Here is a 65,022-nt window from a genome sequence, read left to right on the forward strand (position 1 = left end):
GTTAGTGCTTCAAAACTCAGACCTTTTACTTTTAAAATGAGCAGTTTCTAGGACATGTAGCACTATGCTTGGTACAAGAACTTTCTCATTCTCATGCTAAAAAGTGAATATATACATATAAATATATATATAAATATAAATATATATATATATATATAAATTTTATGATGAGAACGGTTCGAATGAGAATCGCAGTATTAGTGACGATTTTTCATATTAGTAATGATGATTTTTTAGAAAATCATCATCAATACTATGAAAAACTGAAAATCATCATCAATACTATGAAAAACTGTCACCAATACTGTAATCCGCATTAAAACCATCCACACCATAAACAGACTGTATATATATATATATATATATATATATATGTATATATGCTTACTGTCCTCCTTCTAATTCTAGCTATAATTTATGATACAATAAAGATAATGTGTCACTATCTAAATCATTTTCCAGTTTAAGATATTGATCAATTTGTATGGTGAATTAGCTTGGCATGGGACTTAGTATGAAATGGAGAATACTTGTAAGAGGGCTTAGAGTTTTGTAATTAATCTCTTTCTCTTCAATATGTTAGAATGGTCCAAATTAAAACCGTGGCAGAGAAAGGAACAGCTTAAAATTGTGAAACCAAAAAAAAGAAAAAATCCAAAAAACACATAATGAAAAGTGAAGAATACTAAAATTGACAGATTGAGAGGAATCGACAAACTGGGTCCCTCATATGCATGACATAATGGAAATTATTGGATGACAAGTCTATGGTCCACATTTACCATGACTGTTTTACTATTTTTATTTAATATATAATTACACAATTAATTCCATGTGCAAAATTGGGGAACGGAATGGAAAGGCGCTTGAAAAACCTTGTATTAGCATAAAAATAAACTTTTTTGTAATTTAGTACCTTTTCAATCTGTTTAATATAGTGGGCAAAAAAAAGAAAAAATGCCAACCACAGTGACAGCCACTCTATGAGACCAAGAAAATTACATAAACGGGCAACAACTCTTTTTCTTTTTTTGTTTTTATTCAGAAGTATACAGTTGCACATACTTTTCAGCCATGGTCTACTCTCACGGCTCATCGATTTCCTGGTTTGGTTTGCGTTTCAAATTGGAACAACCAGTTAACTTATTGTATATGATATTCAAGTTGTGGTGAAATTTTGTACGTTTAATCAAAATTTGGACCATTATGCTTCATAAGAAAGTAACAGTGTTTCAGCTTCCAGGCCGACGTACATAATAAGTGATTATTTACTATTTTCTACACGCATGCTTTCTTATACAATTTTCAAGTATACTTTACATATATATATATATCCTTTATACATATAATAATACGATGTGCCATTAATATTGTTATCCATGGATTTATTGGTGGAGAATCATGGATCTTGAATATTCAAATATATATATATATATGTTGTTGATAAGTTATATAACAAGGGAAAACGAGAAAACATGAGACATGTGTCCAAGCCTTTGATTCTTTGATTCTTTGAATCTTCTTCTTCTTCTTCTTCTTTTCTTTTCTTTTTTTTTTTTTCTTTTTTTTCACATTTTCCTTGGGTCCTACTAGTTTTATTTGTATGAAATCACTGAGTCGGTGCCTGCTTTTGATCACTTTAACGCTTTTATTCTCAAATTTTTTTCCCCCCTCTAATCTCCCTTCAACCTTCCAAACCTAACTTAAAAATATTTACATATTGGTTGCTATATTAATATATTCACAGCTATATATATATATATATATATGCTATCTTTTTGAAGAAGTGGACCAAGTCAAAAAAACAGAAAAAAAAAAAAAAAGGCTGTAAAAGAAGAGTGATGATAGGGTGCCTTAAAATATTAATATATAAAATTCAATTCCGTAATTGCTTTGCTTGCATGGCAAATTAAATTAGCTTCCCGACCTAGTATCTTGGATTCTCAGTATCTGGCAATGAAGATCTTTCAGAGGTTTTGAACTGAAAAGCTTGTCAACCTCTTTACGAGACCCACCAAAAATTACAAATACAAGTCCAATTTTTTCAAACATTGGATTTCCTCGTGCTTCATCATATCAAATCTACACCTATAAAAATCTTTGCAGAGTTTATGAAAAATTATACAAAAATATTAATTATTATTATTATTATTTTCCCTACCACCAAAATGACATACTTTCTCAATAAAGTAAGGTTAGCTTTTTTTGTTTTGAAGTCAAAGGTTAAAAGTAAGGTTAGCTTTTTTTGTTTTGAAGTCAAAGGTTAAAAGTAAGGTTAGCTTTTTAACTGCGTTGCCCAATTTTCAAGATTTGCTCACTTTTATTTATACAAAGAAATATCCACATGAAGCTTAAGGGCATTTAAAAGCAGCTAAAAAAGGACACCGATTATCAAAACATTCAAGATCAAATAAAGTTAAAAAGATAATAATAATAAAAAATACAAATAAAAGGTCGTTGGTTTCAGTGTTTTCTTGAGCCTGCTTGCTCCAGGAGTTTGTTCTCTGTTTTTTGCCATGGTCTATGACAGAAATCATTACAGAGTCGTAATGGGCTTGTTTTCTACAACATCAAATCTGAGACCTTATAGGCCCAATGTTTGATATCATATTTGACTAATTTTGTAACGATGATAATGCGAAATATGTTTATTAATGTCAACAATGAAATAGTGTTTTTCTATATTCAAAATAATATATATATATATATATATACATAAAAAGTTCAAGCAAACAAGATATTTTGTCATATGTGTAGAGTGAGAATTTACATCATAAAGCTCTTTTTTAAGGTAAAAATATCTAGCCCTTAAAAGAGTTGTCATTTTGTCCCATTTTGTATGTGGCATAGAAAGAATATTGCACGTGAGGAAATAAGAAACATCCCAAATGTGTCAGAAGAAAAATGCATGTGCGAGGAAACAAATCAACATTACAAGTGGATCTGAAATTAATATGATGTTGGACCATTAATTTCTAAATTCATAGAGACAAATCTTAATTAACTACAAAGTTTAATGAATATACATACATATATATATATATATTTATTATATGGCTCCTATTAGGGCTGGGCAAAACCCGACCCAAACCGACTAATCCGCCCGAACCGAACTATTTGGGTCGGTTTGGGTTGGTTTTTAACTGTTAAACGGGTCGGTTCGATTACATATGTATTGAACCCGTGATTTTCGGTTCGGGTTACGGGTGAGTAGAAAATTTACCCAACCCAAACCGAACCGATCCATAATAATCCAAAGGTGAAGGTTTAGTCATGAAATATGCATGAGGTCCAAACTGGCCCAAACCAAAAATACAAAAAATTGGGCTGAAAGTGAAGCTCATCATAAGGCCCAAACCGGCCTAAACCAAAAATAAAAAAATTTGGGCCGAAGCCCATCAGAAAGCCCAACCCAGCCCAACCCGTGAACCCAACCCAAACCGAAAAATATTCATTCGGTTCGGTTCGGTTTGGGTTGAATGTAACGGTCGGTTCGGTTCGGTTTTGTACCCAACCCAAACCGAACCAATCGGTTCGGTTTATAAAAGATCACAAAACCGAACCGAACCGAACCGAGCCCACCCCTAGCTCCTATGATAATATGTATCTAAAGATATTTTAATTCTATTGCAAAAAAGAAAAAGAAAAAGATATTTTAATTTAGCACTACTTAAAGACAAATAGGACTTGATCTCTCTTCTAAAAAAAATAAAAAATAAAAAAAAAACATAGCCTTAGATCTTATTAACTAGCAAACTACTATACTTTTAATTTTAAGTCAATCAATAAAGCTGTATCAAAAACTTCAACACAGGAGAAAAACAAGTTTAACTTAAAATTACGAGAATATCAATCGAATAGATGGGTTCCCAACAATGAACAATGCAACATGAATGAAAGCAGGACCTGAATAACAATCCAACACAAAGAGCATGAAAACTAATCCTAAAAACAGTTAAAAAAAATAAAAATAAAGGAAGCCTGCAGATAATATAACCAAAATCAATTTTATGTTTCTTTGTATAAAATATTTTATGTATGTGTTTTACATATGTACAAAAAACCTTGTTTCATTTTTGCCAGGGATGTGCGACAAAAATCAATTAACTTACCAAATCAATCAATTTAATCCAATTCAACTTATTTAGAACCATTATTTTGTAATTGGATTAGATAATTTTAAAAATTCAAAATGGATAATCAAATTGGTTTTAAAAGATGAAAATAAAAAAGCCGATTCAAACCGAAACCATTAAACTATATATATATATATATATATCTAAAAATAATTAATAAATTATTGTTGTTTTATTTGACTTAACATTTATACTGGTTTTAATTATTTAGTTGAAAAAAAAAAAAACTAGTTGTATTGGATATATTATTTTTACAAATTTTGTTTTGTTTATGTTATTATAAAAACAAATATTTTCATTTTTCAAATTGTAAATGAGATTTTAGTTAAAAATTTGGCAATTTTACACAAGTAAAAAAAGTCAAAATCCAAAATTTCAGCTATTTAAGTTTAAAATTTTAAACTTCAAAATTTACAAAAACAAATTCAAATTCAATTCTAAACCAATCATCCAATCAAATCTAAACCAGTTATTATTAAATTGGATTTAATGTTGAAATCAATTTAAACTATATTGATTAAAAATTACCAAACCGGTTACTAATTGGATTGAATTGATGATTACCGAAATAAATCAGTTTTAAACTGATGAATACTTTTTATTTTTGCATTAGAAAAAAAAAAAGAAATAAATTAATAGCAATTTGTTTCTCTCTTTTTTACTATATTAATATTTAAAAATATTTTAAAGTATAAATACATTAACTTTCTTTTTTCATTTTTTATTTATTTATTATTATTAATTTTTTCTCCTTTCGAAAAATTATAGACATGTCCTGAAGTTTAGGAGCCACAGCATCTCCAGAACCAAAAGATGCTGGAATAAACTTTTGCGGTGAGAAAGTCTGAAAACGACGGCCACCTCGTAATCCTAAACAAAGCCAAAGACTGATATAACTAAAACCGCCAATTTAATTTACGTCTTTTTAAGACTCCAAGAAAGCTGGAAGCCGCATAGACTTGTAGGTGGAAAAATGAAAATATTTCAATTAAAAACGCGCAATGGCTTGGCGATTTATTGAACGACAACAAAATTGTAGTAGGCTGTGGTAAAACCCATTGTCGTTTGCTCATAAGTCTTTCACTCTTCTCCAACGGCTCAGCACAAAAGTCCCTTTTTTATTTATGCAAGTCGTTAAAAAAACTTTTTTTTTTCTGATGATTCCCGAAAAAGCATTTATTTTTTTTTCATTTCCAACGATTTTGTGGGAGGGAGCTGAGCTGCGTCAATGGTTTTATTTCTGGGAACTGTTCGTTCTTCACATCCTCTAATCAATTTTGCTCCTTATAGACGCCAAATATCAGTCCGCAGCCGTGCAATTTCACTTCCCGCAAATGGGTTCTTTCCTTTCAGACGAATCTTCCAGGCTTGCCTTCAATCTAGTAAGCAGGCTCATGCTAGAATTCCTACTTAGCTTTCTGAATATCTTGTTTTACATTTTTGCATTTTATGGGTTTTCTGTGTTCTGTTTGTGATGCAAAGTTTCATGGATTCAATTCAACTGTGTCTGAATAGACTTTAGTTAAATTTTATGATTGTTTATGGATATATGGGTTTTCCCATCTCTCTTTAAATATGCATGTCTAAGTGTTGTGTCGGTCTGAGTTTCTTCAATAGTTTTTTTTGGCTATGTTTATATATTCTTGCTTTCTATCTGTTGTATCTTTCAATTATTTATGTATGAACCAATGAATTTTTATGTGTTGGTGTGAGCTTTGATTTTTTTACTCCTTTGCTATGGCTTAAGGGGCGACATTTGTGATTGAAATGTTTCATATGCAATCATTTGAATGTGTTGCCTCTTTTCCAGAATTCCTAGATTTGTTATTTTTGTTAGGAATACGGTTGGGTGAATCAAATTAATGTAACCGGATTAAACTATATTGATATGTAAGTGTTGATTCCTTCTGTGCATAAAATAGTTATACGCTTTGCTTCAATCATGATTTCCTATGTTTATGCAAAATGTTTTCAATCTTCTTCTTTTTCTTCATCTAGGAATCTTATGCTTTTGCCCATTTTGTAGTGATTTCTGTTGAGTTTCTACCTTCTGGAAAAATGTTGTCTCAAATTCTTGAAATTGATTACTTGCAGTATTACTCATATATTACTCTATTACTGGCCACATTAAATATTTGTTGATCATTCCTAACTCAATTAAGCCTCCTCTATTATTTTTCTGGCAGGCTACTTTCGTTCAATTTTTTGTTTACATGACTATATTTCTCGCCATTAATCCTTGCTTTGCATTTAGTCTTGTTCAAAAATATTTTTTCTAATTTTAGAAGTGGTTAACATTGGTGCATCCGTGAGGAAACTAACAAATAATGCTGGTGATTTATTCTTAATGGAGTGAAATTATTGGTGGCTTTTTTGCATTTGTCTAATGCTATGTGCAGTTCTTCACAACTTTAAATGAGATATGTGGTGAATTTGCACTGCATTACAGATTATGCAAAAGGGAATGCTGGAGTGGAGTTACCTGCTGACCAATCAGAAATCATATTCCTAGGTACGGGAACTAGCGAAGGTATTCCTCGCGTGAGCTGTTTGACCAATCCTCTTAAGACATGCGAGGTACAGATACTGTCCTCTTTGCTTGATTAATTTTGATATGTATCTGAAAGTTAAAATTGACTGCTCTCTCTCCTTCTCCTTCTCCTCCTTTTCTTCCTCTTTTTTTTTTTTTTTTTTTTTGGTGGTCACCCCTCTAATACAATTATTTTTGTTCAAACAATTTAGGTTTGCTCAAAAGCTGCAGAACCAGGTAACAAAAACAAGAGACTTAACACAAGCATCCTTATCCGTTACCGTCCATCGTCCGAGAGATCTAACAACATTCTTATAGATGCTGGAAAGTAAGTGAAAAATAAGTGCCATACCAATACTGTCTACATTTTTTAAATACAGTATAGTTTGCATCTTCTGGACAATATGATGTTATACTTTCCTTAATGGCTGAGATTGTTTAATTCAGCACTACTATTTCCAGATTTTGTGCTGAACAGTATCTGTTTTCCAGGTTTTTTTACCACAGTGCTCTCCGATGGTTTCCTGCCTATGGGTTAGTTACAATATTTTTCACTTTATCTGTTGAATCTAAGAAATTTAAGAATATCAAATAACATATCATGCCTTATGGTGTAATCTGCTTCTGAATATTGACACTTGCTCTAGGGATATCTGGATACCATATTCATGTAAAAAATGTGTGGTAGCAAGTATTTAGCTGAATGGGGCATGAATACGATAAGCTTCTGCATGATTATGGGTGTGTATATGTACGCATCTATAATGAACAGCACATTAAAACTTTGTTTTAAGCTGTCAAGGGTTGAGCTTACCGAGCTGATGTTACATATAGGAATATAAAAAATATTTGTTTCACAACAGTTGCTTTTGGGTGATTGGATGTTCTATTCAAATTCTGTAGATTTAATTAGAGCCATGTTTTTCTATAGCTTATAACTGTCTTGAAAAATCTTTAAAATCTATTCAAACAGAACTTAGTTTACATCTTATATTGCTATGCTATTAGTTACTTGTAGAGGTATGAAATTCTTCTTTATATTGTGATTTAGGTGCTCAATCATGTGTTATGGAATATTTATATAGGAGATCTTTCCCCATTGATGATTTGCAAATTGGTTCATGGCATGCCACCAGAAGTAGATGCAATTTATTTCAGATTTTGAAGAGTCCACTTTTCACATTTCAAATTGCAAAACCATTTTTATAGCTGCCTTCTATGACCATCTCTGGCTTTTTATGTACTCAGAAACTGTTAGATGGTTAAATTGGTTGTGTTCCTGCAGATTCTATTATGCTTTTGTGTCTGATGCCAAGTGTTTTACCTTTCATAACTAGTTGTATTTCTGTCAGGATAAGAACAATTGATGCAGTTATAATTACACATTCTCATGCTGATGCAGTTGGAGGTCTCTGACATAAACGCTTCTAATGTTGTTCTACACTACTAATCTTATTCTCAAAATAATTAATAGATTTTTAATAATTTTTTAAATTATTGTCCTCTTTATTACTTACAATTGCTTTCTTTTCTTTTCTTTTATTTTTAATTTTTTTTTTCCAATCCAAAATTTAATGTTTCTCTTTTACCATTTAATTCTTTCCAGGCCTTGATGATCTTCGTGATTGGACCAACAATGTCCAGCCCTATGTTCCAATATACGTGGCCCCACGCGATTTTGAGGTCTAAACATGTGTCTTGCTTTATATCAAGTTCAAAATTGGACTTTTGGATTGGTCATGTTGATATCTTGATTTCCATTTAAAGTCACTTTTTGGAATAACCGTACTGTTGTCTATAAAACTAATTGCGGACAGTTTTTTAACATAATTGCAGGTAATGAAGAAAACTCATTACTATTTAGTGGATACGAGTGTGATTTTACCTGGTGCTGCTGTATCAGATTTGCAATTCAATATTATACATAAGGATCCATTCACTGTACATGGGTTGAAGGTCAGACTTAATAATTAATTTGCTTCATTAAAAATAAACTGATTTTTTACTTGAGTCAGCAGTTTGTATAACAACAAAATCAAATAGGACTTCTGTAATCTATTATAACCAATGTATAATGTAACACACCGTGATTACTACAGTTATTGAACAGGTAAGTATTAAATGGAAACCAAAAGAAATTAGAAATGGTCAGCATGGGAAGTGCCTAATTCCAAAGCATTTTAACAGTTCATCTGCAGTCAGGCCATTTTGCTACTTTGGGTTACAGAAAAGTCTTATCACAAGCATTCGTATCGTATTGGCATATGATGTGTGTGATTCAATGCTAAAACCTATTTCTCTGTTTTAAAATTTTTCTTTTAAATGTTGTGTCTCAGATTACCCCTTTACCTGTGTGGCATGGTCAGGGTTACCGTTCCCTTGGTTTTCGTTTTGGTGATATTTGTTACATTAGGTAATGCTTCATTGTGTTGTATGTCTGAAAATTTTTGTTCTCATACTTGAAAGTATGTCTTGTGTTTCATCAGGATTTTTGGTGCTAACGTTTATTCATGCGTGCAGTGATGTTAGTGAAATACCTGAAGAAACTTATCCACTCCTAAAGGATTGTGAAACCCTGATTCTGGTATATCGCTTTCTCTCTCATGCATGTGTGTGACACATGCTGACTATGGACTCACATTTTTTCATCCATCTCATAAATATCCAAATTCAAAACACATAACAATCATTCTTCCTGGCTGGGCTGATATATCTATTGTTTTCTTTTTTCAGGATGCTTTACGTCCAGATCGGTCTTCTTCAACGCATTTTGGACTTCCAAAGGTGAGCAGTTGAGCTCCTAGTAATGAAACTCAGGTATTAGAGTTCGAAGTTTTATATGCTCCTTATTATTATTATTTTCAGGCTTTAGAGGAAGTTCGGAAAATTCAACCAAAAAGAACACTGTTCACCGGTATGTTTGTGCCCACTGTGATGTAACTATTGTTCCAAGGAAATTCGTTTTCTATATGGTTTTACACCTTTAGTTACCAATCAAACATAGCAGGTGCAACATCAAGGATTTTAGTTATAACCAATAGTGTAATTGTATAATTGTCAAATTGTGGTATCTAACAAGGAACTCATAATACTGCTTCTTGTCCTGGTTTTGTGCTGATGAAGGTATGATGCATTTGATGGATCATGAGAAAGTGAATAATTATCTGCTGAAATTGATGGAGACAGAGGGTCTAGATGCACAATTGAGTTACGATGGTCTTCGTTTACCAGTAACTCTCTAGCCATTAAACACTCTGGCATTTTCTCTTGAATTCAACTGTCAATTCTCCCCTCAAAGTTCTTGCAGATTTTCGGATAACTTGTCCTGCCGTTATTCCTTTTACTGAAATTGTAATTTTTGCAAACAAGATAGACAAACAACTGTTGGAAAGTGTTAATTGATACTCCTGAGAACGATTGAAAACGGTTTGATTTGTTTGCATTGCACCAATTTGGTAATGCTATCATATATACAGTTTTAGAAAACTGGCCTTGAAGGGTGATTGAGAATCTGAGGTCCCTTTGTTAATAAATTCATAATGTGGCAACCCCATTACTGCCCTTAGTTCTTCTGTAGCTAATATTCCTTTTGAAAGAACAGGAAAGCTTACAGAAACCCTGTTGCTCCACTTTTATCAAGTACTGCTACAGATTTTCTTAGTAATTGAAACTGGTTGCTATTGAATTAGGTGCTTGAAGTCACTGGTGCAAAATGAAGGAAATGTTGAAGTTCTTGTTTGCTAAATAGAAGCATTAAACAGAGAGCAATTTGATGAAAGAAGTGGAATATTTAAGGATATCGATTAGAAGTCGGTACATGCGTAGGTGGGGCAGCATCATCATGGTTTGGACAAATTTGAAAGCCCTCTGATATTGAAAGTCATTTCCTTTCCCATCAGAGAAACAGAATAAAGAACATTTTTGGTAACCATTTGGGCTAATCAAAGTCTTACTCTGTCTGGTATCTGCTTGAAAGTTTTGGAATATTTTGGGTGAATTTTATGTGATTTTGAATGGCCCTGGATTAATCAAAGTGCTCTTTTTTCTCTTAATTTTATTTATTTATTTATTTTTGATATTGACAATCATGTTCTGGGGCCAACTCAAAAGTGGGATTGATATTGTTAAAAGGTGTGAAATGTGAATGAATTGAAGACCTGCACTGCAAGTATATATTCAAAGTTTCATTGACATGGGGACTTGGAACTGCTTAAACACCCTGATTACATATATAGGTACCCCAGGAGATTCATGAAAACTTAAAAAAGGGTCTCATGAAGTTTTGGATTATCCAAACAAATTCAGAAAGTACAATCATATTGTCTTCAAGTTAAAAAAAAAAAAAAAAAAAAAAAAAGCCAGAGTGGGGTGGTTCCAGGGCCAATTCAGACCATATTTCATAATTAGCAAATTATATATAAATATATATACTATCTTAAATCTGAAATTTATGAATAATTTAACGTTTGATTAAGAAAAAGTAGAAGTAATTAATGGTCTATATTAATAAAGTAATTTTAGTATCATTCACCAGATGTGTAATAAGAAAATTTTTGATACTAAATATAAATTATTTGGGGGAAAAAGAGAGAGTGAGGTTGATTTTGTGTAGTGGGGGCCACAAAGGGTGATTATAGAAAGGAAGAAAGTAGGGGGAGGCATGAAGATAGAAAAGGTGTCAAAACGGAATTTTGCCGCCCCTTGTATTGACTCTCCCCTCCACGTCACTTTCAAAAGACTAATCCCCAAACCCACGCACTTTGCATGGGTCTGTCTAATCATACCCAATAATAACATGCCACGTTTGCTTGTCGAGTCAGCGACGTGGTCTGACCTGTCTCTTTCACCGGTGGGTGAAACATGACACTGTGAAAGTCGGTCACCCTAATATATTTTATTCTTATATACACTTAATTGATTTGTGAAAAAAAAAATAATAATAATAATAATAATAAAATAAATTCTATGTTGCTTCTAATGTCCATCATTCTTCATCAACTCTCATCATCATCATCTTATGTATGGACCATCATGGCATCGAAGGAAGATGTAGCTTTTTTCCTTCCCGTACAACATTTTAATGATAAAAAAACGTACGGCAAATTTTTACTTACATGAATATCCTATGTGTGCGTGTACATATATAATTAAATCTCTGCTACTTTATAGTAAGTTTAATAATAATGACACTAATTATAACACTCGGGATTTACATATATATATATATATGCACTACCATCAATATATCTAGATGCTGTATGTATATGACATATATCTACAAAAATGTCTCAATGTTATTAGATACTTGGATATCATATCTTTTTTCAATTGCGTGTTTTAAGGTACATTATCTTTCTAAGTTGTAGAAAACCACTGCTATTAATGATTGGATTTGTGTTTCCAAGTTTTTATGATGATAATTTCATATGTTTCTGAAAAATTTTATGTGATTATTATATATATATATATATAGTTTTTTTCAATTTTCTAATAATTTCATTCATTTGTGTGATAATCTTAATAGAATATTTCTAGGTAGATGTTATATGCATCAAAGCAAAAATTGAATAAAAAAGGTACATGAAAAGGACCACCCATATTTTATTTTACTATTGTAAGAGGCCGCTATAATTAAAATAAAATAAAAAATTGAAAAAAAAAATGTTATATGTATATGGGACCTGTGATGTGTCAATCATTTAAAGTGAGTGGGGTTCAATAATGCTTTGCAATGGCAAGTACCCTCCCGTGAAGTCCTAGCGCATTCTGTGCACACACACTGTTTTTACTTATAATAATATTTCTGAATTTCACCAATTCTTATCAATTGGGCACAAAACAAGCTCAATTACAAGTTATAACAACGTATATTACACTCAATAAATTAGATATCATTTTTATTAGAGATGATGTTTTTTATTATTTCACAAATAATATTAAATTGTATGGATTTTGTAACTTTATAAATTAAGGGGAAAAAATGAGTATTTTAAAATTGTGGAATTAATGAAAAAAAAAATTTAACAAGATAAGAAGTTACCATCAAGACAATAATATATCACATGCCATGAGCGTGGCAATTGATAATAAATTTTTGTGTAATATTGATTAGGTTGTTGCCAAATCAAATCAAATCAACTATTCAAGAAGAACTGCATGCATGCATGCTTAATATTGGTTATATATATATAATTACCTACTACTTTCTTATTAATTATGTTTGATTAATTTGGTATTTTAAGCAATAAAACCGTCTAAGACTGGTTTCAATTAGGAGGAGAATCAATAATTAATGTATGTCGTTAATAATCAAGAAAAGACTTAATTTTGTCGAAAGAAAGGAAGCATAATTAAGAATTAATTAATAAATTTGATGGGATGACATGACATGTATTATGTAACACCATTAAATGTTAATCACATTATTGATAAAAACATACAACGAAAATCAAAGATTTAATTTCAGGTGGTTGAAAATCAAGAAAATTGATATGAAATTATTCGAATCACATTTAATTAAGTAGGGCCCTTACGTACAAGACTACAACACATAATCTTTTACTTAAATATTCTTTTTGGGGCAGAAAAATCTGGTAGTTATCATAAATATAAGTAAGCACATATAATTTTAAAATTTGCTTTTATACATTACTAAAACGCTACTCTCATTTTCTGCCTCAAATATGGTTGGGTATAGGAAAAAGAAAATTTGTTCAAAAAATAAAATAAATCACTAATTAAAAGGAACTTATAATGGGATTTTAATTAATTAAGAGTATTTTTTTGCAAAATGTTGGCTTACTGCGTGTATATATATTGATTCTTGAATAAAAGTTAGTCAGTGACACTTTTCTTTTCTTTTCTCTTTTTTTTTTTTAATTATTTTTTTTGGGTAAATTACTAGTCAATGAGAGACTTTCATCTGAAGTAACAATTATGATTATATACGAATTTGTTGGGCTATATTGAAACATTATTTGAACATTTACAAGGGAAATGGTACAATATATATATATAGGGGTACTTTGTTTAAAAAAAAAAAAAAAGATAAATAAATAAATAAATTCAAAAGTGCTTAACAACTTAGAAAAGCTTGGATATCACAAAAAAACTAGATGAGAAGCCATGTCTAATGCCATATATATAATATTTGTTTATATAAATGATAAAGTACATTGTGCAATCAACCAACGTTTTCAATAATTTTGTGGGGCCCATAATATAACACCCATTTTTAATTTTAAAAAAATTGCATATGTTGAAGGTACTAACAAAATAAGTAAACAACACATATGGAAAACACAGGTACTGCTTTCGGCCCCTGTAATTCACATCTTCCGTTCAACACTCTAACTAAAGGTAATACTAATATCTCTAAAAAATTATATATATATATATATATATATTTAGAGAGATAGAATATAGTAAACCTCTAGGGCTTGTTAAGGAGGCATTTTTGCCTAACAGCCACTATTTAAAATTATACTTCTATAGACCCAGCCGACCTTAATTAGTTGAATAACATATATTTATTTGTAAGCCACCTCATATAGAATGTGATATATTGTACGTTTCTGCTTATTATATATAAATCTTTCAAAACCTTCAAACTTGCTATTTTAACCTTTCAAAAAATAATAATAATAATAAAAAATACTATTTTAACTATCAGAAACACCATGATCTGGTTAATTAGCTAGCAAAGCTCGCCAGACTATATAAATTATATAACCCTTTATAACATTGAATCAAGCTATTTGGCCCATCAACTTTTAACTTGAATATGATAAATCAAATTAGAAAGTAACTCTTATTATTAGTAATATTAGACAATAGTTCATAAAGGGTATACTGAATGACTTTTTCTAATATAAATATACATACATACATAAGCTTTTCTAAAGGACTTTTTGGTTAATTTCGTATATATAGATGGATATATATTTGTTTCGGTAATTATTCTTATTTATATATATCACATTCATCATATTATTATGTAGGTTCATGCATGATGCTCAACATATATGTATACATGTATAGTTATCAGATTGCATATCAATATCCCAAAAAAAAAAAAATTATAATAAATAAATAAATAAATTATGAGAAGACCTATCTAAATAATGTTGGCAGATGATGTGTCCAAAACACAGCAATAGAAAAGAAAACAAAACATGGGAATTTTTCTCACACTTTAGAATTTTGTTTTTTCATGGTTAAAAATTCAATCTTTCATAAGCAATTTGATTAGTTTAATGTCAGGAATGAGCTGGGAGAGCATATTGAGACTTTGGTCGAGCAAGATCCCATTTCAAAAAACTAAATCATTGAGGAATAAAACAAGAAAATGACAAAACACAAATATTTTTTTTTTATCTCCTTTTTGATTTTTTAAAATCTTCTGCTATAACAGGGAACACAAACTCATCGAAAACATGATCATGTACAAAGACAATGTCACTCCACGAATACCCAGATTTTTTTTAAATTATTGATCAGATGGGCAAAAATATTTATATATTTACAAGTTTATCATGTATTCATAGTATATTAATCATATATATCATCATATTATTATACACACACTAATTAGACATAGATTAATGTGTTAATTTACTGGTGGTCAACAAAAAGTTACTACCATTCTATGATCAAAAGGGTATTTTAGATTTATGTGCTGTAATTTCAGTTAAAAAAAAAAAAAAAAAGAGTTCCCATTGATTTTTGTTTGATTATAGTTTCAAGTAAACAAGAAGTCAATCAGTTATGTTGAAACCCTACAGGTTAAACTTAAAGCCATGATGATCAGGTCAAAATTATTCCGGGGGAGACAATGTAGTCAACTAATTACTGCTCCTTTATCAATCTCTTGTACATGTATTGAATATTTATATGGTTCTTAGTTTGTAATTATACTATAATAATACAAATTGTGGGGATGAAAATGACTTCTGCCACTAAAATGATATTTTGTTGGCAAAAATGTTAGTTTTATATATATATATATATATATCAATTATAAATTAATAATGGAACAAAAAGAACCAGGAGGTCAAAAAAAATTGTGTTAGGACTATAGATTTTATATAATCTGATAAAAATCCAAATAACAATTAATTGAACAAGCATTTTATCCAAAAAAAATAAAATAAAATAAAAAGGTTGAGCAAGCATGGAAAATTTTTCAGAAAATTCAAACTGTCTTTATGAGTTAAAAATTTCAATGACAATGAAATGATAGATAGAGAAATAATATGCATTATATATATGATTAATTATTATTTATAATAAAAAATAAAAATAAAAATAACGAAAATGAAAATGATCATGAAGAGAGCTTTTAGCCATGCCTGTTAGAAAATAATCAATGAATCAATCATGTCACTGTAATTGTAGAAAGAGGAGAAGGGTCTACAGCCCTCATGTAAATATATACATATAATTTATATAAAACTCACTCTCTCTGTCTCTCTCTATCTTAGAAATGATACTATCTTTTTTACATAGTAGCTTTTTTTTATTTTTTTCATTTTTTTGGGGATGTGCTTACTTTATGTGAGAGAAGAGAGGAAAGTTAGGGGGAGAGAGAGCGAGCAGTGAGTGATTATACAAAAGGTTTTAGCAGAAAATTAAAAACTTTCTTAAAAGCCAAGAGAAAAAAAAAAAAGAATAAAGAGGAGGAGATTTTTCTGCTGGGGTTGGGAAAGAGAACAGAGTAAAAGACAGAAAGTTCAACGTCAGAGAGTTTAGCCGTAGGGTTCCTTGGGGTTGTGGTTTTTGTGGGTATTGGTTTTGGACTGGTCGAGGATTACAGGGAGGTATCTGTTCTCATCCACATCTCTCTCTCTCTCTCTCTCTCTCTCTCTCAGTTTTAACAACTGGGTCTTTATTTTTTGTTCATATTTGTGTGGCTATACTTGGATTTTCTTGGTATTATCAAGCACGGTTTACTCAACCATGAAGGAGAAAAGTGGCTAAGAGGATCTGTGCTTCACCCTCCAGTCTCTCTCTCTCTCTCTCTCTCTCTCTTTCTCTCTCTTTCTCTCTCTCTCTCTCTTTCTTGTTTCTTTTGAGCTTTCAAAAAAACAAAATATTGTCTCTTGTGTTGTAGCCAAACAAAGAAGAAAAAACTAAGGTGTTTCTATGTTGTGTGTGTGTTTAGTGGGGATTATGGGGGGTTCATAGACTAATCTTGACTTTTGAGACTACCCAAATTTTTTTGGCCTGCTCAAGTTTTTCACTTTTTTCTTTGTTTGGTTTCTCTTTTTAATAATTTAGATCCTGAACCTTTTTTTTCACTCAGGAAGCACACCCAAGATTTAATATTTTCCCATGATGCAAAAACTTTTAGGATAAATTTTCAAAAATTGCATGTATAAGCAAAAAAGATGATAAAAGGTTTGCTATTCCAACAGCAACAGCAGCAACAACAACAAGCAATGGATGAAAATATGTCTAATTTGACTTCAGCATCTGGTGAAGCTGCAAGTGTTTCTTCTGGAAACAGAACTGAAATCGGGACCAATTATCCTTCTCAATATTTCGCTCCACCACCTCAAACTCAAATTCAACCTCCTCTGAAAAAGAAAAGAAATCTTCCAGGAAACCCAGGTAATAAAAAAAATCATAAATATCACAAAAAGCTTTTGAAAAGTTGTTATTATATCTGCATTTGATTATTTGAGCTTACATGGTTTGCTTCTAACTTTAAATTCTTGGGGTTTGATTTATATATCAGACCCAGATGCAGAAGTAATTGCGTTGTCCCCTAAGACTCTCATGGCAACAAATAGATTCATTTGTGAGATCTGTAACAAAGGGTTTCAGAGAGATCAGAATCTTCAACTGCATAGGAGAGGGCACAATCTACCATGGAAGCTGAAACAAAGAACAAGCAAAGAGATAAAGAAGAAGGTTTATGTGTGCCCAGAGACCAGTTGTGTGCACCATGACCCTTCAAGAGCACTTGGGGACCTGACTGGAATCAAGAAGCACTTTTGCAGAAAACATGGAGAGAAGAAGTGGAAATGTGATAAATGCTCAAAGAGGTATGCGGTTCAATCAGATTGGAAAGCTCACTCCAAGACCTGTGGCACTAGGGAGTATAGATGTGACTGTGGAACCCTCTTCTCAAGGTAACTAACTCATGTAGAATAAAATAAAATTTTAATTTAAAGATTTGTCTAATCTGTTAATCATAAGACCCATAATGGAAATAATAATAATCAAGCACACAAAATTAAGTCGGCGTTAATTTTTAACTTTAGTTTGCCAAAAAAATCCCATCTTGTTGCAGATGGTAATAAATTTCCATTACCTAGAATTCATCGCGATACATATATCCATGAAAATCCCATACTTTTTATACCGTATAGCTAGAGACGAAGAGATGCTTTGAATGGAAAAATTTTTTAATGCCCAACTGCAAATATCGACGACTATCTATCTGTCCTTTGCTATAAGAAAAAAAGAAAAAAAAAAAAAGGAAATTGTTTCAGAAAAAAGAGAAGCAAAATAGAGAGAGAAAGAGAGAGAGTGCGTGAAAGAAAAAGTCAACACTTGGGGCAACTTTGTGACGTTTTGCTTTTGTTTTCTTGTGTTTGTTATTTTTTATTTATTTTTATTTTTATTTTTTTGTTTGCTCTTCAGGAGGGATAGTTTCATCACTCATAGAGCATTCTGTGATGCTTTAGCAGAAGAGAGTGCAAGAGCAATCTCAGCAAACCCAGTACTCCTTTCTTCTCAACAACAACAGCAACAACACCCAGGTGGTGCTTCTTCAACATCTCACATGAATCTACAAATACCCCAATTCAATCATCCTCATCACCACCAAGAACTCCATGGGTTTGCATTGAAGAAAGAAAACTTCAGCAGTCTAAGACCAGAAATACCACCATGGTTAGCTTTTAATAACGCTGGGCCACCACCACCCCATCTTGATATTTCCTCCTCATCATCAATCTTCTCCACAACTACAAGGTTAGATCAAGATTTACCCAATATCCATGAAACTCATCATCCAAACCCTAACCCTAGTCTTGGACCCACTCTCCCTCCCTACCAACCAACACCCTCCCCACACATGTCAGCCACTGCATTGCTACAGAAAGCAGCTCAAATGGGTGCAACCATGAGCAGCAAAACTACTAGTACTACCACTGCTACTGCTGCTGCATCATCATCATCCTCACCATCAACCATGATAAGGGCCCACCACCAGCCCCACGTGTCATCATCTGCTGATCATGATTCTGGTAATAACAATTCGAATGGTAATTTTGGATTGAATTTGTCTTCACGTGATGAGATGTTGTTGGGCACAGCTGGTTTTGCCCATGGCTTGCCTGCTTTTGGGAATAATAAAGCTGCTACAATTTCTTCCTCTTCTCCTTCTGTTTCTGCTTCTGCTACAACAGCTAATACTCTTCCTCTTCCTCCTCCTCCTCCTCACCCTTCTCTTCTCCATGATATGATGAATTCTTTGTCTTCTGGTACCGGGTTTGAAGGAACTTGTTTTGAGGATGCGTTTAGTGGGATTTTGAGCAATTCAAAGAAATTAGATCATAAAACCAATGGTGGTGGTGATGAAAATGGTGGTAGTTGTGGTGGTGATCAAGGTTTGACCAGAGATTTCTTAGGTCTTAGAGCATTGTCACATAGTGATATTATGAGTTTTGCTGGTCTTGGAAACTGCATGAACACCTCTCGTGAGCATGAAAATCAAACCCACAAACCATGGCAAGGTTAGCTCATCATAAAATATAGCTTTCCTATTCCTATATATTGGAACCTCTACATCCTTTTTTTTTTTCTTTTTTTTTTTTTTGGGTTTCTAAACAAATATAATTTTGAATTTTTTTTTTTTAATAACTTACCTTTGTTGTCAGTCTTCCCAAAGGGAAGGACCTCTTTTGAATTCTCAGTATTCCAATGCCTTCTGTAGCTATTTTTACATATTTTTTTTTTCTCCGTTTTACGTGTTCCTTATTCTTCATCCATCTGTGCTTCGATACAATAAAAGAAAGAAAACCTGGCACTGGCAGGGTTAGGTTCTTTTTGTTTTTTTCGCTAAGCACATATATTTATGTAATATATTATTAGAAATCAATATTTAATTAGCAAAACCATGCTTAACTGGTCCGATTAGAAGCGACATCAAAGAAAAAAAAAAATAAAAGATTTCCAATGTCATTAATTTGTTATATATATGGTCCTTTGCTTAAAAATGTTCTTTTGTCCCCCTTTTTTTTTTTTTTTTTTTTTGAGTAAATTAATATGCAATACTACTAGCGTTATCATAAATTATTATTTTATGTTATTATAAGGTATTAAGTTATATAACAACAAATAAACTCAATTCTTAATTTGTGATATACAATATTTTTACTAATGCTTGTAGGAAGTTGGTAATCTGTTATGGGAATAAATTTAAGAAAAAAAAAAAGTATTGTCTTCTTAGCTTTAACAATGTATTTACAGCTTGTATTGCATGAGGTAACTCCCACATGCCATAAAAAAACTGACTTAATTTGTTTTTTTTTTTTCCCTTTTTTTTCTTTTTATGATGGCATTATATAATCAATTATGTAATGAATCCACTTATTTAAATTAATTAAATAAGAAATCACACTTCATACATTAGTGATAATATATTAGTAACAATATATAACATATTTAAATATATATATATATATATATATTACAATATAGACAAGTTCATTTTCGTGAAAAAACAAAATAAAGTGAATCTATTAAAACATGGAAAACTAAAAAGGTTGTTTTCACATTATTTTCCCCTTGTCGTACTGGCAAGTTAAGTTGTCATTTCTTATTGCTACAGAAGTAACAAAATTGCCAAGGTAACCAAGAAAATACACGTGAATTAATTGTTAAGATATTCACTCCGTTGCTTCGCTTAAAAACAATTAAAGTTGGATTAATTAAGCCCCCCCACCAAAAAAAAAAAAAAAAGAAAAAAAAAAGGAGCTAAATCATCTAGCCGATGAAGTAAATCATGGTGGTCGAATCAAAGGATCGATCACCTTGAACAAATGGAAAAGTAAGTAAATTTGATTTTAATCATTGGGTTTTAAAGTTGAAAACATTGAGACTTACGTACAATAGTATGATTAAGAAAAGGTGATCAGTAAGCATTTCATGTGGGTTTGCAAAACAAAACACCAATAAAAGCTCCCATCCCTTGTCTTTCTCTTTCTCTATCTCTCCCATAATATATATATATATATATATATAAAGTAAGAAGCTAGCTAGCTTTGGAGCTTTGAATATGCGAATATATACCATGTTCAGTATACCATAAAGTTGGGATATATATATATATATATATAGAGAGAGAGAGAGAGAGAGAGAGAGAGATGTAAGCAAAAAAAAAAAAAGAGAGAGAGAGAGAGAGAGAGTGAGAGGGTACAAAACAAAAGCATTGGATTCTCTATTAAAAAAGATTCGTGAAATGTGGGAATTAAGTTAACTTGGAAATTTAGATTTTGGTGTTTATTTTGCCAAAAAAAAAATAAAATAAAAAGACAAAATAAAATAAAATAAAAAGATGCTGTTTGATACCTAATTTGGGTGCAAGTGGGATTCAATCCCGAGGGAGAGAAGATTGAAGACTCGTGTTTATCATCCTTGCTTATTTCATTTTCCCTTCTGTTTTTAATTCTACCATTTATTTACTAGGAGAGAAAACTTCCACGATCTTTCTCTCTCTTTCTCTTTCTATACATACATATATATAAATATATATATATATATATAAATTAATTATCTTTTTTTTTTTTCCTTTTTTAACCCTACTGCATGATTCAGAAGTGTAAAATTACCTATGGGTTTCTTGTGTTATCACGTGAGTGAGAGAAAGACAGAGAAAGACACCTTTGTAACTTGTAAGTAGTTACCAAATATGTGAAAAGAAAAACTAAAAAAGAGTTGGAAGAAAACTGAGAATTTGTAGCTAGCTAGAGTCTGAAATTATTGATGACAGAATAAACAAAAGTGAAAAGAAAAAAAAAAAAAAAGAAAAGAAAAAGAAGATTAGCTAGGAGAGTATGTAGCAGTAAAAAATGGAATATTTGTTTGAGGAGAGTAAAAATGCTGGCTTTTTCTTGATGATGAAGCACTGGAAAGGAAAATGTGAGGCCGATGGGACGATGGATCGAGCTGGGAAATGTGCAAGGTGATGTTACTTTCATTTGTCTTTTGCCAGCTTCTGCCTTCTCCATATTTTATATATATATATATATTTTTTTTGTGGTAGAAAATATATATATATATATATATTAGCTACCCAACAGCTTATATTTATATTTAGAAAAAATTAATTTAGCGTGCAATATTTACCCATAACAAATACTTAACTCCTTTTAACTTCCCTTAGTCTAAAAGTAGCCTCTCAAGACGAACCAGCTACATATATATATATATATATATATATATCATCAAAAAGAAATTAAAGAGGTTGCACATAATACACCAGCAAAAGGGGTGTGGGAATGAGTATTATTTATTTAGAGTAATTAGTTAAATGCATATATGATGTAAAGGTACATGATTAGGTTATGATACACTTATAAAGTGGTTCAGGCTTCAACTTTATTATAAATTAAATTATCAGAGTTGTGAGAAAGATTCATGGTATTAATTATATATATATCTAAAATAGTTTAATTAATATGTGAATTAGGTCAATATATCTAGATATTGACATGTCTCATGAAGGTTTAGTTTTTGAAAGTGGTATTGGCATCTGTCTTTTCATTGGTTTGATGATCAGAAAGCAGTAAAAGAAAAATATTTAGAATAACAAGACAGACAGATTCCTCTGAATTCCCACTTCTCTCTCACACACACCATCTCTTATATTATATATATATACATAGAGAGAGAGAGAGAGAGAGAGAGAGTAGGTATATGAAATGACAGACATGCCAAAATACCACATTTTGAAATGTTAATAACATGAGAAATATAGGAGAGCATGTTTGTCATTTCATTAGATTAGTCCCTTCCTTTTTTTAGGCAGAGAGAAAGGGAAGGGTAAGAAAGAGAGTTTTGGGGATAATGTGGTTTGCCAAATTCAAATAATATTCTTTGTGTGGTGTCCCTCATTTTTTCTGATCACCTGCATGCGTGTTGCGTGGGTAAAGCTGAAGCTCATCTACAAAAAGAGAGAGAGAGAGAGAAAGAAGCAGCTGACAGCAGAAAATAAAAGGCAGATGAGAGCTACCACAGCACACTTCCCCAACCCTCATCTCTCTCTTTTCTGTCTATGCGATAGTAATAATATAGGGCTCAAAATATATAGCTAGTTTGCAATCTTTGAGCTTTGATGGGTGCTTTTTGTCTGATGGATTTTAGGTACGCTAGCTATAAAATTTAATTACAAAAAATTAAACTTAAAAAGAATGAAGAACAAGAAATGGTGGTATATATAAAAGCTGAAACAACAAAGGCAACAACATGGCAGAAAGAATAAAGAATTTATGGGTTTTTGGATTTGGTTTTGGTTGTTTGCATATTTTGATGGATTGGTGGGCAGTGGGCAAATAAGCATGGCTAAAAATCAGTTGACTTGTCATTGTAAAAGATGTTTGTCCTAATAATAATTCCACCTTTTACCTTTGACTTACTGCTACCCTCTCTCCTTTTTCTCTCTCAAAATACTCACTCATCATCATGGGCAATGTGCCCCACTTTGTATATATTACCTATGTTTCTTCCCCTCTTTTTTATTTCCATAGCTATAACAGGTTTATATATAAATATTGACAATGATATGTATATTTAAGCTATCTTTTTTAATTAAAAACTGAATTATTTGAAATCGTTGAATTATATATATTCATCTTTTTTCTTTTTAAGCTGAGAATATTTTCACTTAAGCAAGACTGTAGAGAATATATACACATTATATAAGGGTAATATTATTTGAATATGTGCATTCAAAAAGTAAAGCTAATTGAAATTAAAACTTATATATTTGTGTTGTAATTGGAATTGGTGTGCGTGTGGGTTTAGCTTTGACACTCCCATGTGTTTCCTTTCAGAACAAAATTATATAGGATAGGTCTAAATAATGTACTTAATGGTATAAATTCAAAATAATTTAGGATAGCTCTTGACGACACGCTTTTATCTGCATGTGAATAGGCATATAAAATTTTTACAGGTTCATCTACATATGGAAAGATGGCAGCATAATTTAAATTTCATTGTCCAAGAGAAAATTACTGTTTGTATGCATATAGATTTTACATAGTTGGCATGAATCATGCATCACACATTATAGTGCTCGTATGAATAGGTATAGAAAAAAATAAAAAAATAAATTATATACATGTGTGGTACATGCACTATATAAAGTAAGCATGCATGCCCATTATTCCCGCTTATATATCTTTGATTTGCTACCACACTGCTACTCTCTCTTTTTCTCACATAATAAAAACCAATTTTCATTTTCATAAAAAAAAAAATAAAAAAATACCACTTATCGTGAATCATCATAAGGAAAATGTGCCTTCCCCTTTGTGATTACCTATTTGCTACTAAGTTTATATTTTTTGATAATTACTTATATACTTTATATTATAGGATATATATAGGAGTCATATTATATGAATATGCGTATTCAATAAAGCTACTACTCCTATAAGTGAAAGTAAATATTTAATCATAATTTTTTTATGTAATTGGAATCGGTTTATGTCTTTGACAATCCAATGATTGTTTACTTCATTTCTGACAATTAATGTTAAAAAACTATTTGGATCTCTAAGGCTCATCAAATTTTCTCTATCTACCTGCACTACTTTAATTTGACTTTTTTTTTTTTGGGGGGGGGGGGGGGGGGGTGGGGGAGAAATAATTTGACTGTTCATTGTTCCCTTTTTTTGGGGAAAATTTTGACGGTTCATTGTTATGGGCAAGAAATGTCCAAATATGATCCATTCGAAAAAAAACATAAAAAAAAATGTACGAATATGGCTTTGTATAAACAGAGTTTGTAGAATATAAATAGGATTTTGGGCCGCACAAATAATGGTATTCAAAAGTTTGTTTTGTAACTTTTGTTCGCAAAATATTAGCAAAATAATAATAATAATAACAACTTTGAAAGATATGGTAATATGACAGGTATTGTAGACATCACCTACTACATATTTGGATACATTTCATCCGAACAAAAAATCTCCCCTTTGTCTAATACTCTCTTACTTTTGGAAAATTACAAAGAAATCATTTCTTCTTTTTTTTTTTTTTTTTTTTAACTTAAAAATTATTTCACAATTTTGACAATACATATGGTGAAATAGAAATTTCTGGGAATAAAATTAATTGCCAAAGAAATTAAGGATAGAAAACAACAAAGTTTCCGTTTCTGATTAAAAAAAAAAAAAAAAAAGTAGTTGGTTTGCTGCTCTGAACTTAAAACTCAACTGGGTGTCCGTACGGAATGAGAAGCGCTTCTAACTATAAAAGCCACGGCTCTGCCACCAGCTCCAGATGGTCAACCATGGCCAGGAAGCGGACCACAAAGACCACCTTCTTCTTCGTTGTCTTCCTTTTTCTTGTGGCCTTTGGAACCTTTGTTCCTGTTTTCGCTCCACTTCCTTCTCTATCTCCAAGCTCTCACCGCCACCATAGTGATCGTGGCCACAGCAAAGTAAGTCTTTGTGTTTCTATCTGTCATTTATGTTTTTATTGTTACTGGCAATTGAATTGAGGCAAAATAATTGATGGGTTTTGGGGTTTTGGTATCTGGGTCACTTTGATTCATAAAAAAGATAAATTTTTTATATATTTTAAGGTGAACTAGCTGTTAGCTTCCACATTTGCTTTTGTTGCTTTCTTTGTCGAACAACTGTTTGATATCTAAGTTTGATCTATGGCTTGTATAGTAGACCATATTTTGATTGGTTGATGAGGTGGTGTAGTGTAGGAAATGCCAGAAATTTTATCTAGAGCTGCTGATCTTGTATCAAATATTTGGCTTACTTTTGTTGAGTTTTCAAATGTTGGTAACTGTAACCGGACAAAACTAGATTGAGAATATACTTCCTCAAATCTTATTTTATTCACTTACCAATTCAATTTTTCGATATCTACAATTTAATGTGGTAATTTTTTTTGTTAACTTATTCGACAAAAGAATGCCTCAAGTTATATTTTTCATCTAAAACGGAGTGTGAACTCGTTCAATGTGTATCAGGCAAGTAGTAGAAAGTTTGAGATTGACGATGACAAGTTCTGGAAAGATGGCGCGCCTTTCCAGATCATTGGGGGCGAATTGCACTACTTCAGGGTTCTTCCTGAGGTATTCTTCTTGCCTTCCTCTTTCTAAATTGTGAATATTCTGCTAAAGTTACTAATATAACATTGTCAGCAGCTAGCTTTGTTAATTTATGGTTCTTTTACTGTTATGTCATTTAAGTGTGTAATGCTAGGAATTTCCTACAGTTTTGGGGTTCTAGTATGATATGGAATGCTAATGAGAAAATATGAAAAAAGAATATCTTTTGGCCTAACGGAGAGAATTTTGGATATAAAGACTTTCTGTAAAATTTTTCATACAGGACATGGTAAATATACATATGCAGTGCTTTTCATTTAATAAAAATATGGAAACTGCTCATTTGTTGAATGTTGCTGAAGTCTTCTCACTATGTTATTGGATGAACTAATTTGATATCTGTGTATGACTAAATGACTTCTTCTATCTTTTGAAGTCAAATGAGGGCTATCCAATTATGATGTGGTGTTGTCACAAATCTTTTTTATGATTGCAGTATTGGGAAGATAGGCTATTAAGAGCAAAAGCATTGGGTTTGAACACCATTCAAACTTATATTCCCTGGAATCTACATGAACCAACATCTGGCACTTTTGTTTTCGATGGTATTGCAGATTTAGTATCATATCTTAAACTCTGCCAGAAAATGGGTTTCCTTGTTATGCTTCGACCCGGTCCATATGTCTGTGGAGGTCAGTTATGCTGATAGATTTATGATTTGCTTCTTCTTTCTTGGCTAAATATTGATATTACAACTTCATTTTTAATGCATCTGGAGCTTGCTGCTTGTTTATGTTGAAGCTGTCTGTGTTTTTTTTATGCCATAAGATCTTTATGGGTGGTTGACAAAGTAATAATCTTCCATTGGAGGTGCTCGCTATTTCATTGAGCAACCTTCAACATTTTTCTGCAATGGATTACTGTCTTGTTAGATTCATAATTTTCCAATCTTTGCGCACATAAAAGAAATATTTGCTAACTCTAGCTACTGTATCCGTTACTTAGGCTTAAATTCTTCTATTTTCAAGTTCACATTTTGGTTATTTGTCTTTTTGTTTCCATTTGATGATAGCTATGATATAATGATGGTGATGGTCACACTTTGAGGACTGACCTTTTGTTGCAGAGTGGGATTTGGGGGGTTTCCCTCCTTGGTTACTTGCCATAAGGCCAGCTCTCAGATTAAGATCTTCAGATCCTGGTTTCCTGCAAGCGGTGTGTTTCACTCTTGTTCTGTTGTTTCAATGTTGGAAATTCATGGCAAAACCGTGCTCAAAATTCTCGTTTGTTTGTTTTAGCATACAATATTTCATGTGGACTCTATTTTGAACTTTCTAAGGTTGAAAAATGGTGGGGAAGACTACTTCCATTAGTTGCTCCATATCTTTATGGCAATGGAGGTCCCGTCGTAATGGTCCAGGTATGTTAACCTGGAAACAGATGGTAAAGTGAATGCTGAACTGTCTAATCCAAGGTGTCTTATTATTGTCCAAACTTGTGAAGTTGATCCTCAAATATCTGAAATTATGTGCTTGACTTTATTGTTGAAGAGTAACAGTGAAAAAGATTATGCTGACAGATTGAAAATGAATTTGGTTCGTATGGGGATGACAAAGCGTATCTTAATCACCTGGTCAGTTTGGCAAGATTTCACCTTGGCGATGATATAATTCTGTAAGAGCATTTGATCCTAAATTCATGCTTGTATAAATTGCTTTTTTACTGTTGCTTTCATATATATGCTTTGGAACAATCACATTTTCATGTGCTGGTTAAGCCTTTTGATGTGAATTTAACTCAGCCTTATTTTAAAATACTGTGTTCACTAATGAGTTTTTAATGAACATAAATGTTAAGATTGCACATGAATAGAATGAATGTAACAAAATAGTCTGAAAGGGTGTTCTAACTGCATACTTCCATCCAATGAACTTTAGTAATGACATCGAGATATATAAATCTCTGTATCGGTTTTCAGGTACACAACAGATGGAGGCTCTAGGGAAAATCTTGAGAAAGGAACAATTCATGGAGATGCTGTCTTTTCAGGTAAATTTAGCATTGACCATACTTTATAGTTTAGTTATTTAGTTAACGGTATGAATCTCATACTTCTTATTGTATAACTTAATAGTTACTTCATTTGCTTGCACATTGTTTTCAACACAGCATTTTATTGAAAATAAAAATACTAAATCTAGTGAACAAACTAAGTGATAAAGTTTGCTCTTGACATTGATCTGGAAGCAAACAACTATTCTCTTTAATCATAGTTTTGTTTAATAGCCCTAACTTTGTCTTTGATTTGTAGCTGTTGACTTTACGACTGGTGATGACCCTTGGCCTATATTTAAGATTCAAAAGGAGTTCAATGCCCCTGGAAAATCACCACCACTTTCAGCGTAAGTCTTGTAAGCAAGTATTAATCTTTATTGGTCAACAGTCGAGGTGCTCATAAACAGTTTTTTCAGGGAATTCTACACAGGTTGGCTTACTCACTGGGGAGAAAAGATTGCACAGACAGACGCTGATATTACAGCATCTTACCTTAAAAAGATTTTGGAACGGAATGGGTCCGCTGTGCTTTATGTATGATCTGAAATTTCAAGTTTCACTGCTATTAAGTTATTGCATTCATTGTGCTCAGATTTTGATTTTCTGCTTTCTAGATGGCACATGGTGCAACAAATTTTGGATTTTATAATGGAGCAAATACTGGGGCAGATGAGTCTGATTACAAGCCCGATCTCACTTCCTATGATTATGTAAAAACATATTCTGCCTTATATTTTCTATCCTGTACTTAAATGCTTATGTGTGGCTGCGAATGGCACAAACCAATAATATCCCTTATTCCCAGGATGCACCGATTAAGGAAGCAGGGGATGTAAACAATGCAAAATTCAAAGGTATTTGTTTTATGATATTTGTCCTCCATAGCTAAAATTCACATGCTAGAAATTATAGGTAAATTGTACCTTAACGTGATGAACCTGTCATTCCTTGATTAGAATTAATCTTAAGAAAATAAATTAATTGAGGGTTGCAAACTAAAAATTTGATTCTCATTATTCATTTGGCTACTGAATTAATGTTTCATAACCTTGAAGCTGGCTTCCGACGTTAATTTGAATATTTAGCTGCTCTCTGATCAGATTTTGGGTGTCGTTACATGGAACAGGAATTGAGAAGTGTGAAGGCAGTTAGTAAATAGGAAGACATAAATGTGTCAAAATAAGAGGGGAACTCCATATGTCCTACTAGATTGTCTGTACTGTAATGCTTATTTGCTTCCACTTTGCCTTATAATTCTACATGACTCTCTAGAATGTTATGATCTTTATGAAATTTTGAGTGAAAGGCAATAATCTCCAAAATTGTATCTTTTCAAATGGTGATATTGCAAAACGACATTGCTTCTTATATTTGTGTTTCTTTCAGCAATTCGGAAGGTTATAGAGCAATACAGTGCTAAATCTCTTCCTCCAATTCCATCTGATAACGAAAAGAAAGAATATGGATCTGTTCGCTTGGTAAAAACAGGGAACTTGCTTGATATGCTTTATCATTTTGAAAACGTTGAATCTGAAAATCCAATGCCAATGGAGCCCGTGGGTCAGGTATGTAAATATTATGAAACCATACCTTTTAACTTTGTTCCTTAGCAGCTGTTATTAATGATCCACTGAAATATGAAATTTTCTGTGCAATGCTTTTTCTGTTCAGATGTTTGGGTTCTTGTTATATGCAACTGAATATGCTGCCAAATATAATGGTCATAGAAGCATTCTCTTTGTACCAAAGGTGCAGCCTTCCCTTGTTTTACTTCTAAGCTAATCTTATTCACCTTATGGTCCTAGACATAGAATTTGACTAATTTAATCTCAATAATTGTTGCAGGTCCATGACAGAGCTCAGGTGCTTATATCTTGCCCTACTGAACAAAATAATAAAAGACCAACTTATGTTGGTATAATTGAAAGACAATCAAACGGAACACTTGGCCTTCCTAGGTCTAATTGTGCCTCCAACATCAGCTTATTTATTTTGGTACTAACTATCCTTTCTCTTTAATTTTTAATATGTCGTTTTAACAATAAATTGAATTAGAGTTGGTTTCCAGTACCAGCTTGGAAACAATTAACTAGACTGTTTCACATAGGAAGCTTGTTTATATGTTTAAATTTACGTGGCTTTACAGTGGATTTTTCAAAGCTTTGCATTGGATCATAGTGATGGCAGTTTTGGTTCTTTTTTGCTTTATGCTTATTATTTTTATAATTTGTTTTTTTTCTGTGTTGTAGGTAGAAAATATGGGTCGTCTAAATTATGGGCCATACATATTCGATAGCAAGGTAAAGTGGCTTGAAAAACAAATACTGTATTCTTCATTTATTTAAAATTATTAAATCTCCTCTAAATCCTAAGAATCAAAGCTTGTATTGCTTCACCTTGCTGATATAAGACTTACATTTCTTAGTGCCTTACATGATATTTGAGTGGTCTTTCTTGTTCTCTTTTGCAGGGTATTTTATCTTCTGTTTATCTGGACCACAAAATTCTTAAGAGATGGAAAATGTACAAGATTCCTTTCATCAACCTGAATGAAGTCCCAAAGTCAAATCCCATTATTCAGGCTGCATATTCTGGAATCATTAATATATCAGCCCGCAAAGAATTAAAAGAGAAATATGGTATGTACTGAAAAACCACTTCATCATGCATTTTTATGCATTATATGGCAGGAGAATTTTAGTTGACGAGGCTATCAAATATGAGTCAGAGAAGAAAATTAGTCACTAATCCTTACCTTTTCTTTTGCAGTAAATATTTCAAAAGAACCAGCATTCTATGCTGGCCAATTCTACATTGGCAAAGATGACCAAGTTAAAGATACATTCATTTCGTTGCGTGGTTGGGGAAAAGGAATTGTAACTGTTAACAATTTCAATATTGGAAGATATTGGCCGGTAACTTAGTGTCTCTCTTTCTTATAATTAGATTTTCTTGTATAGTATATTTTGTCTGTAACAATGTGTATTCTCTTATTTTGCAGTCAGTGGGACCACAGTGCAATCTTTATGTCCCTGCTCCAATCCTTCAGCATGGAAAAAATAATGTGGTATGAAATGCCAAAGATTGAATGATTTATTTATTTTTTTATTAAGCATCATCATCATCTTTCACTCATGTATGCTTTTACATTCAAATATCCATATGGAATCCCTGTGAAGAGACAATTAATCCATTCGTGGTTCATAGTAACATCTTCCACTTAGGAAAAAAGGTAACGTGTCTATACTACAACTAGGGGAACCAAAATGAAAAGCAGAGCATGCACATTCCTTCCACAGAGGAATGTCTGTTGTCTAATATCACTTATGTCGTAGACCGTATATTGAAGCTGCTTAAAACAAGCTTTCTTACCAAAAAAATTCAGTTATCTGTTCAACTTGACATTTGACAATGACTCTTGAAGAGCTGAAGAAATTTTGTAGATAATCTAATTTCTAGTAATATTCATGTTTATATCATGTCACTCTCTTTGTAGTTTTTGAAATCCACTTTCCTTGTAGTTCGTAATCAACATATTCAACATTGTGTTATTCATTTTTATTCATTGCTTCTGCTGTAACTTATAATTGTTTCTTTATCATTATGCAGGTCGTATTTGAATTAGAATCCCCAAGCCCTGAACTTGTAGTAAGCTTAGTTGACCACCCAGACTTCACATGTGGTTCAAATAAACTAAACTCCATCTGATCAAATAAGATGATCTATCATCCCTTGCTTCAAAAACACACAGAATAGAAGGTGTTTGGTTGTTGACCCTGTCCCAGAAAATGCTGATCTTCTGAAGACCTTTACATGTGCAGTTTTCATGACAGACAAACACTGTGCAAAGTATCACTCTCCATAAAGGGATTATATATAGATACACACATATATCAAGGAAAATACTTACATTTTTCAGTTTGCACATCTGTATTGGCATTGACGATTTATATAAAAGCGAGAAAGCTTAATTTTCAAAGTTTATACGCCCTTTTGCATCACTAGATACAGCATCCTTTGTATCCAAGCTTTGGAGGTGGATATTTGAACACTTTGTATAACTACTTGGGTATGCATCCTCTTTTATCACGTTAATTCATACATAAAAAGACGAAGATTTATGACCAGGTGGCATAGATACATGAACAACAAGACGGCTTGCTTCTTGATTCTACACTCCTAGGCCTAGTAATCTCAGTTTTAGGTCCAAAACCGAATCCTGTATGCTTGAAACTAATGAAAATGAAAAATTCATCAAATGGAGAAGTGTTTGTCCCAGTCATAGAAACTTCAATAAAAATCAACAATGTCATTTCTCTTATATTAACCGGTTTCTCATCTTACAATCAAGATCTTGACTCAAAACAGATTCAATTTGTTCCCAAGATACTAGGAACTTCGGATCATATACTACATAAACTACAAAGTATATCCTTCAAATAATTACTTTAAATGCTACTTGGCATCCTTCTTTTCCTGTTTAGATCCTGAAACAGCTGCAGTTGCAGCAGCCGTCATAGCAACTGCTGCTGCACCTACCTTTGCACTGCCTGCAGCCTTCATTGCCCCACCTATTTTCGCGAATGCAGCTATTCCTCCTACAAGAGCAGCCCTAAAGGCAACTGTTGGTTTTACTGCCATAACTTATGCCCACAATTTCAAACTCGGGACTTGAAAACTTGCACCTTCAATACCAAACAAGAAGTAACTATCAAGCCATAGCATAATCACAGAGCACGACAATGCCAATACAGCAGCTTTCCAAAAGAAGATGGAAAAAATGGGGTGGGGGAATTCATAGCATGACTTTTTAAATTCTGGGACAAAATAAAAAGCTTAGAAATTTAGGAACGCCCGGTCCTATTGGCTGCAAACCAAACGAAAGAAGCCTATTGGACCGTTTTCATATCTTTCCTAACGAAGCATGTTGTAAAACATTATACATAAAAAACAGTGTATTCCACATTCCAAGTCAAAAACATGTGCGTTGTATAATCACAGAACTGTATAATTTCAATAATATCCACACATATACAAGATCCCGGTTCTATGCAACTTAAAACTAGTCAATCACAATTCTTGAGTGGAAAGATTTGATATTGAAGATCACTAATTTCTATCCATGAAATTTAAATGACTTTTTGTAATTGTGGCATGCATCCATGTGTGTGTGTGTGTGTGTGTGTGTGTGGGTGGGTGTTTTATAAGGATTCAGCTTTACCATTCTGATCTTATCCATTACAGCAACCAACAAGAACAACCCAATGTCCAGTTTGGATATGGTAAGGATTCGGAAAGAGAAACTACTGGGACTTGCAAAAATATGTTAAGCTTATTTGACATTGTAACCAGATTGAGACGTGACAAAAAATGCAAGTCACGCAATTTTTGTTAATATGCCAGAAAAAACCATTAACAAAAACGTAAACTCGGCTAAAAGCTAAGTTTTTTCACCAAGTTCTCATTCAAAGAAGTAGTTTGCAGAACACAGTTGCTCATGGTAACCAAAGGAGACAATTCATAGAAAGCACAGAACAATTTGTGCAGGAAAAAAAAAAAAAAAAAAAACTCAATATGATAATCGCATGCTTACAGTGGGAACCCCATTTGCCATTAAGAAATTCGAATCAGAAATTAAAAGCATGAATCAGGGAAACTGAAATCAAACCTGAAATCGAAGAAGGAAAAAAGCACCTTCCAATTTCCAAAGCAAGAAAAAAGCTTGAATCTTTGGCTCAAAATTCCTTTTTTTTTTTTTTTTTTTTTGGGTAATAGACTTTCCAAAATTTTTCCACCTCTATCTCGGAAATCGGAACTACAATTGAGGTCTATGCGTCTTCAGCGGTGGCTGCTAAGAAAAGGAGTAAAATACGAATACCAGGCACGATCAAAAATAAAACGACACAGCTTCCATTATTTTATTAGAACGACGTCGTTTCATCGAGGAAAGAAGATGACCGTGCAACACCTACAGTAAACGTCATGTCGTAGATTAATCAACTAATCTTATAAATAAAGATTTGAACTTTTTAGGTTCCCGTGTGTGAGAAGTCTTTTGAGTATAAACCCCAATTTTTCAGTTTGTCAGAGAAGAATTCCAGAAGCGGCGAGTGCGAGAGAGGAATGGAGCACCCGTATTCAGGAGGAGGAGGAGGAGGGAGCTGGACGATGATCCCGAATGTGCAGACCCACAGTAACACCTCTACGCCTTCGAATCAGGACCATCTCTATCTCCACCATCACCAGCAGCAACAACAACAACAACAACAATTTCAACATCAACAATTTCAGCAGCAACAGCAATTTCAACAACAACAACAACAACAACAGCAACAGCAACAGCAACAGCAGCGTCTTCTTCTTCAGCAGCAACAACAACAGCAACAACAGCAGCAGCAGCAGCATCACCACCAGTCACTCGCTTCCCATTTCCACCTCTTCCATGTATGTAACATGCACAATCAAAACCCTAATTTTATAGATATATATAAATTGTGCATTGATGTTTTGGTGTGTTTGATGGTGATGCAGTTTGTGGAGAAATTAGCGGACACCATTGAGAATGGAACTAGGGATCAGCAATCAGATGCTTTGGTATTCCCCCTAATTTTGAAATTTTTGAATTTTTTTCTTTTTTCTTTCGGTTTGATTGTTTGAATTAGGATTTACCAGGTTAAATTAACTTCTTCTTCTTCTTCTTCTTTTTTTTTTTTTTTTTTAATGCGGATGTTCAATTTTTTTTACGTGGGTGCTCTGGTTTTGGAAAGATCAATGATTTGAACAACCACTTTGAGAAGTGCCAGCAGCTGTTGAACTCCATTTCCGGATCCATTAGCACTAAGGCTATGGTAATTGCCTTTTTTCAATTATTTTGGGTCCATTTTTTTAATTTTTCGGACGTTTCTTTGAAATGCATTAGTTGCCTTTGTCTAGCTTAATTTTTGACGTTTAAATTGTCATTGATGCCAATCTGCATGACTAGTTTGCAGTTTCCAATAAATGATTTTACTTTTCCTTCTATTATGTTTCATTTATGAGAATCATTGTCACCGTTTCTGATGTTGTTTGTGATGTTGGGTTTGTACATAATACGATATCACAAAAGTGTGGTTACATAAATTCATTTCCATTCTTTGTTCAGTTGGCTCTGAATTATGCTCATTTCTTAATACCAAAAATTCCCATGGAGTATGTGACTGGTAAATAGTAAGTGATTTCTTTTTTATGTGAGATCCATAGTCTGATTGGAAAACTTGTGTGTATACTGCTTGTAGACAGTTGATGGACAAAAGCGGAAGCTGGAGGAAAGTGAACAATTGTTAACCCAGAGGAGGTCTGTACTGTTTATATAACTGCATTAGATGTTTGCTCCAGTTAAATGCCATGCTTGCTTAACAATTTATATTCAATCCAGAGACCTGATTTCCAAGTACAGAAAATCTGTTGAAGAGCTGGTCAAGTCTGAGCCTTAGATGCTTCTTGCCTTCCTGACATGGAGTAAGGCAATTACTCAAATTTAATTGAGCAGTACAAAAGGTTCTAATCCTTGTTAATTGGATGTGTTACTGGCAATGGATTTTTTATAGCTGATTTGTTTACTTTTTAACAGGAAATGCTGTTTACCTTGAATGAAGTAAAATAAACATGTTGATCAAACACGTTGCTTGAAAGACTTCATAAGAGTCACATGGCATGGGAAATTCATTTCTCTTAAATTTGAGAAATAAGAACTAGTAATCTAGGAGGGTGGTGGAAAATGATGCTTATTAGGTTTAGTTTCTTCTAAACATCACGTCAACAGATGAAAAATATTTTTCAAACTTTAATTGTTCTATGTGTTTTAGTTCATTTACTTACCAACCTTTCAGATAAGCTGGTAAAGAGTCTATAATGCATAAATACCTGTTTGAAATGTGGTTTACAGTTAAAATGTCACGATATCAAAATTTCTACAAACAGATCTCCCATGGTCTTGTGTTTATGCATTTTAAGTTTGTATTTGTTGGTTAGCATTCTCAAGCCAGGTTATTTTCAATTTTAAACTGTCTTGGTATGATGATCAATTTTTTTTTTTTCCTTCTTTCTGTTTTTTTTATTTATATATTATTATTATTATTATTATTATTTTTTCACTTCGACTTTTGGTTGGTTAACAATATTGACAACCTAAATACAGGTTTTTACCATGATTTTGACTTTTGATTGCAGGACTAACTAGTAGCAGGTTGAATTCTTTTCCATTTTCTCAAACTCTGTAGGAATGGAGGGAGGCTTCTGATTAGTTCTGAGCTCACGCCATTTTAGCTACTCGAGAAAATTATTCATCAAGGGTTTTGTCGTTGTACATGTATGCTTTTTATACATCTAAGATTGTTATTATTTTTTTGTAACCTCTAGTGTCATGTATTACAGTTTGTCAGTTTCTTGAAAGGGAATATGTGTCTGAGCTATGGAGTTCTTTCTCATACTGCTTTGTCGATGTTAAGGATTTTTAGCTATTTTGTTTAAGCAAAATGTTGTTTTTCCTTTGATACCGTTATATCACTTTAATTCGGGCACTTATAATAAATTATATAACATATTCCTATATTACTTGGCTCTTTTATTTGTAAATTTTATATACTATAATTTTTGGATTTGGGATGGCTTCGTGGTTATAGAGAACTCTCTTTCGATAAACAACATCCACAAATTTTCAGTAGGACTCGAATTATTATTTATCGACATTCCAAGACCTGGTCAAGGCTGTTGTTTATAGAGGCACTCCTGGTCAAGGCTGTTGTTTATAGAGGCACTCTGTTCTGGTAAAAGATTAACTTTGCTTTCCCCCAAAAAAAAAAAAAGAAAGGAAAAAGGTATAATTCTTATGATTATAATGAAACATAAAATAAAATTTCAGCACCATATAATGCCATAGCATTATTCTCCAATTATTTATTTATTTATTTATTTTTTAAATAATAATTATTATTAAAAAAAAAAAAAAAAAAAAACCCATAGTTTGGCTTAACCTTGACCAAAGGCTTATTAATAGTGAGGTTCAAATTCCTTAATGTTGTCGAGTTTACAAAAGAAAAATGACAACAGGATTTTAAACTTTGATACACCCACAAATATAAGTAGTATATATACATAAACCTTTGTATAACTCTAATCTTTCTGTCACCACAACGGAAAAAAAAAAAAGAACAAACAAGCAAACAAACAAGGGTATGCCATTTTTAGTTCCTTAAGACAACCCCATTGGATAAATTTCGAACAAAACCTATCATCCATAACCCAAATTTATCAATTGACAATCGAAGCTGTTAAGGTTTGAAAAGTTTGTTATAACATATGTCTGCCTCACCCCTGTTTTCTCTCCATCTCCTATTCATTGTTACTAAGTTTTGTTTGCAACAGAGGAAAATAAGGGAGAAAAAAACCCTCAGAAAAAAAAGCATCAATCAAGGAAAAAAAGAAAAAAAACTGCACTACCATCCCCGCCGGAAACGCAGTCGATATCTCACCCCCTCCCAAAAACCAAACAAAAAGCTCGCTCTAACTCAGCCAGCCATGACCACCAGCAATATTCCAACCAAAGGTAACGGCAACACCCAGGCTTGCGCTGCATGTAAATACCAACGTAGGAAATGCGCTCCTGACTGCATTCTCGCCCCTTATTTCCCTCATGATCGCCAACGTCAGTTCCTCAATGCTCATAAATTGTTTGGTGTTAGCAACATCACCAAGATCATCAAGAAGCTCGATCAACCCGACAAGGACAAAGCCATGCATACCATCATTTTCCAATCTGATGTACGAGCTAATGACCCTGTTGGTGGCTGTTACCGGATTATAAGAGAATACCAGAGACAGATTGAGTATTACAAGGCCGAGTTAGACATTGTTCTTCACCAGCTTGCTATTTGTAGAGCACAAGCACATCATCATGTCCAGGTTCCTGAGGCTGCCGCTGTGGCAGGGGAGCCGAATATGAATTGCGAAATGGTTAATGTTGTTGACCCTTTGAGTTTGTATAACAATCCTATGGCTATGGCTATGCAACCCCATTATCAGTGTCAGCTTCAACCGCAGCAGGAATCATATGTTAATGTTGTTCATGATCAGGGAAACCATGGTTTGCAAGAAGATGTTAGTTCGTGGGTTATGCAGGATGATTCTTTGCATTCTTTGCACACGAAGCAGGATATTAATGGGGATGATCATGATTGTGATGAAGATATCAAGCCTCTGTTTGAAGTAGCATGTGAAAGGAATGAAAACAAGTTCGACACTCCAGATATCGTTGAACACCGGTTTGTACCTTCTCCACAATTACTTACATCGTCGTAGTCATAGTTGTTTAGGCTTAGATATGAGAAAAATAAATATTGGTTTTGGAAGAGATATGGTGTTTGTTTTCGATGATTCTTTTATCTGTGTCCTCCAGCTGATATTGTTCTACAAAAAGTATTCATTCTGTAGTCAATAAATGAAGACCCTCCTCCTCTCGATGATAATATTTTTTGAAGTTTGGAATTTTGTGATGGTTCCTGTTACACGTGTTATTGCTTAAACTTATGGTTCTGAGAGATGGGGTCGATGATGTTTATGGAAAATGAAGCTTTTGGATTTTCTAATATTAGATATACAGTTTCATCCATCTTCACCCTTTTTTTTTTTTCTTTTTTTCTTTTTTTCTCTCTCTTTCATGTTTGAGTTTTTTCCATCAAAGAACTACATGCGAGTATTAGCTTCTCAATTGATTGCTCTTATTTAACATGGAACATGCATCATTGCTTTCAAAGAATGGAGTGGTGAACAAATATGGTACGATCATGTTCATGTAATCAGGTTCCATGTCTAAGGAGATCAACATGGAGTTTCAGATATATGTTTTTGCTTTCCAAATTCTGATCCGCTTAATCATGTTCAATGTTACTTATCAACAATTTCAACGATGGAAAATATTGCCCTTTTCACAGTGCTTTAATAAGTATCATCTTCTATATTAGCAAGGAAATATGAAGAATGTACATAATATTAAACAAAATAAAAATAGAAAAAATGAGCACAAAAAAGAAAAGATAATTTATATTCATTGACTATGCAAAGTGGGGAAGAGAGTGATCTTCCCTGCCAAATAACAGTAATGGATCGGTGGAAAAATCAGTGTGGTCTTTGTAAGAGTAACACAAACAACAGATCAATTTGACATCTTTGAGAAGAATTTGGTATCAGTGAAACCTCCTTCTTCAGAACTCTGTTAGACACAATGATGAGAATACTAGCGTTCCTAGCCTCGTCATTGTGCCTCAACCAACATGCTCATTTCTCCATCATTAACATTCTGTTCAAGGCTGCTATCACCATCGGGTATATAGTCCTCACTCTCCATTTGAAGTGCCAATTCCTGAAGTATTCTATAGACCAACTCCAAACCTGCTTGCACAGGGCTCCCTGATGAGAACATATAAACCTTCTTCTTCACCTCAATCCAACTCTGACCTGGAATTTTCTTTAAACCCTTGGTCTTTGCTGAGATCCTCACCCTAGCAGATTCCTCCCATCTCCCACTTGCAGCATAAATATTTGACAGCAGCATGTAGCTTCCAGTCATTTCTGAGTTCAAATGTGAAATTTGTGCGGCAGTTTCCTCAGCAATAGAAGTATTTTTATGCATCCTACAAGAGTTCAAGAGAGCACTCCAAATGCAGGCATTGGGTTTCATCGGCATGTTTTTAACAATGTTGCTTGCTTCTTGCAGTAACCCAGCACGACCAAGAAGATCAACCATGCATGCATAGTGCTCCATTTGAGGTTCAATTCCATAATCTCTATTCATCTTATCAAAAAGATTTCGACCCTCGGTGATTAGCCCAGCGTGACTGCATGCAGAAAGAACTGCAATGAAGGTGACATTGTCAGGCTTGAATCCAGAATTAATCATCTCATAAAAAATCCTTAAAGCGTTCTCACCATGTCCATGCATCCCATACCCTGTAATCATAGAGTTCCATGAGATTAAATCCTTGCCATCAATGGCCTCAAATACTAGATGCCCTTCCTTGAAACTTCCACACTTTGTGTACATATTAATTAGACCATTTCCTACCAAAATATTACCATCCATCATTGCTCTAAGAACATGACCATGGATTTCCCTACCAAGATTCAGTGCAGCTAACTCAGCACACACAGATAAAACACTAGAGATAGTCACACTATTGGCCATCACTCCTGTAAGCTGCATTCGCCGAAAGAGTTTCAAAGACTCTTCCTCTCCGCCATTAGAGGCAAAACCACCAATAACAGCACTCCAACTTATGACATTAGGTGTCATCACTGGATAACCATCTGATTTCTCCAGCTGAGTGAACAATTCAAAAGCCTCATCGCATTGTCCAGATTCAGCATATGATGATATCAATGCATTCCAACCCACTAAATTTTTTGTTTCCATCTCCAAAAACAATTTGTGTGCATCCTCTACTTCCCGACATTTCCCATACATGCATATTAGTGCATTTTTTGCAAACAAGTAGGCTTCAAAACCTCCCTTCATAACATATCCATGAATCATCTTACCCTTGTTAGGTGCAACCAAATAGCCACACACAGATAACACCACAGCAAGTGCCTCAGCAGTTGTACCAACTCCTCTCGACCTCATCATTCCAAAAAACTCCATGACTTCTTCATGCTTCCCACATCGAGCATGACTCGACAACAGTGATGTCCAAGTCACAGAGTTAGGCTCAAACCTTTCCAATCCCATCCGTTGAAATATCTTCCTGGCACCTTCACAATCATAGTTAAAAGCATAAGCCGAGACCATTGTATTCCACGAAACATAGCTTCTCACAGCCATCCTATCAAACAATTTACACGCAACCTTCATTTGCCCAAGCTTCCCATACATTCCAAGAAGCTCATTCACCACATGAAGATGATTTTGAAAACCCATTCGTAAAACATGACAATGAACAATCTTGCATAAATTAAGATCACCCAAAAGTGCGCAGGCCCTAACAATCAAAGGAAAAGTAAAACCATCAGCCCAAACTCCAAGTTTCCGCATTTTATCATACAGTTCAAGTGCTTCTTTATAAAACCCATGAGAGACATTAGCTCTCACAATTGCATTCCACAGAAGCAGGTTTCCGATACCCTCAAGTGGGTAGATGTCAAAAACTTTCTGGGCATCCATAACAAGCCCAAAACGGGAATAAACGGAGAGAAGCCGAGCGGCCAAGAATGCCGACCTGTAGAGACCGGTGATAAGAATGTGGGTATGAATTTGTTTGCAATGTTGGGTTCCACTGCAGTGTAGAAGAAGGCGGTCAAAAGAATCAACAACAACTTCATTGTCGGTGGCATAAGTTATATGACTATGAATATAACGTGATTTGAAAAATGAATGTCGGCCGAGAACTGATCGGAAACAGAAAAAATTCCGACTTAAAGCTGAAGAAGATAGATGTGAGATGTTGAGAAATTGAAGCATGAAGCATAAGTACCAGAAAATTAAAGCCTTTATCTTCTGTCATCAACAAAGAATTGGCCTTTGGGCGTGTAGATTTGGCTCCACGGCTCTACCCAAAGGAATATAGTCGTTTAATATGTAACAGTTTTGCAATGCTACGTCCACAGATCAAAACCTCTACGAGTTACTTCTTTATTTATTTGTTTATTTTCCTTTTTCTAATTCTTTTTAATCTTTATCTTTCTCAAACATGTCCATGACTTTCTTAAAAGTAGAAAAAAATAAAAATATTAAAAAATAATTATAATCGGAAAGATTATAGATCCTAGACATGTACCCTCTCCGTTTTAGAGTAGAAATGATTATAATCGGATAACCAATATATTTTATATATATATATATATATATAACATCTCTTCTCTAATAATATATATAAATATTATTATTATTTATATTATACTTATGAAAACATAGATTTATTTATTATTCTTTTTAATTTTTATAGACCAATTCAACTCATTCGTGTAAATTTGTGTTAACTAAATGAGTCGTGAGTTGTTTTGATTGAAATAAAATATTAAAAATAAAATAAAAAATTACATGTAAAAATAAACGCTATCCACAGAATTAAAAAAGAAAAAAAAAAGAAAAAAGAAAAAAGAAGAAGAGTATTATACAACTATATAATAGCAATATAGAATTTGTAAAGCTTGTGATGCCTTATATGGAAAAAGAGGGTAATATATTAATGTATTTGGATTTGTATTTAAATGATTTGACTGATACTGGTTTGTAGGGTATGTAGTGTTTTTTTTTTTTTGGTAGATTGTGTTCAACTTTTTAATATGAATGTTGCAGGTGTTTCTTTTGGTTCTATCTTAGTGGAGACCTCTTTCACCTGTGTGTTGATAAATTAATGAAGAAGAAAATTGGTTTTCATACATATTTAACATTCGTACCAAACAGGTTGACCTGTTTAACTCATTTAGCATTTTACAAACATAGAGCAATCCAAATACTTCTTCTTCAATCACTTCAACTAACTTTATTGTGGACAACATTGAACTTCCAACTTCAAGACGAGGATGATCAGGAGATTGACCATGGTTTCTACGACATTGAACTTCAACCTTAAGAAATCGTCACTGCTGATGATGACAGTGGAGAGGATCTACATTCTGGTATAGTTTCTTCATTTCTTTTTCTTTTCCTAAAACACTTCAATCTCAAAAACCGATTTATTGGGAGGCATTAGAGACATCAGAGTTGACGACCCCCAACAGTGGAGAGGTAGTAACACAAACTTTGGAGCTGAGTTTTTGAGACCAAAATCATAAACAAATGCTTTGAGCATCATATACACACACACATATTGATATATGTGGAGCATCTAATGTATCAAATACGGTCCGATGTATTCTCCAGCTTTATCAAACCAAAATATATTCAGCAGTACAAATGAAACATCTTACAAAAATATATGAATAAAGTTATTTAAAATGCTTATTTTTGTTACTTTACCAGAGAGTGAGAGATTCAATGCGTTATGTGAAATTATAAGGGAATTAAAGGAATGTTTTTGGACAACATAATTGGCTGGTCGTTCTCAATCCAGGCTATAAAGCCGTTAATTTATAAATATATATGCACACATTTTAGGGCAAATTGTTTGGGATGAATTTTTTTTTTTTTTTTTTTTTTAATATCACTCTAACACTCTAATTTGTTATTTTTTTTATATTACATTTTTATTGTGAAAAAATATCAGTACAGCCCTTTTATATATATATATATATATATTTTTAATATAACATCATTTTTTAAAACTGTTATTAGTAGAGTTATAATTTTATCTATCTACCCTTCTTTTGACTGGTTTTTTCATTTTTCATTTTTTTTTTCAATTTCTAAAACTGAAAAAAAAAAAGAAGAGAAAAGAAGCCAAACACACACACAAACATATATACATGCTTCTTTTAAAATTGCTAAATATTTAAAATATTGGTGCTAAAATCCTCCTTCTCAATTTATTTTTTAAAAAAAAATAACAAGCTATATATAATAACTATAATTATTTCAAATACAACTTTAAAATTAGACTTATCAACATTTAATATATATGAAAATATTTCTTTTTTCATAAAAAAAAGTTAATATGAGTTTGATTATATTATTTTCATTATTTTTTATTTTAAAAATGAATAAAAAAATTTAATTAAATAAAGGGTAAATGGATCAAATTCTAACTTTATTATTAAGAGTTTGAAAAAAATGGTATTATGTTAACAAGAAAGTGAAATATAAAGGGATTATATTGATATTTAACATAATAATATTTTAATATCGAAAAAATAGCAAAATAAAAGGATGTTAGTGGTATTTAGTCTTTTTCTTTATTTGGTGAAGAGGGATTAGTTCCATTTGATTTTTAACATGTGTCTAGGGCGTTGTTATTGCAACGGTACAAAAATATGCTTCCACGGGATTTTAATTTTGCATTTTCTGCAATTCTTCATTTGTCCTTAACGAAATTTTCTGTTCCCTTTTTTTTTTTTTTTTTCAGTTCAAATAAAAAATAGTAGTTTTTTTTTTTCTTTTTTCTATCCTGATTTCCTTATTATATTACAACAGATTAAGGTAGCATGTAAATCTTTATTAACTTGTAAAATTCTAAACTTCCAACTGTATAAGATATTACACTACGTTAAAAAAAAAAAAAAAATCCCGTTTGCTATAAAAAAAAAATTTAAAAAGAAAAGTGAAGAAATACATGCAAATTAGTTTAAAACATTCATTTATGATAAAAAAATAAAAATTTTAAAATTTACATATGTTAAAATTACTGTACAAATATTATTATTTTTAATCTTATCAAAAACTAAGAGAAAAAAATCATTAAAAATATATAATATTTACAATTTCAATAAAATTTGAGAGAAAGAAGTCATTACAAATGTAAAAAATAAATGAAAACTTCACAGATTTGAATAAGAACAAAGTTGAAATAGAGAAAGAAGATGCATTAAAATCCTGTGAAAAAAGATTTTTGCACCGTGGCAAGAAAGTTATCCATGTATTTAATTATTCAGTTTTTAACAATTTACATTATTTTTTTAACATCCCTTTTTGGAAGTACACTTTTTTTTTTCTTTTTGGAGTAAAGTTTGTTTTATTTATTTATTTGTTTATTTTTTTTTATTTTTTTTACCTTATCCAATTATTCGAATCCATACTCTTTTAATATAGATAGTATATTTAACCAACAGAACTAAACACTTCATCAAATAAAACAAAATTAATTAACTTATAAAATATTTATCTATTCGCAGGCTTTTTTGGAGCTACAATTTTGTGATCTTTTTTTGTTTTTGGTAATTGTACAATTTTGTGGTCCTTAATTAGCATGCCACTTGTCATAATATATATATATATATATATATAGATATAGATATACGTTTGCCGAAAATAAAGACTTTCATAGTAAAAAAAATGAATTCGCTATCTTTCGCAAAATTTTCCACCATTTCTATTGAGGATTTCCCTGAAAATGGTAAAGAGAATTTTTTGTATTATAAGTTATGAAGGCAGAACTATCTTTGTCTGAACTGTGTATAATTAAGGCCATACTCCATTACTTCTCGAGACCTAAAATTGCATAAAATATACAAACTCTATTTATATAAAGCCATGAACATGAAAATAGGTAGGAGAATATTAACACCATTTTAATACCACTAAAATTATTCTCCGATCCAAAATCCATAAATTAGCATATATCTTAAGCATTGTAAAATTTATTGTAGATATGACAAAATAATAGAAATAAATTGAAATTCTATCATTTTACATGAAAATTATTAAAAATAAAATAAAATAAAATCAAGTCCTTCTTTAAAAAGAATTACATTTTTAAATAATTAAAAGTATAATATATCTAATACAAAGTTAAAAGTATTATTTTTTTTTTATAAATGTTTTATAAATATAAAGTAAAAAAATAAAATTAAAACCGGGTATGGGCTCTTGGTTTTCTAGGGTAAGGAATGATACTGGGCTTCGAGTTAAATGTATTATACAATTACAACCTAGTAGTCCATATCATCCATATTTGGCATTCGACTGGGAAGTGTCTTCTCGCTTTGATCGTCCACTACAGTTGCTTCCGTAGTTGTTAATAGCAAGGACACACTGTATTACAACAAAACCACGTCTTTGGTGAGAACATAGAAACACCAGCAGAGCATTTCACAGTATTGCACTGTCTGTTTATCAAAAAAACAACAATAGATTGAACTTCACCTGGCAGCGTCTACCAAGGCTGTTCTCACAACCTTCAGTGGATCTACAATTCCGGCCTTCACCATGTCAACATATTCACCTATGTAACAGCAAAAACCACCATCTTTGTGAAAAATGATTGTTTTAAAAATACCCAAGATTGCAACTTAAAATCAAATCGGTTAAAAATAATCATCCAAGTTGTCAAATCTGTGGATGATGTGTGGGAAAGTTTTGGTACAATCCAACAAAACTGACATATAAATTGATCCATTAGAAGCAAATTCTTTTTTTTAGTATATTAACGAACAACCAGAGATAAGCTTATTAAGTGCAAACCTTTAGCAGCATCATGACCCAAATTCTCATCATCTTGTTCCAACAACTTGCCAATAACCAAAGCACCGTCGAAACCAGCATTTGTTGCTATCGTGAACGTAGGCGCCTACATATGTAAACCAATTCAGACTGTCAGAAAAATCACACCATAGACAAAAACTGCACGGTAACACATAATTTAATTCCCCTCGATCATAACCTTGAGGGCACTTTGGATAATTTGTATGCCTCTTTTCTGGTCTTCATTATCAGTGTGAAGTTTCTCCAAAGCTTTGGAAGCATAAAGGAGAGCAACACCACCACCTGATGAAAAAGAATTTGTACTTAAACTAGGAGGGATGTACAACGTATTTAACCCATAAAGAGGAGGGGAAATACAAAAATTACCTGGCACAATACCCTCTTCAACGGCTGCTCTTGTGGCATTTAGAGCATCAGTCACCCTATCTTTCCTTTCCCCAACCTCTGCCTCACTAGCTCCACCAACCTGTGAAATGTGAAAGCAAACATAAGAACAAATCAAATGAGGGCACATGATAGCAACTAGAAAGGAGGTAAAAATACCTTGAAAACAGCTACACCACTGGATAGCTTGGACAACCGTTCCTGTGCTTTTTCCTTGTCAAAAACGGCAGTACTCTTCTCCATTGCTGTTCTCAGCTGAAGATAAATACACTATTCAGTAACTCGTTATAAATAAAGCTTCATTTCTGCATGCCTTTCTCCGACATGTAAAGTTGAGCTAGTCTAAATCCAAAACTACTGGTATCCACCATTGTCTTTTTTTAGCATTGAGATACATAATACTTTTCTAATGAAAAATGGGTACAAGGTTTTTGCCACTCTTTAACAATTAGAAACTAATGGTTAGTCAGCAGTTAAAGTACAATTGGTTTTAGCATATAAAATGGTAATCCAATGCTCTTCACAAAGAATTCTCAATACTACTTGAGCAAGGATGAAATACATACAGATAGTTAATAGATCAAACAAAAGAGTTCACACATATACAGTTGATTAATCAACTAAACAATACATGACCAAAAAAAAAAGAAAATTAGAAGGAAAAGACTCCATAATTCACCAATACATACCTCCTCACATCTTTCTTCAATCAATTTTTTATCACCACCTCCATGTAGAATAATTGTGTCATCAAGAGAAACGGTCACCTGTTGTAATTAGAGTCAGTGTCTTCCAGAGAAATGCAAGTACACCGACCACCAAAATACACACCTTTTTTGCAGTACCAAGCATTTCAGGTTGGGCTTTATCAAGAGTTAAACCACGATCTTCACTAACAATCTGCACATTATATATTTATCAATACAAGCACATATGGCATACAATTTAGGACTTTGGAAAATGTGGTACCTCTCCCCCAGTGAGAATGGCAAGATCATCTAAATTTGCTTTTCTGTTTTCCCCAAAACCAGGAGCTTTGATGGCACAGACCTAACAAATGAAATACCTCTGGTCAAAATATAGCATCCTGACACCAAATGAGCATCACCATTTAGTATGAAGGAGTACACATGCCTAGGCCACGTTCTAGATTTTATAGCTACCAATGATGTCTAGTTAGATATCCATGGTTATGCCTGGATGCTTATTACAAAACAAGTCGTGGTTCACATCCATTCATATATACCAGTAATTACGACTCTTTGGAAACTGAAAAGATTTAAAATAAAAATGTTTCTTTCCGTTAAGTAGTTGAGTCAAGAAACCAACATGTTTCTGGATCACTAAACAACTCTTTTACGTCTAAGGGTTTTTATACCCCAAGAATTTACATTAGAACATCTTCTGAGAAATAAAAAATACATATATATCTACTTATGCATCAATAAACAGAAACTTTCACACATATAAAGCATTATAAATTGAAAATGAAAATTTTGTGGAATTAACATATGCATCTGTTAATTAATTGATATCTAAATTTTACGTAACCAATTTATGTTATCAAAATTGATAAACATATGTATACAGCTTATACAAATCAATGTAATCAACCTCATACAGTAAGTTCAAGCAAAGCAATCACCTTAAGCCCAGCACGATGCTTGTTGAGTATAAGCATAGCTAGCGGATCACTTTCAACATCCTCGGCCACAACAAGAAGTGCTCTATTTGCCTGTTTAGCATTGGATGGCAAGAATAAGGTATGAGTTAACCCACCAAAGCACATACAAGATTATCCATTAAGAAAGGCTCCTTACCTTTACTGCTAGTTCTAGTATTCTCACAAGTGAATTCATGTCCGAAATTTTCTTTTCATGAATGAGAATGAGAGGGTTTTCCAGTTCCTGCCATCGGAGATTTTATAAACTTTTATACTAAAATACTAAGTAAATAAAAAATTGTAACGCACGATGAATAGAAAATAAAAGTGGTTAAATAAAAAGCACTTGATAGGTGAAACAGAAAAACAGTGCCATTGAACTATGGACAAAAAGATCAATTTAATGACATTTCTATAAGAAACAATTAAAGTCAGACAAGTTGAGACTTTTAGACTTTGTCTGCTCAGGTATTTGGAAAATAAAAGATTAAAATGAAATTCTAATACGCATGGACATAGAAACTGAGTAACCAAGACTTCATTAGCACATTCTACACTAAAGCAACTAATACACTAAGATATAGAAATTATTCATAAAACAACATAGATCTTAACTTACACATTTCTGCGTCTTCTGATCTGTAATAAAGTAAGGAGAAATATAACCTCTGCCGAGCTTCATTCCTTCCACCACTTCCAGTTCGTTATCTAAAGTGCTTCCATCCTGAAATTATGCAAATCACATAAGCTATATCAACATTTTCTGAGTGAATGGTGTACAAATCCAGGGAAAAAAGATGCTTACAGCAACGGTAATGACTCCTTCTTTCCCGACTTTCTCCATTGCCCTTGCGATCAATTCTCCAATCTCACGTTCCCCATTAGCAGAAATTGTGGCTACCTATACAATATATCAAACAAAAATCTTAAATCACCAAGAGGCTTTATGGTTCAAGAGCAAATTCATTTCCAAAGGAAGATATGGATTCTAGACAAGGAAACGGGGCTCTATAACTTGTTCCAGTAACTTGGAATTAAATGAGATTTCTATCAATTTTCATCTTCTGTATCAGAATAATTAGTGATTTATGTAAAATTCTGACCTGAAGAATAAAAATCCATAGTTTCTAATAGAAGCCCCATCTTCCTGGTAAAATATTTTCTTCAATAAGAAAAGCAGTCACCTGGGTAATCTCATCTGGTGTGCTTATCATTAGTGCTCTGCTTTTCAGATCTGTAATAACAGCATCAACTGCTATATTGATACCACTGCGTAAATCCATCACATTTACACCAGCAGCTATTGACTTGCAACCTTCTGTGAGTATCGCGTGTGTAAGAACAGTTGCACAAGTTGTACCTGCAATGAAATATCAACATATCTCAGCAAGGCACAGGAATTTTTAATATAAAGGTCTCCCAATATCGCCTGTCCTTCAACTCTCATTTTCTAGACAGGCACATCAAGGCTTTGAGATTTAAAATAATACTACTCGAATGGATACAATAAAATCACTACTAATTTGTACTTTGCGCATGAAGTGCTATATAAATAGATGCAACACGTTGATTTTAGGCATATCTTGAACATATTGAATATACAGGTGTATATCAGAGACATTATGGCAGCCATTCCATGTCAATTATGACTAGAAAAAAGTTAGGAAGTAAGCTAAGGCCTACTCAAACAATCTGATCACCAATAAGTAAATAACAAATAAGGCATAACGAATCGAGTATGATAAAGCTCAGTGCCTTTGCTGTCCAAGAAAAATTCACAGTACAAGATCAATTTTTAACATTTTTTTTTTTTCAGTTGCATTTCTATAAATTATAAATTTGTTTAACTGGAAAGACATAGATCTCAAATCTTAGGATAGAGTATATCAGAAGATATAAAGGTAGGAAACAAGTAATTACCATCCCCTGCAACAGTATTTGTAGCTTTAGCAACCTGCTTTACAAGATCTGCACCTACATTTTTAGATTTTTCGCTGAATTTGATACTTTTGGCAACAGTTACGCCATCCTTTGTGACCTTGGGAGCCTTACGAGGTTGCTCAATAATCACATGGCGACCCTGAGTCAGGCAGCCAGAATGGTATGGAATAAGAAGGGAAAGAAAAAGAAGAAGAAGACAATAGAAAGAAAGGAAGAAAGAGGGGGATAAAAATACTTGATTAATTTTCTTTTCTCCGAAACCAAAGTGACAGTTTGAAATTGATTGAATTTTTTTTTTTCATATTTTCTTTCATTTCTATTCTGAGAAAAACAAAATAACATTTGGGACAGAGGAAGTATAGATGACTTCAACCCTGACTTATTCTAGATTTATAAGGTTATTCTCCCCCTAGTCCCAGTCCCACCATTTTTTCTTTATAATTTATCTTGTATATGCACAAGATACTCATACCATCAATATAAAAATAAAATATAGGAAATTCATCACAAACTGCAATTACTCAAAAAATTAATAAAAACAAGCAGAAGTAAATTGAAGAATAAATTTGAATACCTTGGGTCCCATTGTGACTTTTACAGCTTCGGCAACCTCAGAAACACCTTGCAGCATAGCTGCACGAGCTCCAACCCCAAACTTGATATCTTTGGCCACATAATTCCTATTGCATATAGCCCTACTATATATCTTTCCAATCCCAAATCACCAACAGAGAAAAAATAATAATAACAAATTAGCAATCATACTCATTAAAAACAATCCATTTGCAGGACCCCCCAAAAAAAAAAAAATATGGCAACTGACTCCAAACAAGTCTTGAATCCATCACAATTTGATTAAACATGATCCATCATCCACGTAAATTTAAAATTTTTAATTTTCCGGCTGGACCAAGCTTGGATACAACATTTCGATAAGCATTTACCGAAAAACAACACCGACATAGACCACAAAAACTAAAACATTTTTCACTCGGTAAATTCCCTAGAAACAAGTGAAGAAGAGATTTTTCTCTTGCACACATTGTTCATAGATCAAAAATTTTCTCAGCAACCCAAAAATAAATAAAAATAAATAAAAAGGAAAAGGGTGGTTACCAATTTCTTAGAAGCGGAGGAATTGATGGATGAAGCTAACCTTGAAGCTATTCTATACATGGCTTGCTTCCCCAGAAACTACTTCAAACACATACAAATTCACAAAATGGAAAATGGTTTTCTTTCTGCTTCTGCTGCTTCTTCTTCCGCTTCTGGGTTTACAGAGCACGAATAGTAGGATTTTGGTAGGGTTTAGGCTTCCAGTCTCGGACACTGTCACACTGCTGTTGGGTTTGGGCCACCCTTCTGAAGAATGTAATTGCAATAGTGAAATTTGGGCCGGGCCTCTTCACGTCTTGTGGATCCTATAACATTTTCACGGCCCAGAAAAAATTAATTAATTAAAAATTCTTTTAATACAATCCCAATAATTAACATGTTTTTACTTTTGTTCACAAAAGTAAATTTTTAGTAAATATGGTCTGGAAACAATAGTCACCCCAAGTACACGTCCAAGTAATCGAATCTTGTAAATATTCTGTCTTTTGTCAGCTGCTGTCCTAAATTTGGAAATAAGGTTTTTAATTCCATCTAAAACGTATACAATTTATGGAGTTTAAAAACCGCAATTAATATTTTATTTTGCTTCTGGGACGAAAAGAAATTCGGAAAAATTGTTGCTGATTCAAAAACTGACTGACACAAATCATGTATCTCTCCTGGTTATGTAGGCAGCAAACAATTGTGAAAGCAAAGGTTGCTTTGAAGAATGAAAAAAAAAAAAAAAAAAAAGGGTTCAGATATTCACTCCCTTGCTCTGCTTAAAAACAATTAAAGTTGGATTAATTTAGCAAAATAAATAAATAAATAAAAACAGGAGCTAAATCATCGATCTGATTAAGTAATTCATGGTGGTCGAATCAAAGGATCACCTTTAACAAATGGAAAAAGTAGGTAAATTTGATTTTAATCATTGGTTTTTAAAGTTTTTTGGGTTTAACGTTGAAAACATTGAGACTTCGGTACAGTAGTATGCCCTGGGGAAAAGGTGATCAGTAAGCATTTCATGTGAGTTGCTAAACAAAACACCGATAAAGCTCCAATCCCTCGTCTTTCTCTTTCTTTATCGCTCCCATAAAAAAAAAAAAAAAAAAAAAAAATTAAATGTTATATAAAAAGTAAGAAGCAAGGGAGCTTTGGAGCTTTGAATATACAAATATATACCATATTCGTTATACTATAAAGCGGGGATATACATATATATACAGGGAGATTAGGATAGGGACGAACCGCACAGAAGCTATGCGGTTAAAAAATATGATAAAAATAGCATCTGCTGGATGTGCACATCCGGTGGAAACAGTCCAGATTGAAGCTAGTACTCACGTGTGAAATTTTGCCCCCCTTCTCATTAGCACCTTTACCTTTCTCTTCTCTTCTCCTCTTCACCTATGCTTCCACACTTCCACCTAGCAACGTTAAGCCATTGAAACCAATAAGTACAACATTTACTTCAAGCGGAACCTGGAAGGAACCTTCACATACATTGAAAACCCACATACAAATTTTTCAGCTTCAATCTAAACCCGTAGAACTTTTTTTTTTCTTTTTAATTGGAATCAACTTAATCTCATTAATTCACTTGAATTTCCCCAAAAGTCGAACTTCATTCTTCAACATGTTTAATTTTTTTTTTTTTAATCTCCTCTACTTACTAGAATTCTTCGATTGCCAAGCAAAGCTAAACTAAAGCGAAAATTCAGTACATAAAAAAAAAATTAAAAAAATCAAAAGGAAATTTACCTCAACACAAGAATGGAGTAGCAAAAGATGAACTTCGGATCAGACGCTGTCTCAGAGGTCGTGGAAGGCACTATGATGCCATTGAAGGTGTCCCGGATCTCTCTTGAAAGCATGACGGGCCGACTCCTCAAATATATTCTTAACAAAAGAAACGAGCTTGGAATCGATTTCGCAGCCATAGCCATAGCCATAGCTTGGCTTATGCCAAAATTGAGCTTTTCAATTCCAAAAGCTCCCCGAATCAGGAAATTGAATTCAAAGAGTATAAATAAATTCCGTATTTCTGTCTCTCTATGTATGAAGAAGAAGTTTAGAAGGGTTAGAGCTTGGAGAAATGGAAATGGCAAGGTTGTGAGGACTGAACGCCCTCACTCCTCAGAGTCCACGGGGAATTCAATTGCCGATTCTCTCTCTGCCCTCTTGGTCCAAGCTGGTGCAAGTAGTGCAATTTGGATTTTTGGCAAAGCTATTTTGGAAATTTGGCAAACTTGGTGCGAGCTGGGTGCAAACGGGAATCCAGCTTGCTCACGAGCGGGAAGGGGAGAAGGAGAGCAAAATTTCACATGTGAGCGTCAGCTTCAATGTAACACCCCATCCCAAAACACACCGGAATCCGTGCCCGTTGACCGAGAGGGTCAAAAGTTGACTTTTTGTTCCAGTTAGAATTTCTAGTTGACCAGGGTACCGTGGCGAAGTGCATGATGCCTCGAGTTCGTAGACTAGTAGCACGTCGAAAACGGAGCTACGGTTTGAAAGTTATGGGCAAAACAAGTTGAGGTGCAAACAATTCAAAAGGTGCCGGGAGTTGACTTTTTCTTGTTGTGTAATTTTGTTTTGACTCTTGTATAGTTGTAAAGTACTCGTCGATACGAGTTCATAGACTAGCGGCACGCTTAAATCGGACATTTGGTTAAAAAGTTATGGACGTTTGAAGTTCGCCAGATACCGTAATATTTTATTATATTTGGCTTAAGTGTACAGTATCACCACGGTGGCTTTTATTTGACAAAAATCTCGGGGAAGAGAGAGAAAGAGAGAGAGGAGAGAGAGAGAGAGAGAGAGAGAGAGAGAGAGAGAAACTGACCGGCTGTCGGATTCCGACAAATTTTTCGGTCGATTCTCGTTACACGCGCTGGCCAGACAGAAGCCTCTCCCCATTTCCAGCCAAACCCCAAAATCTCACGGCCGTTGGTCGCCGGACGCCCCCGGATCGAGGCGGCAAAGTTCGGCGGCGATTTTTCCCTCCACTACTGGCCACTGCCGTTTGCCCTGTTTCCGGCCATTTTCAGGCCACACGCGCCAGCCACCCCTCACTGCCTCCTCAAGTCCGGCCTACCCACCAAATTTCACGGCCACCGGACCTCCGACGTGCCGGGATCAGAGCGTTTTCCGGTGAGGGGCCGAAAATCTTCAAACCCCGATTTCTCCGTCGTCCGGCCTCCGTTTGCCTCACCGCCGGTCCCGTTGCAATCCTCTCCCCTCGATCTACAAAACCACCAAAAATCTCAGCCAACGGCTACCGTACGCGCCGCCGCCGGCGACGGTTGCTGGTGACCGCGGCGGCTCGCCGGAAGTTACTGTTCTGGCGAGTACCCAGTTGCACCGCCGGTCTTTGTCCACTGAGTCCGACCTTCTGAATCCAAATCCGCCATCCTTTTCCGCCAATTCGTGACTGTTTGGGAGAATTGAGGAGTCGAATCCTGAAAGCTTTCCGACGAGATTCCGACCACCTCGGATCCGATCACCGGAAAGTAAGACCGAATCCGTGATCCTCATCACTCAAGCTTCGATTCGGTATATAACTCGTAACTTTTAGTTTTCGTTGTGTTCGCTCCCCGGGTACCCATTTGGGAATTATCTGAATAAAATATTAATATATTCGGTTGGTGTATTGTGGATGTTTTAGATGCACGCGCGAGTAGTGGAGTTGATCCTATGGAGGATCTTAGCTGATTTATGGGCTTAAGGTGAGTGACCCACCTTTAAAAATATTTTGGACAATTAATTATGTTTAATTGGTATTTAAATTATGCTCATGTGGTACAATTTAATAATGGTTTTATTGTGATTTAATTTATTTATTATGCATGAGCAAAGTATATTTCGGTAATAATCGTACATGGTTTTAAGTATTATTTTTGGGCATAATTGGTTTAAATATTTTATAAAAATATTTGTTTAAATTGGTGGTTTAATTTTATAATTATGCCCACGGTATTTTATTTGTTGAACATCGTATTACGAGAAAAATTATGGTTTATTTGTTATCGATGTTTTCGTACCTGTTTGTTAAATAAAAATATGTGGGATGGTAAGTGTGAAAATTTGTATATTTTCCACGGTAATTTTGGAAAACGGTACGGTTGGTTAATAATTATTTTAGACGCACTCATACAGTATTGGTGTTCTGGTGTATGTACACGTGGTTTAGCGCGCAAGTATTATGTGGTTTAGCGGGCAAGTATTATGTCTCCCGTGGCTGCCATTGGATCGTGGGCAGGCAAGTTTGATATTGGCCACAGCCGCCCCCCTCCTTGGCCGGGATGACGGTTTCATCAATGGTACTGTCGGGACACCGAAGTGCCGTTTGCAAGTTTCTCTCTTTAATCTCCCCGCCAGTCGGTGCTCAGGACGCTGGGTATCGGAGGGCATCACCGGTATATGGTGTGGTGCGTCAAGTGTAAATTTTCAGATAAAGTTTCAAATCCCAAAGGTGTTCAAAAAAAAATTATTTATTATAATTTATTACATTTTAATTATATATTGGGGTATTTATTTATTTATTGTTTACCAAATGGTTTGATCCCTTGGTTTTCGTGAAGTACGAATATTGGGTTTTGTGAAATTGTTTTAAAAAGGGAACATTTCCAACGGAGTGATTGGTGAGAGTTTTGAGGGAAATTATTATTTTCAACTATTATTATTATTTATTTATTAATTGTTGGTATTAATTTATTAATTGTTGGTATTAATTCAATTCCCTTATTTGTTATATTATTATTATTATTATTATCATTAAAAGTGTTCAGTAGCTAGGGTCACTCATTGAGATGATTAGCATATCACGTTTTTAAGTTCCATTCCCTTAGGTGCAAGGGGTGGTAGACGTTCTTCCGGGGCAAACCAGTTCTCCGCCGCTATCGTGTTTCGAAAAGTACTTTTGTACTCATTCCTTTCAGTTGTATTATTTCTTTCATCTTTGTTGTATTTCTGTTGAATAGCACTTCATAAAGCTCTGTATACTATTTGGACACTTATGTTTTATTTATGCACTAACTTACCGTTATTGTTGTGAAGTGCTGTAAATTTGTGGAATCAATTTGTAGTTTTGCGGGAGGAATAAGGGGGTGAGTATAGAAGTGTGTTTTCAGTGCAGGTAATTTTTGGTAAGTCCTACCCTTAGGGGAGGTGCTGCCGAATTTTCCGTTGGAAGGTTCGGTGGTATTTCCCTGGGATTAGGGCTTGTCTTGGGTTCCGGGGAGGAATTCTGGACGGGTCCTGACATTCAATCTGGACCGTTCTTGCCAAATGTGCGCATCCAACAGGTGCCATTTTTATCACATTTTTTATCCGTATGGCTTCTGTACGGTCGGTCCCTATCCTAGACCCCTTGTATATATATACATATACAAATAGAGAAAGTGAGAGGGTACAAAACAAAAGCATTGGATTCTCTAATAAAAAAGACTTGTGAAATGTGGGAATTAAGTTAACTTGGAAATTTAGATTTTGGTGTTTAATTTGCAACCAAAAAAGAAAAAAAAAAAAAAAGAGATGTTGTTTGATACCTAATTTGGGTGCAAGTGGGATTCAATCGCAAGGGAGAGAAGATTGAAGACTCATGTTTATCATCCTTGCTTATTTCATTTTCTCTTCTATTTTTAATTCTACCATTTATTTACTAGGAGAGAAAACTTCCACGATCTTTCTCTCTCTTTCTCTTTCTATATATATGTATATATAAAGGGTTAATTACACTGCACCCCCCTCTAATTTTTCTTAATTACAACTAAATACCTTCAGATTTATCAAAATTACATCCGTACCCATTTCCATAAAAATTCATCCATAAAAATGATTTCTATGTCTTATGTGGTAATTGAAATTACTGAAATACCTTTATATATTAATTAAATGGATTTTGATTTGTTTGAAAAGTAACTATCAATTTTCAATGTCACCCCCTGAAAGGTTTAAAACATAAATAGAGAGTGCAATGGGAATTTGATGAATGACATGCACACCCTCTGTTACATGGAAAATTGATGAATTATCAGTTCAATAGTTGTAATGGCATTTCATTAAATTTTCAGGTGTAACAAAATATATTTCAAAGCGTCATAAGAGCCATTGGCTATACAAAAAGTAACAGGGTTGCAATCCTATTAGACTAATATTTTGCACACATCTAAATGTGTGCTGTGTCTCAAAAAAAAAAAAAAAAAAAAAAAAACAGAGGTGACACAGCCCTCTGTGCTATGCACTATATGTACCCTAGCCTTCATGTACATTTGCTTGATGAAAGTCACCATGTACACCTATCAAAATATTCCTATAACTAACCTGTATTGAAGAAACAATTTGCATCATTTCAACCGCAAATTGCATTCCTCAATACATCCAAAAAGCATTTAAATGTACTAAAGCCCCCAATGTACATCCCGATATCAAATTCCATAACTATTTATCAAAATATTACTGAACTTGTTGCTGTGGACTTGCTGTAGTGGCTATGGTTGAGAAAACCAAAGGACTCGGGTCACATTGGGTTAGGATGATGAGCCTTGAGGTTGGGATGAAGAAGTTCCCTAATTAATTGGATAATAGACAAACAGTAAAAATGAATATAAACATGCATACAAGATAGTTCTTTAACAAAAAAAATGCAGACAATATAATTTCCAACATATAAAAATACCTGTATATTTTCCTGGGCAGCAATATATACCTATGAAGTTCCTTGGGCAACATCAACTCCAGCAGGTTCCTTTTATCAAACAAAGTAACAAAAATTAATACACAAAGCCAAGAAAATAATTTATTTATCATCTTGACCCAAAAAAAAAAAAAAAAAAAACCACACAACCTTTTCTTTTTTCTGGGCATCAACTGTTGGATGTTCCTAAGTAAAAAAAACACACACAATCAGTTTTTAAAAAATATCAAATCAAATTTTTAGTCATTTCCCAAAAATAAATTAAGAGAAGAGATATTATACCTAGGCATTTATGAGGCTTCCTTCACCTCTAGCAGTACCCTTAAATGAAGCAAAGGAAAGAAATTAATAATCTTTGGAAAAACACACCAAATTGAAAAAACACACCAAAATTTTCTTTTCATCAATAAAGAAAATGTAACTAATGTACAAAATAATGAAAAATATAACTTAAAAAAAAAAAAAAAACAAGTTATCTAAAAATAAGAAAATTCTTACCTCTGATTTTTTTTCTTCTTCTTTGCATGTAAAGGAACCTTTGGGCATGTCCTCTTGTTATGACCCATGGCTTTGCAAACCCCACACTTTAGAACATATGATCTTTTATGTGAGGCTGGCTCATCGGACTCCCTTCTCCTTGCAAGTTTGGGTCTGCCAGACTTCCTTTTGTTTGCAGAGGGATGGACTTTGTCACCTTCCATTTGTGGCCAGAATGATTCATTAGGTATTGGATGAATCTTCCCTATATAGGTCAACATATATGCTTCCTTTGACAAGCAACTGGAAACGTATGGAATAGGGCTGACTCCCAAGTGAGTGATACATGCTATGGCATGTTTGCAAGGAATTCCATATAGTTGCCATACTCCACAGTCATATGTGGCCTTGTTGAAATCCACCAAAACTGCCACAGGTTGCAAGAATAGATAAATAATTAGAAAATGAAAGAAAAATTTACATAATTTAAAAAAAAAATGTAATTAATACCTGTAACAGATTCATGCAAAACCTCAAACTCTGAATTTCCAGTATGAATAACCTGAATGTGCCTCCCTTCCCTTTGGAATTTGTTGACCTTAGCTTGAACTGATGGAGGAAGATCTGTCAGCCAGTCCTTAGGTTTTTGTTCCCTTTTGCTAAACTTTTTCATTACTTTTCTCCTCAAGCTTTCAACCAATTGCATAATCGGTTTGCTCCTAATACTATCAATCTGACTATTAAGCGATTCTGTAAGGTTGTTAGTTACATGATCCACTTTAACATCAGTCCCAAATGCATGCTTGCTCCAAGTATCCACTGGAATGTCCTTTAACCAAGTATATGCAACCTAATCAACCGCCTTGATACCCTCCATTACAATATTAAAATCTTTAATATTTGTTTACCTAGATACTGCTCAAAACAAGTTCCTGACCTTAACACCAGGAAAATGAGACTTGAAGTTGGCAAATATATGCCTTGCACAATATCGATTGAAGGCATTTGGGAAAACCTCATTAATTACCTTCAACAAACCCTTCTGTCTATCAGACATGAAACAAATCCTTCTTGTTTCATGGACTCCTATGTACTCACTTATCAAATTGAGAAACCAAATCCAACTGTCATAGTTTTTCCTTTCATACACAGAGAAAGCCAATGGGAAAATGTTGTTATTTGCATCCACACCTACTACAGTCAACAACACTCCACCAAATTGCCCTTTGAGATGGCAACCATCTACTCCAATAAATGGCCTACAGCCCTTTAAAAAGCCATCCTTTTATGCTAGAAAACTCAAAAAGAACCGTTGAAAAACAGGGTTCTCGGGTTCTTGCACAATAAAATATTTCCATAATCATGGAGCTTAAAGTAACTTGCTCCATGATCCCCACCTAACCTTTCTAATACCCTGTTTTTTACTCTATACAGCTTAGCATTTGAAACATGAACTCCAATCATCTCTCTAACTTCCTTTTTTAGGTCTTTAATTTTTATATCAGGATTGCATCTAACTTTATCCTTTATTTTTCTAGAAAGCCACTCACAATTGACCATGGGAATTCTTAGACAACGTTGTAAAAGAATGATTCTCCCGAAGTATTTTTATTTGGAATGTAATATTATCAGCCATGAAGGATGAATGAACTTTCCAACCACAGCCCGTAGCTGCACACTCACAAGTAACCCTATTCTTCTTATTTTTCACTCTATAAATATTAAACCCCTCACGTATGCTATACTCAGTAAGGATCTTTCTAAACTCAGCAGCACACTCGAAAGTTTGTCCTATTTGCAAATGATGTTTTCCATCTGGTAAAGGCATATATAGGTTCCTTTTCATCAACCTAGACAGCTTTGCAACTCTACTTTCATCCTTGTCATTACTACCAAATTAACCATCCTCATTGTTTGAGTCTTCTGCTTGCCACTCGTTATCATCCTTATCACTACCAAATTCAGGTTTTCTTTTTGTTTGGGGCTGGGACTGAGGTTCTGTTTGTGGGGGAGGAGTAGAAACTTGACTGACAGGGGAGTCTGGTTGACGTTGATGTTTAGGTTCAGGTTCAGGTTGAAGTGTCTGATTCTACAGAGTCCATAACCTCAGGGTCCATAACCTCAGGTTCCATCTCAGCCATGAGTAACATATTGCAATGGAAGTGGATAATACTGATATTGTGTTCACTAAATTCTTGGAACAGTTCTAGCAAATCCTAATCATTATTTATATGGAACCAAGCCCTTCTTGTCCATGGTAACTTAACCTTAGCACTTATGAAGGGCTTTTCCCCTAAAATCAACCTCTCATTACATGTAATGAACTTTACATTGTCATACAGACACACAAAACTAAATCGGTCCTCTTCTACCTCAAAAGACTCAAATTGTTGCCCAAAACAATGAATAATTATTTCAAAAACCATGACTCTGTCAAATCAAATAAAAACAAACAATCCAGTTTTAGTTCTAGCAATCATATACACAACAACAATTATTCAAACACAAACACAAAAATGCTTGAAAAAACAAATTAAAAAGATTCTCAAACCAAAAAAAAAGAAAAAAAAAAAAAGAAAAGTACCTGAGAAGTGAGATAAAAAGGAGATCAAAGATGAAACGGCAGGATCAAAAGGTGTCCAAATAAAGAAAATACAATAGCTTGTGAACAAAATCCACCCCCTCTTAGTATCAATGTCTTCATAGTACAGCAACTGACTGAGTACTGAACACTTTGTTAAGCTTAAATGCCAAATATTTTCCTAAATATCTTTAAACCCATGATCAAATCCCCATAACCCATATAAGTAACAAAACCCACACATATAGAAACAAGAAATTCTTATAGAAGAAAAAGAGGCCAAATGCAACCACAAAAGATTAAGGACCAAAACAAAACCCCAGAAAAATAATGATGCAGTAAGCAGTAAGCTTCAAATGACAGAGATGATCAAAAACCCACTTCTAAGAAAACTAAATAAAAACCTCGGAGATCGAAACTCCTGAGAGAGAGAAAGAGAGAAAATGAAAGCTATTAAAATGCAGCAGAAAACAGAGAATAAATATGTCATTTGGCACATTTAATTCTTTTTGGGTTATTTATTGAAACTAAATTTGTCACATTTCCAAACAAGTTTATATTGAAACTAAATTGAAAGAGCTGATTGCCTCACATGTATCACAGAAATGAGAAGGCATAGTAACGTGCCAAAAGTCTCATTGTTACGTATAATCGAAAAATACCATACCATCTTTCAACACAAATGGCAAAACTTAGTACTCACTTTCCTTTCTTTTGCATTTTAATGGAAAAGAAAAATTTTAAAAACTCACAATTTAGTACAATCCCATAAAAGAAAAGAACATGATATATCCAGTTTCAAAAGGGTTTTCAACCAATCAGATCCTCTTTCAACTCAGTAAAGTTTTCTTTCTTTTTTTTTTTTTTTTAAATTGAGCGTAAACAGCAAATACATACCTAATCCATCGTCTTATTCTATTTCTTTCTCTCTCTCTTTCTCTGTGATTATTGTCCTTCAGTTCCAATTTTCTACTTTGTAGTTGGGTAAAAAAATCAAAATATGACAAAGCCAAAGAAATGGATTAGAGAGAGAGAGAGAGAGAGAGAGAGAGAGAGATGGTATGGTATGAAGGTGAAAACCCATGTCGGGTATGAAGGTGCATCTGGCTCGATGGAGGTGAAACCTAAAAACAATGGAAAAAATCTTTTTATGTTTTTTATTTTTATTTTTGAAATTTGTTTTTCAGAATAGCTGTTAAATGACTATTATACCCCTCCTCTGTTAATTTTAACGTTAATGTGATAATCTCAGGGATTGATTTGGGATTACTACATACATCAGGGTATTTTTTGTAATTAAGAAAAACCAGAGAAGGGTGCAATGTAATTAACCCATATATAAATACTAGGTTTGACCCACGTGCAAATTGATGAGTAATAATGTTAGTGTTATTAATCATAGATTGTTTTATACTAATTATTATAATTATTATAATCAAAATAGATAATTTATAATAAAAATCCATAATATTTGCAAATAGATATAAAAATAAATAAATAAATAAATGTGATAATTTACCTAGAAATAATCATATCCTATCTCGTTCTTCCATTTGCCCACTGCTGACTCTTTTTCTCTTTTTAGATTTTCAACTTGCTCTTGTTTTGGCAGCAAGAACTAAAAAAATAAAAATAAAAAATAAAAAATAGATTTTTAGCGATGGTTTTGTGAAATTTGTCGTTGAAAAGGAAAAAAACCGACGCTTTTAAGCTAACGCTTTTATGTAAAAGTATCAACTATTATATATAGGTTTTTGACAATGCTTTTTTAAAAAGTATCACTAAAAATGTTTATAATAACTAATGTTATTTTTAAAATGTATTAGTAAAAATATTTATAATAGCTAACGCTTTTATTAAAAAAGTGTTGTTTTTTCCTTATTGGCAACGATTTTTCAAAAAATGTCAAAAACCTATTTTTTATTTTTTATTTTTTTATTTTTTGTTCTTGCTGCCAAAAGTGCTTCAAAATATTTATTTTCTTTTTGTGCTTGAAATATATTGCATTTAATTTTTAAATTTACATTGCTAATATTATAGAGGAATAAATCAAAATTAAAAAGTATTTTTTTTAATTTACCAAAAACAAAAGATCATTTCAATTAATACAATTTTAGAAGAGAAATACCAATTTTATGAGAAAATAATGAGAGCATATTGTAATACCAAAATTTAAATATTTTTTTTTAATTTTTTTTGGTTCTTGATGCCAAAATTGCTTCAAAATATTTATTTATTTTTACTTAAATTATATTGTATTTAATTTTTAAAATTACATTGCTAATATTATAAATATTATAGAGGAATAAATCAAAATTAAAAAGCATTTTTTTAATTTACCAAAAACAAAAATTTATTCCAATTAATACAATTTTAATAGAGAAATATTAATTTTATGAAAAAAATAATGAAATCATATTGTAATACCAAAATTTAAATAAATAAATAAATATATATATATATATATATATAACACTTATTAGTTCATGTTAAAAAAAAAAAAAAAAAAATGGCAAAGCAGCTTTTAGTTGATGTCTTGTGTGATGTGTGCTACTGAGATGCCATAAATTTAAGTATATGAGAAGCCTTTAACTACATAATTTAGAATATGTTACCAGTAGGAGAAGATAGATATAAAAAAATAATGTGTGCGTTTCTTGCAAGATTAGGCGCAAAAAAAACCGCAAAAGGTATACTTTTATCCTCAATTTATAGAGCCTTTGTTTTTATGCATATTTTGTTTCAAAATTTATCCGAACTTTATCTGATATATTTTGTTCAATATAATGGGCGGTACAACATCTGTTTGTGTTTGTGACTTTTGCATTTTTTTTTTCAATTTATCGTAATTTTTTAGCTTTATTGTTTTTATTTTGTTGTTGTTGGTTATTTAGGTAGATTTTTTTTAGTCTTAAAACATATCCAACAGACTCTTTAAAAATTCTTTTATTTATTTTAAAGAATTAAACCTCTTTTTATAAATGTACTTTTTAAATTGAAAATTTAAAATAAAAAATAAGACTGGACTCTCCAAATGTAGACAGCCATACTCACTTTCTATATAAAATTTTAATGCATGCAATCATTAGACCAATATTTTTCTATGCACAACTAATATAATTTATTTGATTTCATATATATATATATATATAAAGAGAGAAACCATTAGTGAAAAAAAAAGTGAATATCAATTATTTATTCGGAAATGAAAACTTAATGAGCATGATAAAAAATACCATTAAAGTCAGATAAAAAATTAAGCTCTTTATTTTATTAAATTCTCTAATATGCTATTTATTTTAAAAATTATGCTTTATAAAATAGATAGTACTATTGGAGATATTCATAATTATTTGTCACCGGCATCATTGATAAGCTTATATGATAAATTTTGATAAGGATATTTAATTCTATTATTTTTTATACTAAGATATTTCAAGTGACCCTTTTAATACAAACTATTAAAATTGTCAAAAACTTATGTTCAACAATGTTATATTAGTTTGAGTTAGACTTGTGTTAGATATGCAATGTTGCATGGTCAAAAGGACTCTTTAGACATGACTGCCAACTTCTGGAGATTTTAAGTTCTCTATTTTCCATTTGGATGTGGGAGAAGTAAATGGTCCATTCTTGACCATGCTTCAACTGGTTATATTTATAGTTTTGTAGCGAAGTTTTATCATTTTGTTGCTTCATGTTCTTGTGAAATACTGTTGCTTATTGTTCCACTATCTACAAATCATTTTCTACCTATATTAATCACTTGCAGCATAGTTCTTTTCTTTATTTTGATTGTTCTGTACACTGAATTCATTCCACTGTTCAAAATTTGTGATCTGCCAGTTAAAGATCTTTCTAGTTATTACCTCCATGATAAAATATCATATGACTCAATTGCATCATTTCATACTTTTGCATCTTCGTAGCTTCTCTAGATTCAGCGGCCCAGACAGGACATGCAAATGATGGTGACTGGAAAGAAGAAGTATATCAAAAGTTAAGACACCATGACTTAACCTTTAGACTGATTTTACATAAA

General features: G+C 33.0%; 8 protein-coding genes and 1 long non-coding RNA gene across 21 annotated transcripts; 5 read left to right on the plus strand and 4 right to left on the minus strand.

The window, feature by feature from the left end:
* Positions 1–5,049: 5,049 nt before the first annotated feature.
* Positions 5,050–10,718, plus strand: LOC107425229 (putative hydrolase C777.06c). 3 transcript variants are annotated; one of them, XM_025076127.3, is made up of 13 exons: positions 5,051–5,518; positions 6,586–6,713; positions 6,879–6,994; positions 7,159–7,200; positions 8,019–8,074; positions 8,273–8,349; positions 8,503–8,622; positions 9,003–9,079; positions 9,187–9,250; positions 9,400–9,450; positions 9,532–9,580; positions 9,790–9,923; positions 10,356–10,718. In XM_025076127.3, exons 1-12 carry the CDS (start codon positions 5,365–5,367, stop codon positions 9,906–9,908), a joined length of 1,053 nt encoding a protein of 350 aa, XP_024931895.2. In that variant the 5' UTR covers positions 5,051–5,364; the 3' UTR covers positions 9,909–9,923; positions 10,356–10,718. The 3 variants fall into 3 exon arrangements, 2 of the variants coding, with proteins under 2 accessions (XP_024931895.2, XP_015890668.3); XR_003056847.3 differs by lacking the exon at positions 10,356–10,718 and having other exon boundaries at positions 5,050–5,518; positions 9,532–9,673; positions 9,790–10,206; XM_016035182.4 differs by lacking the exon at positions 10,356–10,718 and having other exon boundaries at positions 5,056–5,518; positions 9,790–10,206.
* A 5,320-nt stretch (positions 10,719–16,038) lies between these two features.
* On the plus strand, positions 16,039–19,641 carry LOC107425259 (protein indeterminate-domain 7). Of its 3 annotated transcripts, none has more exons than XM_016035219.4 (4): positions 16,039–16,484; positions 17,082–17,277; positions 17,405–17,801; positions 18,316–19,641. In XM_016035219.4, exons 2-4 carry the CDS (start codon positions 17,106–17,108, stop codon positions 19,415–19,417), a joined length of 1,671 nt encoding a protein of 556 aa, XP_015890705.2. In that variant the 5' UTR covers positions 16,039–16,484; positions 17,082–17,105; the 3' UTR covers positions 19,418–19,641. The 3 variants fall into 3 exon arrangements, with proteins under 3 accessions (XP_015890705.2, XP_015890706.2, XP_015890704.2); XM_016035220.4 differs by lacking the exon at positions 16,039–16,484 and adding an exon at positions 16,491–16,667; XM_016035218.4 differs by lacking the exon at positions 16,039–16,484 and having other exon boundaries at positions 16,674–17,277.
* A 5,331-nt stretch (positions 19,642–24,972) lies between these two features.
* Positions 24,973–32,017, plus strand: LOC107425258 (beta-galactosidase 17). Its single transcript, XM_016035217.4, has 19 exons — positions 24,973–25,351; positions 25,898–26,002; positions 26,475–26,670; positions 27,105–27,193; positions 27,318–27,398; positions 27,558–27,652; positions 27,957–28,027; positions 28,290–28,380; positions 28,450–28,567; positions 28,648–28,743; positions 28,839–28,887; positions 29,420–29,598; positions 29,705–29,782; positions 29,879–30,028; positions 30,283–30,333; positions 30,504–30,672; positions 30,803–30,948; positions 31,035–31,100; positions 31,643–32,017. The coding sequence occupies exons 1-19, from the start codon at positions 25,142–25,144 to the stop codon at positions 31,739–31,741; spliced, it is 2,139 nt and encodes a 712-aa protein (XP_015890703.3). The 5' UTR covers positions 24,973–25,141; the 3' UTR covers positions 31,742–32,017.
* Positions 32,018–32,322: 305 nt separating this feature from the next.
* LOC107425260 (uncharacterized) lies at positions 32,323–33,928 on the minus strand. The gene is made up of 2 exons (XR_001582096.4): positions 33,702–33,928; positions 32,323–32,718 (listed from the first exon to the last, which is right to left on the minus strand). It is a non-coding gene; the product is annotated as an uncharacterized LOC107425260 (long non-coding RNA).
* Positions 33,929–34,059: 131 nt separating this feature from the next.
* LOC107425225 (mediator of RNA polymerase II transcription subunit 9) lies at positions 34,060–36,622 on the plus strand. Of its 3 annotated transcripts, none has more exons than XR_003056966.3 (6): positions 34,060–34,477; positions 34,565–34,627; positions 34,801–34,881; positions 35,308–35,366; positions 35,448–35,569; positions 36,242–36,622. XR_003056966.3 is itself a non-coding variant. In XM_025076447.3 (6 exons), the coding sequence occupies exons 1-5, from the start codon at positions 34,157–34,159 to the stop codon at positions 35,503–35,505; spliced, it is 582 nt and encodes a 193-aa protein (XP_024932215.3). In that variant the 5' UTR covers positions 34,060–34,156; the 3' UTR covers positions 35,506–35,535; positions 36,242–36,622. The 3 variants fall into 3 exon arrangements, 2 of the variants coding, with proteins under 2 accessions (XP_024932215.3, XP_015890664.3); XM_025076447.3 differs by having other exon boundaries at positions 35,448–35,535; XM_016035178.4 differs by having other exon boundaries at positions 35,448–35,530.
* A 592-nt stretch (positions 36,623–37,214) lies between these two features.
* On the plus strand, positions 37,215–38,422 carry LOC107425243 (LOB domain-containing protein 22). The gene has a single exon (XM_016035197.4). It carries the CDS (start codon positions 37,370–37,372, stop codon positions 38,366–38,368), a length of 999 nt encoding a protein of 332 aa, XP_015890683.3. The 5' UTR covers positions 37,215–37,369; the 3' UTR covers positions 38,369–38,422.
* A 661-nt stretch (positions 38,423–39,083) lies between these two features.
* Positions 39,084–41,807, minus strand: LOC107425220 (putative pentatricopeptide repeat-containing protein At1g17630). Of its 2 annotated transcripts, none has more exons than XM_060813968.1 (2): positions 39,995–41,807; positions 39,084–39,919 (listed from the first exon to the last, which is right to left on the minus strand). In XM_060813968.1, exons 1-2 carry the CDS (start codon positions 41,520–41,522, stop codon positions 39,321–39,323), a joined length of 2,127 nt encoding a protein of 708 aa, XP_060669951.1. In that variant the 5' UTR covers positions 41,523–41,807; the 3' UTR covers positions 39,084–39,320. The 2 variants fall into 2 exon arrangements, with proteins under 2 accessions (XP_060669951.1, XP_048323583.2); XM_048467626.2 differs by having other exon boundaries at positions 39,084–41,337; positions 41,536–41,803.
* Positions 41,808–45,388: 3,581 nt separating this feature from the next.
* LOC107425222 (chaperonin CPN60-like 2, mitochondrial) lies at positions 45,389–51,480 on the minus strand. The gene is made up of 17 exons (XM_016035176.4): positions 51,244–51,480; positions 50,702–50,833; positions 50,107–50,266; positions 49,371–49,546; positions 48,992–49,087; positions 48,806–48,910; positions 48,344–48,430; positions 48,169–48,258; positions 47,493–47,573; positions 47,355–47,423; positions 47,213–47,290; positions 46,683–46,778; positions 46,506–46,605; positions 46,318–46,421; positions 46,119–46,224; positions 45,801–45,879; positions 45,389–45,689 (listed from the first exon to the last, which is right to left on the minus strand). Exons 1-17 carry the CDS (start codon positions 51,301–51,303, stop codon positions 45,587–45,589), a joined length of 1,722 nt encoding a protein of 573 aa, XP_015890662.3. The 5' UTR covers positions 51,304–51,480; the 3' UTR covers positions 45,389–45,586.
* A 5,804-nt stretch (positions 51,481–57,284) lies between these two features.
* LOC112492546 (uncharacterized) lies at positions 57,285–59,723 on the minus strand. 6 transcript variants are annotated; one of them, XR_007238765.2, is made up of 6 exons: positions 58,962–59,723; positions 58,421–58,826; positions 58,205–58,243; positions 58,073–58,108; positions 57,935–57,973; positions 57,285–57,794 (listed from the first exon to the last, which is right to left on the minus strand). XR_007238765.2 is itself a non-coding variant. In XM_048466840.2 (5 exons), the coding sequence occupies exons 1-3, from the start codon at positions 59,103–59,105 to the stop codon at positions 58,213–58,215; spliced, it is 633 nt and encodes a 210-aa protein (XP_048322797.2). In that variant the 5' UTR covers positions 59,106–59,723; the 3' UTR covers positions 57,285–57,794; positions 57,935–58,108; positions 58,205–58,212. The 6 variants fall into 6 exon arrangements, 3 of the variants coding, with proteins under 3 accessions (XP_048322797.2, XP_048322804.2, XP_060669601.1); XR_009635255.1 differs by having other exon boundaries at positions 57,905–57,973; XR_009635253.1 differs by having other exon boundaries at positions 57,935–58,108.
* Between the last annotated feature and the right edge of the window lie 5,299 nt (positions 59,724–65,022).

The sequence above is a fragment of the Ziziphus jujuba genome, chromosome 1 (genome assembly GCF_031755915.1).
Source record: "Ziziphus jujuba cultivar Dongzao chromosome 1, ASM3175591v1".
Lineage (NCBI taxonomy): Eukaryota > Viridiplantae > Streptophyta > Magnoliopsida > Rosales > Rhamnaceae > Ziziphus > Ziziphus jujuba.

What these genes read in the sequence shown, in the direction of transcription:
- LOC107425229 (XM_025076127.3), top strand. Translation starts at nt 5,365, where the DNA reads ATGGTTTTATTTCTGGGAACTGTTCGTTCTTCACATCCTCTAATCAAT. An exon ending in CGATGGTTTCCTGCCTATGG is followed by an intron (nt 7,201 to 8,018) that starts GTTAGTTACAAT and finishes TATTTCTGTCAG; the next exon opens with GATAAGAACAATTGATGCAG. An exon ending in GGTGATATTTGTTACATTAG is followed by an intron (nt 9,080 to 9,186) that starts GTAATGCTTCAT and finishes TCATGCGTGCAG; the next exon opens with TGATGTTAGTGAAATACCTG.
- LOC107425259 (XM_016035218.4), top strand. Translation starts at nt 17,055, where the DNA reads ATGATAAAAGGTTTGCTATTCCAACAGCAACAGCAGCAACAACAACAA. An exon ending in AAATCTTCCAGGAAACCCAG is followed by an intron (nt 17,278 to 17,404) that starts GTAATAAAAAAA and finishes TTTATATATCAG; the next exon opens with ACCCAGATGCAGAAGTAATT. An exon ending in TGTGGAACCCTCTTCTCAAG is followed by an intron (nt 17,802 to 18,315) that starts GTAACTAACTCA and finishes TTTGCTCTTCAG; the next exon opens with GAGGGATAGTTTCATCACTC.
- LOC107425258 (XM_016035217.4), top strand. Translation starts at nt 25,142, where the DNA reads ATGAGAAGCGCTTCTAACTATAAAAGCCACGGCTCTGCCACCAGCTCC. An exon ending in ATCCTGGTTTCCTGCAAGCG is followed by an intron (nt 27,194 to 27,317) that starts GTGTGTTTCACT and finishes GAACTTTCTAAG; the next exon opens with GTTGAAAAATGGTGGGGAAG. An exon ending in AGAATTAAAAGAGAAATATG is followed by an intron (nt 30,673 to 30,802) that starts GTATGTACTGAA and finishes TTTCTTTTGCAG; the next exon opens with TAAATATTTCAAAAGAACCA.
- LOC107425225 (XM_025076447.3), top strand. Translation starts at nt 34,157, where the DNA reads ATGGAGCACCCGTATTCAGGAGGAGGAGGAGGAGGGAGCTGGACGATG. An exon ending in CCATTAGCACTAAGGCTATG is followed by an intron (nt 34,882 to 35,307) that starts GTAATTGCCTTT and finishes TACTGCTTGTAG; the next exon opens with ACAGTTGATGGACAAAAGCG. An exon ending in CAATTGTTAACCCAGAGGAG is followed by an intron (nt 35,367 to 35,447) that starts GTCTGTACTGTT and finishes TATTCAATCCAG; the next exon opens with AGACCTGATTTCCAAGTACA.
- LOC107425243 (XM_016035197.4), top strand. Translation starts at nt 37,370, where the DNA reads ATGTCTGCCTCACCCCTGTTTTCTCTCCATCTCCTATTCATTGTTACT.
- LOC107425220 (XM_060813968.1), bottom strand. Translation starts at nt 41,522, where the DNA reads ATGCTTCAATTTCTCAACATCTCACATCTATCTTCTTCAGCTTTAAGT. An exon ending in GTATGGGATGCATGGACATG is followed by an intron (nt 39,920 to 39,994) that starts GTGAGAACGCTT and finishes CCTTCATTGCAG; the next exon opens with TTCTTTCTGCATGCAGTCAC.
- LOC107425222 (XM_016035176.4), bottom strand. Translation starts at nt 51,303, where the DNA reads ATGTATAGAATAGCTTCAAGGTTAGCTTCATCCATCAATTCCTCCGCT. An exon ending in ATCAGAAGACGCAGAAATGT is followed by an intron (nt 48,431 to 48,805) that starts GTAAGTTAAGAT and finishes CTCCGATGGCAG; the next exon opens with GAACTGGAAAACCCTCTCAT. An exon ending in GTGGTGTAGCTGTTTTCAAG is followed by an intron (nt 46,606 to 46,682) that starts GTATTTTTACCT and finishes CACATTTCACAG; the next exon opens with GTTGGTGGAGCTAGTGAGGC.
- LOC112492546 (XM_048466840.2), bottom strand. Translation starts at nt 59,105, where the DNA reads ATGCAATTGGTTGAAAGCTTGAGGAGAAAAGTAATGAAAAAGTTTAGC. An exon ending in TTTGCATGAATCTGTTACAG is followed by an intron (nt 58,827 to 58,909) that starts GTATTAATTACA and finishes AACCTGTGGCAG; the next exon opens with TTTTGGTGGATTTCAACAAG. An exon ending in AAGAAGAAAAAAAATCAGAG is followed by an intron (nt 58,244 to 58,420) that starts GTAAGAATTTTC and finishes GCTTCATTTAAG; the next exon opens with GGTACTGCTAGAGGTGAAGG.